We start from the raw sequence: 72,089 nt of genomic DNA, 5'->3' as shown, positions 1-72,089 counted from the left end.
AGAAGAAGCACTTCTAAAATGGTGTAGTACAGACTCCCAAAAATCCACTCCTCCATTAAAGCAGCAAGAACACTTGTAAAAATGGTCAAAAGTTATTTTTTCAAAACTCTGAAAATGAACCAAAGGCTTACAACAATTTGAGGAGCATTGTTCAAGAAAAACAACTGAATCTCACTAAGAACACGAAGTGTTGTGGTGTTTTAACTTGGCTTATCCTCATCCTCCCCTTCCCAGCTCTGAGGTACCCTTGGAAACTAGTGGCCTCGTAACTATAATGGAAAGAAGGAAGGAAGGAAGGAATGGAGGGAGGGAGTGAAGGAGGAAGAAAAGAGAGGGAGAGGGAGAGGGAGAGGGAGAGGGAGAGGGAGAGGGAGAGGGAGAGGGAGAGGGAGAGGGAGAGGGAGAGGGAGAGGGAGAGGGAGAGGGAGAGGAGGAAAAGAGCACCCTAACAGCCACTGGGTAGGTCAGAATGTATTTGGAACTCCCCAGAAGCCTCATCCCTAGAGAACTGTCTCTATTTGACCTGTCTTTATTTGACCTGGCTCTGAGCTCACTCTGTGCAAACATTTGTAGAAATCAATTAGCAGCAATTGTTTAATGTTACAGCTGCCTGAGGTGGTGCTTCTAGTTAGAACTAACAAGTAGCTAATCAAAACACTTAAAAAAAAAAACTGGGAAATGAGATGTCCATAGAAGGCTTTTAAAAAGTCTAACATATTCCCAGAAATCTCAAAGGCCAGGCACTTGTGGAAGACTGCATATATCCAGGAAAAACCTGAGAAAGTCCTGATTTCTCATCTCTGATTATGAGGCTGTGTATAAGCAGAAATTAAAAGCTAAGGCAGAGTTGTCAACTGCTTGCAAGAGCACTGAGAGCATGCTCCAACACACACACACACACACACACACACACACACCCCTCCTCTGCAAAGCCTTGGAGACTTATTGATTCCATTCATTAGGGGATCACTAGGCTAACCAAGCAGAGACATCAGTGGCTGCAAATGACAAAGAAATACAGAGTATACAAATCAATCCAGAAGATTCACTAAAGAAAAAACAGTCAGTAAATAAACAAAAAACTCACAGAATGGGAGGGGGGAGATTGGGTTTCCAGACTTTACAATATTACTTAATGTTTAAAATGTTCATTTCTCAAGCAAAACTTTTGAGCTTTGCTAAGAAATGGGAAAGGATGGTACATAAACAGAAAAAAAGTGCAATCAAGAAAAAATATCCCTGAGGAAATCCAGATGTTGGACTTACTAAACAAAAACTTTAAACCAGCTTACAAAAATATAGTTAAAGAATTAAAGGAATTTGTGTGTAAAAAAATTAAAGTACAAGATTTCTATCCCACCAAATAGAGGGCATCATTAAAGAGACAGAAATTATTTTTTTTTAAGTATAAATCTTGGAGTTGAAAAATATAATAACTGAAAAAATTCACTAGGGAAATCCAACAGATTTCAAATGTCAGAAATAAAAATTAGACTGTCAACTAAGAATTCTATACCCAGCAAAGCTATCCTTCAAAAATTAAGGAGAAAAGACGTGCTCAGATAAACAAATACTGAAAGAATTAGTCACTAGCAGACCTGCACTGTGAGAAATACTAAACAAAATCCTTTAGTCTGAACAAAAAACACAACAGTAACTAAAATACACATAAAGAAATAAAGACTATGAGTAAATGTAAATATAAAAACAGTAAAAAAATGTATTTTTATCTGTAAGTCTTTTCTTCTACCTGATTTAAAACTCCATAAAACAATCAGAAAACTGTATTGATAGGCATAAATGTATAAAGATATAATTTGTATGACAATAACAATTATATCAGTTTCCTGTGTCTGCTATAACAAATTATTACAACCCTGGTGGCTTAAAACAACTGAAATTTATTCTCTCATTGTTCTGGAAGGGAGAAGTCCCAAGTCAGTTTTACTGAGCTGAAATCCAGGTGTCAGTAGGGCCATGTTATCTCTGGAGGCTCCCAGGGAGAATCCTTTCCTGCCCGTTCTAGCTTCTGGTAGCTACTGGCATTCCTTGGATTGTGGCCACACTATCAGACTAGTCTTGCATCAGTGAGATGTCACAAAATCCTCCTGGATATTTTGGTTTAAAAGAACCATTGATTTTTTTATTCTGTGCATGCTTATTGGTTATCAAGTTTGAATTGACTATTAATATTATGTAAACACATGTACTTTGATGGTAGAGTTGCCAACATAACGTACATGATAGTTTCCAGGAATGGGTTCCAACACTTAATGAATTAATAAATAACTAGAAGATAAAAATTTTATGTATAACATCTTTTAACATAATGTAATAATTTTAATGATGATGATGACCCAACATGAAAACCTAGTAAACAAAGAGTTTCACAAAATGTATCAGCCAGATATTTTGATGGGGTAAACTACATACCAACATCAACAGGAACAGTTGTGCAGTTGTTTTCAAAATTTCATGAACATAAAAATCACCTAAACAGCAGAACTTGTTAAAACACAGATTCCTAGGCTTCTCAATAGAAATTATGGTCCAGAAGTTTAAGGGCAACACCCATGAATCTGTAATTTAAAAGACATCCTTGGTAAATCTTAAGCAGACAATGTCACCATGAGTTGAAAATGGTGAGTTGAAAATGAGTTGAAAATGGTGAGTTGAAAATGACGAAGTGGGTACAAATCCTAGGTGAGACGTTCCACTCCCCAAGATGATTGTCAGGGGTCTAGGTCCTCAAGCTCTAGCAATGCCAGAAATACTTGTGTTAGGACCATCTATAAACCCAGCTCTTTTTTACAGTGCTATAAAAGCTTGGCCACAACTCTACTGTATTTCCCATATACCAGATGCACAGGCAAAACATCAAGCCCTCATTCTTGTATTCATCAATCCTTCAGTATCGTTTTATATCTTCAGTAGTTTGGCTCTTAGAGCTATTTAGCAAGGTTAGCTTCCCAGAGAATTCAATAACGCTGCTCTCTGAAGGTAAGGTTGGTTAGGTCAGAGTTTTATGCAGCTCCATTTAGGGACACAGCAAGAAATCTGATAGCTAGTGAGAAAACTCTCTTGCTCTCCTTTGAGAAAATTCCAACTTCACAGGATATGAACATCTCTAAAAGCCACTAAGCTAATGACAAGGGCCAAGCACAAGTAAAACTGTGAAGTTTTGGAGGGGAGGATGATGAGCATTTCCAAGTCCACGTGAGCTTTCTCCTGTGCTCTTTGGGAGCCAGGAATGGGCAGCACAGCTTTGGGCTGTTTTGAAGTCTCTTTCAGATGAGACTAGGGGCACAGTGCCTTTGCCATTCCACCTCTGTGCTACACCAGTAAACAGCACCCCCTCTCCACCCCTCATGAAAATCCTTCAGCTTCACTTCCACAGCAATGAATTCTGAACTCCCTGGCCTGGCAGAACAGATCCCATTGGATCTGGTCCCTACTAAACTTAATAATTTTTTGGCAATCAATTTTTTTCTCCAACTCTCCTCCCCAACACCCACCCTCAGCCCTCCTTCTGCAGTCCACAGATGCCATCTTCCTGGCACCATATTGAATCTTTTGGGGGCCTGGCTAATATCAACTTCTCCTACAAGCCCTGTTTCCCTTACCCTTTTGCAGGTTGAGCATTAAACATCTTTAGGAAGTGTCATTCACCAGCCCTGCAGTGTGAACAGTGGCCCTAGAGGCAGGCACAGTGGCCCTGCACCCCCAGCACTCTGATGTAGGAATCTCTATAGCCACGTCCAGGAGCTGACTTTCTTCCCGCCACCTGTCACACCATAGTGTAGCCTTCATCCTACTGGCCCATCTTCCTCTCTCAACTGGAAGCATCCTGAGTGCAAGTTCTATGCATACATCTATCATAGTGAGCATTCAATAAATCTTTGATGGATGCACGAATGAATGAACAAATCAATCAATCAACAAACCACTTCCATATGCTGAGAACCGACACTTGAAATCAGTCAAAAGATAGTGTGAGGTAGTGATAACAAGCCTGTGGATGAATTTTATCATCATGTAACATCCATGCCTCAGGGAAACTTCACCTTGAGCCAACTATCTTCACTGGCAGGAAGAATGGGAAAGCTGTCACTGGACTCCGTTCCTGCCAATAATTAACAGAGTTGACTTTCCAGCACTTGGCAAGGTTGAGAACTGGATGAACGAGCCCACTGTGTCCTTCAGGCGTCTGGCAAAGAGTGTGACTAAAACCTCAGGCTCAAGAAAGAACTACACTCCAGTGGCGACATCCTTCGCTATGGCTCTAAAACAAGGATTTCCGGGGCATGGCATACCTGGCTCCCCCGACACTGTCTAAGCCGCTTAACATAAAGCTCCAGGCAGGGTCACAAGCACTTTGTCCTTGCACACGCACCCGCTAGCCGATTTGGGGCTGGGTTTTTGCTGAGTACCTGATTGGGTGGGTGTCAGCAAGCCTAAGAGCGGCCATGCGGTTCGTGCCCACCACAGTATCTGGCGCTTCGCTAAAGGCAGGCTGAGAACATCACCTCCAAGAATTCCCTGACGGCAGCACCCCAGGGAGAGACTCCCTTTCTGAACAAAGGCTGGCGGGTTGTTCTGCCTGACTCTTTACCCTCCGCTCATTCTTTGAAAAGGTGGTGACTTAGAGACACATTCTTCTTCACCTCCCAGAACCTGTTACTGAAAAATGTTATAAAAGAATCTATTCAAAAAAAAAAAAAAAAAACACTCCATTTTTCAGACCCTCTCTTTCTTCCATTTGACTTTAAAACATGCAAGAATATGCTCTGAAGTATTATATGTAAAAATAGAAGGCTTGAAAACAACATAGAAATTCACAGTTCAAAGCAGAAGGAGCTAATTAATAAGCTGCCTTCTTTCTCCTTTTCTGCATTTTCTTCCCACTGAGCAGCTCTAAATACTTGATGTTGAGTTAGGTTTTTATTTTTATTTTTTTAAATAATCGCCTATGCATCATGCAGGCCTCTCCCTGAGATATATTGGCCTGGTACATAAACAGCTGGTGTGCTCCAGGGGCAGTGTATATTTTATTCTGGATGGAACCCATGATAAGAAAGTGAATTTAGAAAGCATTTCGTAGGAAACTAAAGTCAGCCACTGAATAAAATACAAAGAAAGGGCTTTAAAATGTGTTCTTATTCATTAGAATTTAATGCATCAAAAGTTATTTTATGTCTAAAGTGAGAAGGACAAGAGTAAAAGAATAGGCTTCACAAAACGAAATTCCCTAAAGACATTTATATTTTTCTTCCAGAATAGAGTAAATTCTAAGAGATAAATAATTTCACATGAAGTAAATGTACTGCGTGTTTGAAAGAATAAACACTGCACATTCCACTCTTGTTCTATCCAACCCACAGCAGTGTGTGTTCAGCCTCCTCTTGGAAATACAGTCCCACAAAGTTTCATGTTGTGGAGGAAAACTGAACTTTACCTTGGAATCACTGCTTTATTACACCCGTCACCCTGTGGTCCCCTAACAAAGAACGCATACACAGCCACGTCAACGTGGAAGAAAATGCTACGTTCCCTTCTTCACCTCCAGAGATCACAGCGCTGTCCATTCTGCCCAGCATCCAGGTCCAGGCTGAGTTAATACATGCAGGTTAAGAGGAGGTTAATCAATAGAGGATAATCCATTTGAAAATATCTGCAGGGCTCTTGTTTGTGAGGGTAAGGTGAGTAAGAAAATGGGATGCTTTGACGAAGAAATCTAGCACTTTGCTACTCAGAATGAGGCACGTGGCAGCAGCAGTAGCAGCAGCGGTTTCACCTGGGAGTTGGTTAGAAATGCAGACTCTCGGGCCCCCATCTCTGATTCAGAGCTATGAAGTCAGATCGGTATGTAACAAGATCGGCATGGGTGCATACGCACATGCAACATGAGAAGCGTTGACCTAGACACGCTGTCTTCCCCAGAGGAGTTCACAGACTCACTAGGATGGCAAGGGGTATAAGGACAAAGTTAAAGCACCAGGTGAGGCCCATTCGATCAAAAAGGGTGGCAAAGACCTTAAGAGTTTTTCAGATTCGGATGAAAGAGGGATCACAATCAAGGACGAGACATTGCAAAGGCCTATAGTGGTGAGCTTTCACAGGAAACACGAAGCAGAAGAGATGTGGCAAGCCAGAGGTTTAGGCGAGAGGACTCTGCCAGAGAAGTGAGGCTGGCTTTACACTCAGGATATAACAAAAGCAAAGGCACAGTTGGGAACAGCTAAGACCTAGCCAGGGAGTTGTGAGTCTGACAGAAAGAGACCAATCACACATCCTCTAACATTTTGGAATGCCTGTAATATCTGTAATATGCTGGGCTTGTGCAGAGCTTTCTCCTAACATGCTTAGAATCCTGAAAAGGCTGAGCACTGTGGACTGAATTGTGTCTCCCACCCCCTCAGTAGATACGTTGAAGTCCACCCCCCATTGTGACTGTATTTGGAGATAGTGCCTATAAAGATGTAACTAAGGTTAAAATGAGGTCATAAGGGTGGGATCCTAATCCAATAGGCCTGGTGTCCTTAAAAGAAGAGGAAGAGACCTCTAGGATGCACACACAGAGAAAAGACAACGTGAGGGCACAGCAAGAATAGAGCCATCTCCAAGCCAGGAAGAGAGATCTCAGGAGAAACGAACCCTGCCCACACCTCGATGTGGGAATTTTAGCCCCCACAGCCAAGAGACAAAGATAAATTCCGGCTGTTTAAGCCCCCCAGTCTATGGTATGTTGTCATGGCAGCCCTAGCAGACTAATGCAGTACACAATAAGATTGGAGAGCAATGTTGATGTCTACATAAAATTTGGACTTGAACCTTTAGTTCATGAACAATGTCTGGAGATAATCTAAGCAGGATGGATTGGAGCAAGATTGGAGATAGTGAAGAAAAAAATTAGCAACTGGTGTTTGAGTATTACTGCACCCCCAGGAAGAAAGGAGCTGCCACGGAGAAAGGCCTAGAATCACCAAATTTTAAAGTCCACTTAGAGATCACTTAAATCAACCCCAATGTTTAACTGGCAGGGAGTCAGCAGCCCAAGAAGATCAATAGCAGCTTCACGGCTTGTGACGGGGGAAGCCACACCTGTCTTAATAATTTTTGAATAAGGGGCCCTGCATTTGCATTTTGCGTTGGATCCCACAAATTACATAGCTGTTCCTGATCAGCAGTTTTCTCACAGTTTTATACCAAGCCTTAATTATTAGAACTCCCGGCTGCCTGGGTGTCCTGACTTGTAGTCCCTCGCCTGTTGCAGGCCCCACTCGGCCACAGTGGCCGCTGGACTGAAGGACACAGGCGGGAAGGCGGAGTCACGATCCCTCCAGCATGGCAGGCTGAGAAGGCTGGAGGGATTATTAGTGAAAGTATCAAAGTGTGTTAACCTGAAGTGGAGAAGCTCATTGTGACGGAAGGGTAATAAATTCTGTGACCTTATGGGAGGTTTGCTTCGTTTTCTTTTATTTTGCTCTGCCTTGTGCTTTCGTTTGCTTTTTGTCTTGTGTATTTGTTTCTCTTGCTTTGTTCAGTTTGATTTGGATATTTTTGATTTTTGGAGTGAAAACAGGCCCTTCAGGTAAAACAATTGAACAAGAAGAGGCAAATTTGGATTGAAGAACAGGAGAGATTAGGAAGAAATTATGTGTGTGTGTGTGTGTGTGTGTATATATATATATATATATAATAATTCATGCTTAGAATAGTGGGTGAATTCTAAAAAGTGAAGTTTTGGAAATAGGTGAAATCTCTGGGGAGAGAATCTACAGAAAGAGGAGAAAAAGGCAGCGATATTAGTGGTAAGAAATTAAGGTATTAGGGGCCACATAGAAGGGAAGGAAAAAGGAAAAGAAAATAAGCAGAGCACGAATTGAGAAGAAAATCAAGGTAAAGTAAGGTGGAATCCAAAAGTAGAGAGTTTACGGAGAAATGGTTAGTAACTGCAAATGGGAAAGAAAAAGAGGAAGAAGAAAAATATCAGAATTAGAAATTAGGGGGTTACTGGCACACACGAATGCATATTCAATATTATCAGGCAGGCTACATGAAATTATATGGGATTAAGGTCAAAATTTAATGATTCAAAAAAAATTAAAAGAGCTTATTTGGATTGGCTGGAGTAAGCTAAAGAGTCAAGAAAAGAAAAAAAAACTTCTCCCAGATGGAGGCCAGTGTTTATTTGAAGGAAGAGAGGAAACAACAGTGAAAAGAGAGAGTGTGAAAATACTGGAAAGGAGAATGGGAACAAACGAGACCAAAAGCTCAAGGAAAGAGCGTAGGCACCTGGAACATAGTCACAGAAGGAATATTTGCTCTTTCTCTCTGAAAAGAGAAAAAAAAGGGCAGATAAATAGAGTCATTTTGAAGGACAATGGGGACATTCATGCCTAACAGACTTCATCTGAGAGCAAAATAGAAATGAAAGTCACTTGCTGAACTGTTTTGTTATAATCTACAATTTAATAGTTTTCTGCAAATATTAGGGGCTGAATGGACAGTATATCAGAGACATATTATGAAAACGGAAACTTTAATCATGTCACATAAACCCCTTTTCTAGAAACAATGTTATGCAGCATAGTTGCCAAGAGAGAATAAACAAAGTGCTTATTCAGCGGTATGAAATATAGCATCTTCTGAATATTTCATGGCAAGGCTTCAGGTATAAAATTTCAAGAGTTGAAATCTGTAGAGTAATAAGAAACTAAAAAAAAAAAAATAAAGAAAAGAAAATTATCAGCAAAAAATATTGTAGAGGGAGGCCAAACTACTGAACTGATCAAATTACGGAAGGAGAATAGAATCACTTATTATAAGCCTTGGAGTTAGAAGCTACAAGGGCAGCCACACATGCATATGCACAAACATATATACATCAACACACAACTTGGTATTTCTATTTCCACATAAAATATCTGCTATGGTTTGAAACTGTCTTCCAAAGTTCCTGTGTTGGAAATATACTCTGCATTGCAACAGTATTGAAAAGCAGGACCTTTAAGAGGTGATTAGGGGCCCTTTGAGGCTCCACTGCTGCTGCCAGACCCCGTGGCTCTGCCCACAGGGCTAACCCACTGCCCTGAGGCTCCTCCCCTGAGGCTCCACCACTGCTGCCAGACCCTGTGGCTCTTCCCGTAAGGCTCCAGCACTGCCACTGGGCCCCCCAGAACCAGCTCCAAGGCTCCCTGCTGCTGTTGAGCCCTGTGGCCCCATCCCCGAGGCTCCAACTGGCCACCTGGTGGGAACCATCCCCATGGTCCAGTACTCCACCAGGGACCCACCAACCTTGAGCCACCATTGCACCTGGATCTGGATTGAGCAAATGCTCACAGTCCAGACACCCACAACCACTGACTAGTTAGCTTCACCCAGCTGCCACTGGTCACCTCCATGGAGAGACTAGGCAGAGCAATCCCCCACGATGCCAGCCTCAGTGGAAGGGGTCTCACTCAGCCCCCAACTCATGTTTCCAGCATTGGCTTGGGGAACATCCCGCCACTTTGCAAGATCATCCAGCACCAGCTTGGACTGTTGACAATCATGGGGGAATGGGACAAAACAGAACAGCTACATTATAGGTTCTCGGTGCACCTGCCCCACATCTGCTGAGTCAATCTTCCAGAGCAGGACACAAAGGCACCAAATAGGGACCTCTCCTTCTTCTAAGTAGGAGACTTCCCAGCAAAGGAGAACAAATGCCCCACAAACCTTTCAGCCCTGAGCAAAGAGAAGATTCCAATGAGAAGAAACCAGCAAAAGAACTCTGGCGACATGAAAAACAAAACAGTTTGACATGCCCAGGGATCACAATGGAGCTACAACAATGGACCCCAGCCAAAAAAAAAATAGTCAAAATATCAAAAATGGAATTCAGAATATGGATGGCAAATAAGATGAATGGAATTGAAGAGAAAGTTGTAAACCAAGAAAAAAAGCACAAAAAAATTTCAGGGCATCAGTAAAAAACAAAAAAGTTGCTAAAAAGCTAGAAAACGTAAGAAAGGATGTAACAGAATTTAAAGAAATGAATATCATTTAAGGAATTTCAAAATATAGTAGAAAGCTTCAACAACAGGCTAAACCAAGCAGAAGAATCTCAGCTTGAAGACAAGGCTTTTGAACTAACCCACTCAGTAAAAGATGTAAAAAAGAGAATAAAGAAGAGTGAACAATCACTCAGAGAAAAATGGGACTTTGTGAAGTGAGCTAATATACAAATTAAAGACATCCCTGAGGGAGGAGAAGAAAAAGCAAAAAGCATGGAAAATCTATTTGAGGGAATTATTAAGGAAAACTTCCCTGATGTTGCCAGAGATTCAGACATCCAGATACAAGTGGTCGTCCACACTGGGAAGATACATAGCAAACAGGCATCGCCAAGACACATAGTTAACACCTTGGTCAAAGTCAAAATGAAGGACAAAATTCTACAAGTTGCAAAACAAATGCAACAACTAACCTACAAAGGAAAACCCATTAGGCTAACAGCAGACTTCTCTGTGGAGATCTTACAAGCTAGAAGGGATGGGGCCCCATTTCTAGCCTTCATAAATAGAACAACTGTCAGCCAAGAATTTTGTATCCTGTAAAACTAAGTTTCATAAATGATGGAGAAATAAAATCTTTTCCAGACAAGCAAACACTAAGGGAATTTGTCACTACTAGACTTGCCCCATAGGACATGCTCAAAAGTGCATTACACGTGGAAAAGCATAATAGATACCAACCAGTGTAAAAACACCCAAAAGCTAAATCTCATTGCTCTTATAAAACAATAGCACAAGAGGGAAAACAAAACAATAAGGTATGTATCACCCAACATGAGGAAAAGAACAGCATCCCACATATCAATACTAACACTCAACTTGAATAGCCTGTATGCCTCACTTAAGCCACATAGACTGAATGGATTTAAAAAACCCAACCCATGTATCTGCTGCCTCCAGGAAACACATCTAACTCACAAGCACTCCTTCAAGGTAAAAGGATGGGAAAGAAATATTCCACACAAATGGAAACAAAAAGACCAGATCACAGCCATTCTCATCCCAGATAAGATAGACTTTAAATCAAAAATGGTAAAAACAGACAAAGATAGTCATATAATGGTAAAGGGAGGAATTCAACAAGAAGACATAATAATCCTAAATATACAGGCACCTAACACAGGAGCTCCCAGATTCATAAAGCAAATCCTACTAGATCTAAACAAAGAGATAAACGGTAGGACTGTAATTGCCAGGGACTTCAACATCTCACTGACAGAGCTGGACAGATCACTAAATCAGTAAATCAATAAAGAAACACTGAACTTAAACACGACTCTAGAATAAATGGAACTAAAAGACATTTACAGAATATTCTACCCAAAAACTACTGAATATACATTCTCCTCATCAGCACATGGGACATTCTCCAAGACAGGTCATATCTGAGGCCACAAAACATATCTCAGAAAATTAAAAAGAATCAAAATCCTACCATGTATCTTCTCAGAACACAGTGGAAAAAAACTATAAATCAATTCCAAGAGAAAAACTCAATTCTATGCAGTCATGGAAATTAAACCACCTGTTGCTGAATGATCCTTGGGTCAATGATGAAATTAAGAGGTAAATCAAAAGATTCCTCAAACTGAATGATAAAGGGGACACAAGCTATCAAAATCTATAGGATACAGAAAAGCACTCCTAAGGGAAAAATTCATAGCCTTAAATGCATACATCAAAAGTAGGCATTTTTATTTCTAAGATAGATTGTGGAATTCATTCCCCACTTCCCACACAGCCTCTCCATGATTCCTCTTAATTTCCATTAGGTCTTATTATTTAAATTAAATATATTAGAGATTTGATTATCAACATTAAAAGTAAATAAATTAGTAGCTTTTAAATAATATACATTCATATGATTATAAAAATTATATATTAGCAAATTTTTAGATTTTTTTATTTAAAAAGAATATCACATAAAACTCTACACGTTAGCTGTCTTATTCTCTCTTTTCTGATATCAAAAACTGACAAATACATTATTTGTCATTAGTTAGAAAGGATGAGTAGAAAGAATGAGAGTGTCAATGCCTCAATAACCCTAAATACAGGAAAATGTGAGAGATGGAAGCATGGTTGAACTACCATATAGCAAAATGGTATGCCATGTCAATAATCATCTTAGTCCATTCAGACTGCTATAACAAAATACCATAAATTGGATAGCTTATAAACAACAGAAATTTATTTCTCACAGTTCTGGAGGTAGAAGTTCAAGATCAAGGTAAATTTGGTATCTGGTGAGGATCTGCTTTCTGATTCATGGATGGTGTCTTCTTGCTAGGTACTCACATAGTGGAAGTGGCAAGAGATCTCTCTTGGGTCTCTTTTATAAGGGCAGTAATCTCATTCATCAGGGCTCCACCACCATGATCTAATCATCTCCCAAAAGTCCCACCTCCTAATGCCTTTACCCTGAGGGTTAGGATTCCAGCATAAGAATTTTGTGGAGACACAAACATTCAGACCATAGCACTAACATTATATGAAATTCTTTTTGTCCTTCTCTTCTATAACCTCTCCAATTAAAAAAAAATGAGGGCCAAGCGCAGTGGTTCATGCCTGTAATCCCTAGCACTTTGGGAGGCCAAAGCACAAGGATTACTTAAAGCCAAGAGTTCGAGACCAGCTGAGCAAAATAGCTAGACCCTGTCTCTACCAAAAAAAAAAAAAAAATTATTCTAATTAGCTGGGCTTAGTGGTACATGCCTGTATGCCAGTTACTCGGGAGGCTGAGGCAGAAGGATCACTTGAGCAGAGGAGTTGGAGGCTGCAGTGAGCAATGATGATGCTACTGCACTGAAACATGGGCAACAGAGTAAGACTTTGTTCCCCCTCCCGCTGCAAAAATTGAGCTCATTAGAGTCTAGATAAGAGGGAAAAAGCTTAAGGTAGCTGTCTGAAGAAAATATCTCTTTTATTATACAGACAGATGTAACGTGCTCATAAACAAAGATGTTTTATTTTTTTTTTGAAATATGCAAGTTTATATTTCACTATGTTCTCAACCAATATAATTACAAAATAGGTTCAGAAATGTCATTCCAATTGCATAATTTTAAGAAATTTATTTCAACATGGTACCTAGACATCTTCTCCCACAAATTAGTCCCATCCCTAGGGATCAAACAAGACCAGAGATGGTCTTGGGAAAATTCAGGGCAAAAATAAGACCATGAACTTTAATGTCAGACAGACCTGGGTTTGAGGCTTGGTTGTGCCCTGTATGAGTTGTGTAATCTTGGAGAAGTTATCTATCTTTTCTAATCCTCTGTTTCTTATGTGTCAAATGGGGCTAACAGAACTTTCCTCTTAGTGTGGATGTGAGAATTGAATAAGAATAATAAGTGCTTGGCCAGTACCTGGCACAGAGTGGGTTTTTAATAAATGTTGACCGTGACCACTGGCTTCTTTTAGAAGTGCGTGCCATACTTCAGCAGATGCAGGTGAGAAAATGCACAAAGGCCTAGGATTATGATGCAGACTCATTCACAAACCTCAGGTGGAAGAGTAGCCACACTTGCCATGTGGCCCACATAGGAAAAGCAAAGCCCTAGGGAAAGTAAAGAAACTGGCTTTCCCGTGGAGAACAGGCATGTTCCATAGATTTTGGAGAAATAGCATGTGCTGAATCTGGACCAACATCCATGCAAGAGGGGAAATCCGATTGTGTCCTTCAAATTGCAAAAGCTGCTGCTCTTTTTGAGGTCAGATTTCCAAAAGAAAAATGTCACTGCCCTATACTGCTAACAGCATAGGTATCTGAAGACAGTGCTACAACCAGCTACTAAAATATGGGATACTTGTGTGCTTCTCTTCAGGAAACCATTAAGGCACTTTAATCATGATCAAAAAGTATCAACAAAAGGACAATTGTATATCAACTGCATAGTGTTGCCTGCATTTTTATTGAGCCCTCCCTCCTTCCCATCAAACATAACCATATTTCAATATCCTTGAACTACTTCTAGAAACAATACAGTTGAGTGAGGGGCATGCAGGGGAGTTAATGATGAGTGATTGTGCCTTGGAATATATAGAACCCAAAGCATATGGGTTGGGGGATATAGAGCTAGAAATATATGGCAGGGGAATGTAGAGCTAGGAAGAGCCCTGTGAAAAGAATATGCAGAATGTTGTGGTTTTGCATGAACCCTTTCCATTCAGAAGGAGATTTTAGGGAAATGCTGAGATGTGAAAGGTCATGGCTTTGGGGCACTGATAGCAGGACACAACAAAGGAGATCATGATGGAAAAAGATCATGATGAAAAAAGAAGGCTGGGCAAAGGAGGGATTTCAATGAAACAAATGACGAGCAGTACAGTGAAATGCCCCAAATTTAACTGCGTCAAAATGCAGAGTTGTGTTATTATAAGAGGATCAAGCTGCGCCATCCAAATTGATGCTGCTCTTGGTAGCTGCTGGCACCATCTGGTGATGGCTGTGTATGTTACTTCAATGTTGAGGGACAATTCTGGGCCCTGTGGTTCCCACAGTAGATAGTGGCAGCAATTCCAGTATCTCCTAAGTGGATGAGCTTGTTTATCAGCCCAATTCAGTGAATTGGAGCTGAGACAATCCCTAGAACAGGAAACCAGCCCTTTCCCTATTTGCTTCCCGGGAAGCCTGTCACTCCTTTGTTGGCTTCCCTTTCCCAGTCATGAACCTGCCCTGCCAAGAAGACAAGAACCTTCACTCTCTGTCCTTGAGAATTCAGCTCTGCAGATGAAGGGAGTCCATTGTTAACAAGAATTAGCATTATTATGGAGAAAATGGTTGTGGGACTTACAGTGTTTATATTCAAATTAAAGACAGTAAATAGGAAGATCAAACTATAGCAAACTGAATTACTAATGCTGAATAAGTTCCAAAATTCCCTCAAATTTGAAACAGTGGAAAAGAACAAAGAAATAAGACTAGGGAGAAAAGACAATAGAAAAATTAATAGATAAAATTGCACAGAATCAAAATTAAATCTTAGAATTGTAGCTGTTTCTGAGAAATAGGGAATAATTAGAACAGAAAGGAAAGTCATATATAATTAAAATAATGTTTTTGTTCACTGAATAAAACATACTAGTAGACAGATTGAAAGAATTCACCACACTCAGGATGAAATCAAATAATTCCAATCTTAGAGGCAAACTGGAAAAAAATTAAATCAATCTTAGATGCAAACTGGAAAAAAATTAAATTAGGAGAAGGTGGAAAAATATCCTACCAATAGTCAGCCAAGGAATAAAATTCAGAAAGGTTATACGTTATGCACAAATTATCTAAAATTTGGCATGTTTCAATCATTTCTACATTACTATATTTTACGAAAAAATGGAATAATAGAATTTTGAAGGAAAAATTGTGAATAGTCAAGAATGTTATATTAAGTCAAGATTTTGATGTTTGTGTATGTTTGTATGTGAAGACAATGGAACTACACTTCAGATATATATGGCTCATAAAATATCCCAATCTTTTATCCCTCTAGAAAAAAATTTTAAAGTATTTTCCATCTGGCCACAATTCAACATACAAAAATGGGAAAGGCATTATATATAAAGACTGCCAGAAAGAAGTTGATAACCAGTTAAATACAGATTTGTGTCTAGGAAATTGTAGCAACACTATATTCTTATTAAAAAGAGAAAAAAAAAAGACATCTACTAGCATTATGATTATTTGTCATTAGTCTAGCCAATTACAATTGGATATAAGATAGAGATACTTCAGAAAAGAGGAGAGAGGGTTGTCATTATTTGTACTTTTTTCTTGTTTATTTAGAAAATACAAGAGAATCAAATGAAAACTATTAGAACCAACATAAAATAATTCATTTGGGCATCTAAAAATGAAACAGATATATTTAAAAATCAATACTTGTCCTATATGCTAGCAATAGCATGTTAGAAAATATAATGCAAAATTAGACTTAATTCATATTAAACACACAGTCAATACACACTATAACAAAGTGTGTCCACATTACTGACATAAAAGGATATCTGAATAAATGGAAAGATGACACATATTCTTTTATTGGAAAGCTGAATATTTTATTTATTTATTTTTATTTCAAGATATTATGGGGGTACAAATATTTTGGTTACATATTATGACTTTGCCACATCCAAACCATGATTTGAGACATGCCCTTTCCCCCTACAATGCTCACCACATCCATTAGTTGTGAGTTTACCCACCTCCAATCCCCCAATCGCTAAAGAACATTACTACGATGTGAGCACCTTAGTGTTGATCATTTAGTGCCAATTTGATGGCAAGTACATGTGGTGCCTATTCTTCCATTCTTGTGATACCTCACTTGGGAGAATGGGCTCAAGCTCTATCCAGGAAAATATAAGAGGTGCTAGATCACCATCATTTTTTATAATTGAGTAGTATTCCATTGTATACATATACCATATTTTATTAATCCACTCATGGATTGACGGGCACTTGGATTGTTTCCACATCCTTGCAGTAGTGAATTGTGCTGCCATAAACATTTGGGTGCAAATGTCTTTATTATAGAATGTCTTTTGTTCCTTTGGGTAAATGCCTAATAGTGCTATTGCTAGATCAAATGGTATTTCTATTTTTAGCTCTTTGCGGTATCTCCAAATCCTTTTCCACAGAGGTTGTACTAATTTGCAGTCTCACCAGCAGTGTAAGAGTGTTCCTATCTCTCCACATCCTCGCCAGCATTTGTTGTTTTGAGATTTTTTTGATAAAGGCCAATCTCACTGGGGTTAGGTGATATATCATTGTGGTTTTGATTTGCATTTTCCTAATGATTAGAGATGTAGAGCATTTCTTTTTACATGTTTGCTGGCCATTATACTGTCTTCTATTGAAAAGTTTCTGTTCATGTCCTTTGCCCATTTATTGATGGGGTTGTTTGATTTTTTTCTTGCTGATTTTTTTGAATTCTAGATAGATTCTTTTTATCAGCTCTTTATTGGATGTGTGAAGAGCAAATATTTCCTCCCATTCTGTAGGCTGTCTATTCGCTCTAATGATAGTTTCCTTGTCTGTGCAAAAGATTTTTAATTTGATTGGGTCCCATTTATTTATTTTTGATGCTGCTGTGATTCCTTTGGGGGTCTTCTTCATAAATTCTTTCCCTAGGCTGATGTCTAAAAGGGTCTTCCCTACATTTTCTTCTAGGATTCTTAAGGTTTCATGCCTTAGGTTTAAATCTGTTATCCATCTTGAATTTATTTTTGTAAGAGGTGAGAGGTGGGGATCCAGTTTCAATCTTCTGCGTGTAGTTATCCAGTTTTCCCAGCACCATTTATTGAAAGAGATTCTTTTCCCCAGTGTCTATTTTTTCTGCTTTGTCAAAGATTAGATGACCATATGTGGATGGTTTCATCTCTGGATTCTAAGTCTTGTTTCAAAGGTCTATATTTCTGTTTTTGTGCCAGTACCATGCTGTTTTAGTTACTATAGCCTTATAGTACACTTGAAGTCTGGTAGACTGATACCTCCCAGTTTCTTCTTTTTGCTTAAGATTACTTTGGCTATACAAGGTCTCTCTGGTTCCATACAAAGCGTAGAATTATTTTTTCTAGATCTGTAAAGAGTAATGATGGTACTTTGATAGGGATTGCATTAATTCTGTAGATCACTTTGGGTAGCATGGACATTTTAACAATGTTGATTCTGCCAATCCATGAGCAAGGTAGATTTTTCTATCTGTATACATCTTCCACAATTTCTTTTCTTAGTGTTTCCAGACTTCAGGGTCAATTGTCCAATTCACCTTTTTTTTTCCAGCGTTGCTTGTCCCATGCTGCTTCTCTGCAGATTCACGATGCTGTTCCTGTGGGAGAGCGATCCACTCGCATGTAGCTGTCCGCATTCTTCACCTCCTACTCTGGGAGCAGAGAGCCAGGAGGTCACCACTAATCCACCATTTTCCAGCCCCCTCAGAAAGCTGAATATTTTAAATCCATTCAAATATATTTATAGAATTCATGCTAATATTCTAACGGAATGTTGGGTTGGGGTGTAGTCCTATTGTTTCTAATGTTCACCTGAAAAAAAAATCAATGTTTGGAATAGCTGAAAAAATTTTCTAAAAGAAACAAGGAAAAATAAGGTGGAACTTGCTTTAACATATATTTAAAAATACATAATATAAAGCAATGGTAATCAAAATAGGACAAGAGTAGACAGAGCAACGTACTGATGCTTGAACAAATGATAAAATGGAGGGGATAACATAACCCAGAAATACCATATAAACAAACTATTCTGAAACAATCAATTAACTAAAAGTCACAGTAGATGAACTAAGCCAAAATAAACCTCAGAAAGTTTATTTATGATAAACCTAGAAAACACTATAAAGACGCAGCTGTCTGATTGTGTTCCAATGAAAATGGCATAAATAACATGGAGAAAAATCAGTAGATTTTGCTATGTAAAATCCAAAACTTTTGTGTCTCAAAATACAGTAACAGGAGTCTACTTCCAGAAAATAGCTTACCACATATGCAATAATTCTGCTTTAAGTTCAGATCATTAAAAAAGTGATCAAAGCATAAGAAGTACCTCTTTTGGCTTGTCTGTGAGCTTTGCATAAATGGAATGATGCAGTGTGCACCGCTCACATGTGGATTCTTTCACTCAACAGTATGTCCGTGTGATCAGTGTTGCTGTGCATGGCTGCAGTCATCAGAGCTCATTGCTCTGTCATACCCAGTGATGGCTGGAAGGAAGCACAAGGGGAGCCTCTGGGGAGCTGGTAATAATCTGTGTCCTGATCTGGTGCTGACAAGGACATGTTCAATTTGTAAAAATGCAGCATGCTGTGTGTACTTACAACTTGTGCACTTTTCTGTACGCATGCTATTCTTCAATAAAAAGATACACAAATAAATTTTAAAAATGCCTCTACAAAAGCAAGGTTAAGCTGGTAATAAAGGAAAGTAGATAACTGGAAGCCATAAATGATGAGTTAGAATAATTCCGCAAGGGTAGGCTGGCCCTGGAGATGCTGTAAGGCATTTGCCAATCTGCGGTGGCTCAGGGACTGGGTTTTAAAAGGTCACGCTATGGGACAACAAAGTCTGGGCCCTAAATAGGGTATGAGGTCTCAATCAGAAACTATATAAATCTAGCACCCTCTGAAAAGTGATACCTTCAATGGATGAACTTGGGGAAAAACAACTCACAGAGGTAGGCTTACCTATTTAACCCTTAGCTCAGAATGTGGATGGGGGGGAAGAACATATGTATCATAGGAATTTCTAACTATAAGCTTGTGTTTCAGGCTAGAATTTATCCTGCCTTTGTAGCCTGAAAAATCTAAATCAAAATTTTATTTTAAGATAGTCTCCGGGCACCTGACAGAGAAAGTGTAAATAATTTCTAGTGCAACACTCTTTAAACTCAGTTTTCAAAAAATTCTATAGAAAAGTCTCAACAGCCATCATCTCACAACCAAAAAGCATAAATAGATGAGGGAAAATATCATCATGATTAAGAATCAGTAGAAAAACATCCTACAGACTAAGATTCACAAAGGCAGCAGATACAGGAATTATCTATAAACAGAATATGAGTATATTGACACATTTAAAGAAATAAAGGGTTTGACAGTATAGTTAAGAAGAGACCATCAAACTTGACCAGCAAGATATTATAAAGAAACAAATAGAGCATCTAGAAATAAAAAGTATGATCATCGAAATTAGAAATTCGATGAATAAATTAAATAGCACATTTGACTCAGCTGATAAGAGAATAAATGTACCAAGTGAGAGATAAGCATCTACAATAGAGCACAGAGTCAAAGTGCTAAAAAATATAAGCGAGAGCTCAAGCAATATGAGCAGAACAAGAAAGTCAAAAACATATTATTCCTTCCAAAAGGAAAAAATAAAGAAAATAATGTGAAGGCAAAATGTGAAGTTATAGTGGCTAAGAACATTCTAGTAAAAGACAACCCTCAAATTCAGAAATCCCAGTGAAACCCACAAAAAATGAATAAAAAGAAAGCTACACCTGGAAATATTTTCATGAAACTGCAAAACTCCAAAGACAAAGGAAAAAATATTAAACTATTATTCATGTCAAGAGAAATGCAAATTGCAACTACTTTGAGATACTATTTCTTTTATATCAGATTAGCAAAATCCAAACATTTGACAAAATGCTCTGTTGGGGAGGTTGTGGGTGAGGATATATTGCTGGTGAGGATGCAAAATGAATTCTGTGGAAGGGAACTTGGTCATATCAAACAAAATTATAAATGCACATGTTCATTGACCTAGCAATCTTACTCTGAGACAGTCTTCAAAGATACTCTTGCAAAAATATTAAATGTTTTACAGAAGGCTATTAATTAAAACAATTATAATAGAAAAAAAGAAATAATTCAAATATCCATCCATAGATTAGCTAAATAAGCTATAGTACATACACATAATGGAATATTACATAGTTGTTTAAAAGAATGAGGAGCATCTCTATAAGCTACTGTAGAGTGATCTCCAGGATATTTTGTTAAGAGGTAAAAGCAAGATGTAGGAAAGAGAGGATAGCATGTTATCATTTATCTGATAAGGTAAGAGGGATTTTTAAAAATAGAAGGATAAACTGAAAGCCATATCTATGGGCAGAAAAAGAACATTAAATTTCTCTAAATATTCCTTGTTTTGGACATTTGACCTTGGACTCATGTATATATTTTAAACAATTATAAAATAAACATTAAATTTAAAAGCAATTCTGAAAAACTGGAATCATTATTTGTGGGTGGTATGATAACCTACAAAAAAAGCCTCAACATAGGCTACATAATAGAATTAATAACAAAGTTTGTTAAATTTGCCAGATATAAGATCAATAGACATGAGCAACAAATAGAAAAAGATATTTTAAAAAATGATAAAATGTATAGTAGCAGCAAAATAATATGTCACCTAGGAATAAATTTAACCAAAATATGTGCAAGACCTTTACATAGACAGTAGGAAACTTATTGAAAGACCTTATAGAAAATATAAATAAATGAAGAGGAACAAAATGTCCACAGATAAGAAGTTATTATTGTAGAGTCATTTTTCCCCTAAATTACTCAAAATATTTAAACAGTTCTAATTAAAATAACTATGGAGCTTGTTTCTCTTTTTCTTTTTTTTTTTTTTTTGGGTTTTTGCTTTTTTTTTTTATGGAACTTGACAAGATGATTTATAAATTGATATAGAAGAGTAAAAATGGCAGAGCCAAAAAAACATGCAATTTGTCCTACCAGATACCAAGACTGATTTTACAGTAAAAAAAGACAGACCATGTGGTATTGGAAGAAGGACAGAAAAATAGACAACAAGAGCAGAACACAGCACCCAGAAGTAGACATATACATATGGAAATCCAAAATATACCAGAGGTAAAATTGTAGCTCAGTAGGGAAAAGAGAAGTTATGCAGTAAGTAAATTGTGCTGGAGCAAATGTTCATCCATATGGAAATATTTTAAATGGATCCCTTCCTCAAACCATACACAAAAATAAATTCCAGGTGTAAGACTTCAATTTGATGATCAAAAACTGTAATATTTTCAGAAGATGATATAGGAGGATATATTTATAATCTTGGAATAGAGAAAGATTCTTTAAGCCAGACGCAATCAGCACAAACCACACAGCAAAGATTGAGGGACTCAACTGCATTAAAAATCAAGATGTTTATGTTCAGAGAAGGCACATAAAGACAAAAAAAGACACACAGAGAAAGCAAAAAAAGACAAGCCATAAACTGGAAGAAGATATTTGTAAAACATGTAATAATCAAATAGTATTCAGAATATATAAAGGTATGAACCAATAAGAAAATATACACAATAGAAAAACATTCAAAGGGCATGAATGCAGAAAAGGAAACATCAGTGACCAGCATATACAAATTGAAAGCACAATAAAAATTAGTTTGACAACACTATGTAGCAAAGATGTGGAGCAAGCAAAATTCTTATACATTCCTGAAGAGATTATGAATAAGTACAGTCAGTTTACAAAGCAATTTGGTATTACTGAATAAAGCTGCATATGAGGAAGGCCCAGCAATTTAACTTTTAGTGACATCCCTAGAAAACCCCTGAGCATATATACCAGATGAAAACCAGGGATGGCATGTGTTGGCAGTGCTGTTTGTAAAAACATGACAGTGTAAATATTCCAAATGTTTGTCAATGAAAGAATATAAAGCAATGGAAGTGAATGACCTATAGCTTCTTGCTTTAGTATGAATCAATGTTAAAAAAAAAAGATTGTGCAAAAATAAATAAGTCACAGTATAGTGCATACAGTATTATCTCATGTACATAAAGTGCACAAGCACACAAAATTAAACAATGTAATATTTAGTATGTAGGTAGTTTTAAACTATAATAAAAGAAGGCAACAATTTATACAAATTTCAAGTTAATAGTTATCTTTGGGGTGGGGAGAGGGAGAAAGTGATAAGGAAGAAACATACAAAGTGCCATAAGGTACCCCTAATCTTCTATTTATTAAGACTATTTTAGAACCATGGGTATTCATTGTTTTTCTTTAAACTGAATATACACATATGCATGTATATATATTCATATATATGTACATGTGCTGTTTAAACAATAAACATAATAAAAATATTTGTAATATGTATAACAAATTGTTAATATTAATATCTTCAGCACATTGAACCGTACAAATCATTAAGAAAAACTCTAAATTGCCCTTAGAAAAATATGAAGAGAATTAACCTCTACCATTTTTCTAAAATGCAAATTAAAACAAATAAAGTAACATTTTTTAATCTATGAAATTAAAAAGATTTTTTTTTGTTTTCTTTTAATGAAACTGCCTATGGGTGTTGAGGAGATTATGTAATAGTTTCTCTTACTATTCATCAGAAAATAAATTGGTACAAACTTTCCAAAAACAATCTATTTCTATAGTTACATTCATTTACTTCTAGGACTCTATTTATATTTATAAAATGTTTATTGCAGCATTATATATTTATACCATTTATAAGAGTAAAATATTGAAAATAATATAAAAGTCTAGTAATGAGGAGAGATGAGATAAATTATGATTTAGCAATGTGATGGAATATTGAATAACATATAAAAGTCATGACTTTGCAGAATAAAGCAATGGGAAATTCTAATAATATATTAAATTTCAAAATCAGATAACAAACTATTTTTACAATGAGATACAATTTAAAAAATAACTCCTCAATAATTGTGCATACATATATTAAATATATGTAGAAAAATTGGTAAAAGAAATTATCCTAAAATATTAACAATAATAATCTCGGGGTGATGAGATATTGAATAATTTTATTATAGTCCACTAAATGTTTCTGCAATTTCTCTCTTACTGTAAGAACATGTACTATTTTTATAATCATAAAAAAATCAAGTTACTAAGTGTTAAAAGTTTGTGAGTAATTCCAATTTGCAAAGGGCTTTGAGAAATGTGATAAGGGATACAAATATATCTCAGACAGTCTCAAGAAGTCCACAGGCTAAGAATAAGCCTTGTTGAGAATACAGAAAGTTCCAGGCTAAACATACTACATGCCACAGGAGAGGCATATAAGGAAATGTTAGAAAAACAGAAAGCTCTCATCCGGTCAAAGAGATTGAAGAGGGAGTTAGGAAGACCCTGTTTTGTAGAAATTTAAACAGATAGCATTTATAACATTCTGTGTTGTATGCATGCAGGCCTGTATATGTGCATACACACATGTATGTGGGTTTTTATCCAAACAGGGAATGAAGTTTCTTGGAAAAAGTAAATGATTATACTAAAGAGTTCCCTTTTCACATGGGCCTCATTTCATGCATCTAGATTACTTAATTTTATATTAATCTTTCAAACAGAAGTCTGTATTTTTTAAATCAATAGCCAAAACAAAACTTTATTTTTCCCTTGAAAAAACTGCGCGTTCTACTTCAGCAGCAATAGGAGACTGCTACTTAAAGTTAAAAATATTATATACAGTATTTTTGCATGCTAACTATAAAAAACATATATTAATTAAATGTGCTAACCAGTTCTTGGTAACTCTAAGAAATCCAACATCTTTTCACAATTTATATTATAGAAAAAAACAACTGCAAGGTGACAAACATCCTTAGGTTAAAAATAGCATCACCCTCTTGTAACTGATGAAAGAGGAGTCAGGCTTGTTTGATTGAATGCAGTGGAATAATAAATAAATGGAAGACCGCCCCATAGTATTGTTTATTACACATATGATAATACACATCAGTATATTGACTATCTGCTGTAAGGTTGGTCCACTGCCAATACTCATTCAGTGAACATTTACCCATCTAATGTATTGAGAAAATTTGTGGTAGACTAGGGGGAAAGGAAAAAGTTTGGGGCAAGGTGTTTTAGGTCTAGGACTGGAGGAGGTCAGTTTCTGAGGGGAGGACTCCTGTACAAATGACTTATTAAGGAAATGCTCCCAGGGCAGAAAGGAGGAACAGTGACACGGTGGGGAAACAAGACAAGGAAGAAACAAGCAAGTGTGAATCTCTGGCAAAGTCTCAGAGCAGGGAAGATTCAGCCCGATCCTCTGGGATGTAAGGATTGTCCCAATCTGAGACAAGGGTGACTGTCAGTCAGTCACTGGAGAAGGACCACGCCCAAGGTACTTAAACTCCTGGCCCTGCTCCTCTTGTTTCTTGGGGCCACTGCTGTCCCAGTAGCTTGAGTCTATTGGAAAAGGAGGAGGATTCACAGGGGACCTGTGAGGCAAAAGGGCACTGACCCAGGGATCTAGGTGGGGGCTCAGCAGTGTCTGCTCCAGCAAGTAGAGCGGGGAGGAGAGAGAGAACACGGCTTCCGAATCAGCCTCCTTCTCAGACGGATTACAGTCAAGGATGAGGGGGGGGAGAGAGAGAGCAGGGAAGGGTGGCCGGGAGTGAGACCACCCCAGCTCGGCGGACACCGAGGTCGTGGCCCCTCGGTTACTGCGCTGCTCCCCAAGACTCTCTTCCTCTCCTGCACGTCTAGGACCACAGGAGACCTACGGGTTAGTTTTGACCACCAGGGGGGATGATGTACCCGTAAGTACTCTATAAGCTGTGAGATCCTAGCTAACGAGCGATGCGATGAATTACGACCCAAGACGGAATAGGAACCGCGGCTCTCCGGAGGCGCAGGCTCTATGCCCTGAGGGCAGAGGATGGACAGTCGGGCAGAACGTGAGCTGGTGCCCGAAGGATGAGTAACGTGTTGAGAGCAACTGGGCGGACACGAGGGAATTCCAGCTGGAGAACATTACCGGAAAGACGCAGAGACACGCAGGCCCATTGCTCCGACTTCTCCTCCAGGGAGTCGTCTCCGCGTCACCTGTCCTCTACCCGTGTGACCACCACTCCGCTCCTCCCTTTGAGCTTCCAGCTTTTTCTCCCACCCAAGTACTAACCAGGCCCACCCTGCTTAGCTTCCGAGATCAGGCGAGACGGGCGAGCTGACTGCGGCATGGCCACAGACCCAGCTTTTCCTCGCCCGTGCTGAGCTCTCGCCCTTCCTTCCGCCTGGAGCGCTCTTCTTCCCGGTCTCTGCATGCCTCACTCCCTTATTTCTTTCAGATTTTTCTCAAAAATCACTCCTCTGAGGGTTCTGCCCAACAACGTGGCAAATGCCTGAGCAAAACTGAATCTAAAACCCAGCCACTGAAGACTGGATTAGACTTGAAATTGAAAAAAAAAAGAAAAAAAAAAAAGGTGGGGGGGAGGACAGGATAACGACTATCTCAGGCAATGGTCTGCATATTGCCCTTCTGGCTAAGAGCTGAGAATTTAGACCAGTTTCCAGGAAAATTAAGAATTTGGGTCTACCATGGCAGCTTTTCTTTGTCTCTTTGTTTACAGTAAAATACTATGGTTTACGATTTTTGATACAAAACAATCCAAGTGCAGTAAATCACAACTATTAAACTTACATAAAAAATATTTGTGCCTTTAAATATGAAATATTATGACACTATTCAAATTAAGGAAATTTACATTTAGTGTAACCAGGTATATTTTTAAGTAGATTTATATATGTATGTATTATATATAACACATACACTATTAATTAAGTTTTATGAGGAGTTTATGATCCCGAATGACAGGTATTACAGAAATGTAAAGAATATTGTACATAAAATTTTTCAATTACAGAGTTATTTAATTATGGTAATAACTGACACTTGTATATATGAATGATGAACATTTGAATAGCACCTTACAAAGGCCCTTCTCATTTAGTCCTCAGTACAGCCCTGAAGGGAGTTATTAACATGAGGAAACTAAAGTTTAGAGCATTCAAGTAAAGTGCCAAAGGTGGTACAGCTAGTACATCCCTAACTCAGAACATAAACCCACTATCAGATTCCCAGCCTGCACTGCTTAGATCATGTCATACTGTCCCACTTGTAGAAATTACTTTTAAATGTATATCTTCATCTTCTAGAAGCCTTATTAATAGTTCATAACCTCAAACACAGAAGGCAAAGACCACAGCAAAATGTAGGAAACAGTAACCCTCATTGTTTCATACTCAGTCAGGAGAGTGACTACTGTATTTGATATCCTTTGTCACTGACCAGCTGCCTCGACATTCTTCGTTAGACCAGTCCCCTGCTCAGCTTTCATCATCCACTGCTCAGATATGCCTCGTGTCATAGCACAACTTGAGATGGACATTTATGTGTCCATTGACCATTTGCCTAGAATTTACAAGAACTGGGATGGAAGCTTTATGACTCTTGTTATCATGCACCAGTATCATGCATGTTATTGGCTCTAGCTCTGCCAAGTATTTGCCTCTTGACTCTAGATAAAAGATAAACATCTCCCTTCATTTTCCATTTTTGAATACATACAAATTCCAAGGTAGGAGAGGGAATAGAGGAGCAAATTCAGACAATTATTAGTTATTAACTACCTCCTTTATGTCAGTGTATATTTGTTAGTTGTTTCATCTACATTATCTCATTTTAACTGTCAAAATAACCCCATGTGCTAAGTTCATTATCTTCATTTTACAGATGTGGGAATTGGTAACAATGATCTGAACTTAGACCTGTCCAATGCCAGTATTAATTATCTCTGTTCTAGAATCCACCCTGGACTTTAAGAGTTCAAATGCTATTCATTCATCCCTGTGTTCCTTAGTAAATATTAAGTATCAACAGTAAATGATACCAGCACCAAAATCATAATGATTACGGAATCATATTGACCTCTGAGGATTAAAAAATACATCAGGAAAAAATAGGTAGAGTTACCTTAAAGAAACAATGAATACTAGACCTGCAAAACTTAATTTAACACGATTAAATATATTAACATATAAAAATGTGTCAATCAAAAGAAGTGTCTGCAATGTAGCATGGAAAAGAAGAGTGCTTTCAGTATTCCTTACTCCTATCCAGGGAAGGGAGTGCTTGGTCAAGGAGAAATATTTGGCATCATTCCAGCCCCAGTGGCAATAATGTTCCTCTTGTAGAGATGAGTGTGTCAACCTGTCTTAACCTTGTGCCATTAAATATTTGAATTCTGCTTTCTTGTTCACTTAGCAAACTTTTGATTACAATTTGGCTTTTAAGTAGATGTGTCTACACAGAGAGAATACACTGGTCATGCCAATGCAAGTATTTTTATACCCGTGACAGGTATACTTCATGAACTGGCATTCCCATATAACTATCAGTCTTGTGAGCTTTGTTATTGTGGGTCTTACCTTGAAAGGCAGAGTACCTCTCAAGATGTTGACAAAATCAGGTTTCTAAGCCTTGTAGAGTGACAATGAGACCATGGCTTAGGGTTGAATTCAGCAAGATTGTCTAATGTAATATAGACTTTTGGCAAACTTCAGGGCCTACCATGATGGTTAATTTTATGTGTCAAGTTGGCTAGGCTGTGATGCCTTGATAGATATTTGGTCAAACAATAGTCAGAGTGGCTTCTTTCCATGAGTATATCCCAGATCTCTGACTCTTGGTCTGGTGCTCGTGGAAAGATTTTCTCTCTTAATAGGCTATCTTCAGCCATATTTTTGTGGTCCCTCAAACTGCTAAATTCTTAGCACTGAATTCACAGTGGTTTAATATTAACTTGTAGTTTGGGGTCTTTCTGTCACTGGCCTTTCAGCTCTTGATTTGAACATGAAATCTTCTAATCACAGCCTTTGGCATATATGCACTGCTTGGGTATTTTTCCTGAACAGTGCGTCTTACCTTTAAGAGAAATTAGGTGACATGCTAAATTTTTTCTTAGACCCTTTGAGGTATGCTTTAGGAAGGAAGGTACTGCTAAGAAACTGTTTATGTTCTCCAATAACTCTTACATTTAGTTAGAAATCTTATAAAAGTTTACTAATTTTTACATTTTCAGGTAGTGGGGTTTGCTAGCTAATTTGCTAATTGGAGGGGATTAAAAAAAAAGAAGAAAGTTTAAAAGCCTTCTTCAAGTTTTACAGTTCTCTGTAATGGGTTCAAGCAGGGTTGGCTTTTCTCTGACCTCTGTTGACATGCCAGTAGTTAGTCACACCTCCTGCTAGTCTATGTTTCCATATAAAGCGAAATCAAATGTAGCTTTGTCTTCTTACATATTTACTGCCATAGTTATGAGAGTTGCCACACTCCTGTGGAGCCCAGACTTAATAGATTCTTGAGCATGACCCATGAGTCAAAACTGAATTTTGAAATAATTTGTCAGTGATATATTTATTTGAAAGGAAATAGAAATAGTGACTCTTGCCTAGAACCAGGATCTTGCACTTATTTGCCAAGTTCATATTCAACTCCCAATCATTCATTGCAGAAACAAAACATTGTGTAAGTCAACCCAGCCCACTGTGATCTGGTAATCACTTGGCTTTGTTTGCTCTCAATGGCTGTGAATAAGTGACCCTGGACTTTTCCTCCCTATTCTCATAAAATGTTTATCCACCAGCAAAAGCAGGTTTTGTTTGAAGTCCGATAATATTTATGAGGAATTTGAGCCTTTGTTAATTTATTCATTCACTCATGAGACCTTTAGTGATTATGCCAGCCAGTCCGTGTGAGTTGGATAAAAGCTAACCTCATGGAGCTAACAGTTTTTCAGATGATAGTGATGGGATTTTGTCTGAGAGATATAAAGGACTGAAGTTAAAATGTATACCATCCTGTCAATCACTGACAGACATTTTCATGTCGATAAAGATAAAATCTGTAAAGAAGCAGAGGAAAATCAGGATAGGTTTATTGTTAACTATTCCTTAGTAGTTGGAGACTACCTTATATTTTTTCTTTGTTTTAGAAAAATATAGTCTCCTGGCTACTCAGTGACATCTAACCTAAACTCTATTATCAGTGGAAAATAGAAACTTCCTTGAAAACTACCACCAGCACCCTGTGCAAAGTGGACATTTATGAGCAATTAATGTTTCCAATTATTTTGGTATTAATATAACACTTACCATGTATTGCTACATAGAAAGCATAATATGACTGTACTGCCCCCTAAAAAGAGCTTGTAATCAAATTCTCATTCAAATATATAGCCTAGGCCCCATTTATATAAGAGGGGACAAAAGATTGATTAAATACATACCAGAAGCCATCTCTGAGATATCATCTGACATGAGGTAGTACTTACCACAACCCACAAAATTCCCTAGTTGCTTTTCTGAATTTAGCTGGGGCTGCTCCTATAGTTCACTTGTGTTTACAGGAGAGTTAACCTGAATTCACATTTTCGTCCGTGTCTTCTATAGACAGAGCACCAGGGCAAACTTGAGAGCTTTAGAGGTCAAGGCTTCCCAATACAATAGGGGCTCATTAGAGCTGCATGAAAAATGTTGGCTTGCACAAGAATCTTCACTCAGGTCTAATTCTAATCTATATGTTTAACAGCTGGCAAATCCAGACTGCTGGAGCCTCTTTTTCCCAAAACAGGAAAAATAAGCTTCTTGCCATCATATAAGTTGTTGGTGGCATTACAAGGGGGACATAGACAGAGTCTTTTACCAAGAAAATTGTAAGAGCTTCACTCGACAAAAACCCTCCTGGAGATGTTGCCATAAGTGACTCTTCTCATCCCTATAGGGTATAGAGGGGCTGGGTATAGGGGACCTTGTCCCCTCAGATGCTCCCAGCCAAGTTTTAGGAAGATGTGTTAATCAGTGGGGTGGGGTAGGAAATCCCATCCCAAATGTGAATAAGCCCTATTAAAACAACAAATTATTTGGAAAATAAATACAAATAATGGACCTCTTCAAAACAAATCTCTAGGGCAGCATTTAATACAACATCACACTTCAAAGTCCAATAGTGATGTTGCTGAAATTATTTAATACATATTGAGCAAGCAACAGTGTTTTCAGTGCTATATAGGTAAAAGAGTGGCATCTTTGCCAATCTTCCATTTAAAAGTCAATTTCTGTATTAACTGCTATAAGAAGTCTCAGGTCTACCCTACTTTATATATTGTCTTGGTGCTAAAAAGGGGGATGAAATACATATACACATACCATTTCAGGTCATCTAAACATTTCCATTATATTTGGAATGAAATTAATAAATACCAATAGGGCATATTTTTCTTTATTTGTATGCTATATGGTGCTTAAGAGACTTATTCTGAGTATAAATGGACAAAATTTCCCTCATACCTTCCAAAGTCTTTTAATTCTGTCTCTAAAATATCATATTCTCATAGATGAAAAGGAAGTTTGTCATCTTTTACATTATTTATTTGAAAATAATTTAACCATGGAATTTCTGATGAGACCATCACAATATTTTTGCTTATGACTGTGGCGGGTTATATAAAAAAATAATGACACGATGCAAGCTTTCAATCCAATATTATTACAAAACTCCCTCCAAAGGCTTTTAGAGATAACCCTTTGCCATATTAGCAGGATATTCTTTTATGATAAGGGAGTTAACCAAAAAGGTAGAGAATTTTAATTCCATAATATTTATTTCAGTGGTACAAATCTTAGTCCCAGCAAACCTTAAAGTACAGGTCACCAAAACAGTGATTCAAATGAAGCTGGGGTGCGGAGTTTTAGCACTCCAGGCTATAAATTGCTGTCACTTGGACAATAGGAAAGGTCTCTGGGGCAAGACAATCTTACTGTGTCCTTGGAGATCTCTAGAATGTTAACAAGATCACTATTGTCCTCTTTTCAAGGAATGCTCTGGCCCTTTGTGTGTGGGGGCTGGAAAATCCCAGGACATTTTGTGAAGGTTTCCGGGAGTGTGTGTGCATACGCATGCATCTAAGTGTTTGTGTTCATTTGCTGCTGACTTTATTTAGACAATTGACTGCAGTGATCTGTAGATGCTGTTGGAATATACTGAAATTTAGGAGATACACCTCTCAAAGAATGATTTTTGCTATATCTAAAATTAAAAATAAATTAAAAATCAGAAGAACCCATTTGACATTTGAATAAAAATGGTCATCCCCTTTCCAAGTGCTGTCCCAAAGTCTGTTTGCTGTAGCTTTTAGATCCTGGGTTTCTCTCCATCAGTGTCTGTTTAATGAGCTACTCTTAGGTGATGACACTGCTTCTTCCTCTCTCTCTCTTCACCTCCTCTCTCCACAAGTGCTTATATGCATTGTATTTGCTATCTTTAAATATCTTCCTCTACTCATTGCCCATTCTAGATTTTGAGATTTACCTTCTCATTCATTTGGTCTTAGTTGTACTATTAATATATAGATAGGTCTCAAAATGCTCCTTGGAGCAAAAACAAACAAACAAACAAAAAACTACATCACAAACATTACAGTGACATTTGCTAGAGGTAGAAAATGTTTACATAATTTTATGCTTTTTGTTTAACATTTGCATTTGAATCTTCACAAAATCAGCAGTGAGTTCATTCCAGTCTTCTAGTTTAGTGTATCTGTTGCCTGATGTAGAACAAGTAGACTGAAACATAAAACTGTTGCTGTATGAAGCTTTTAAAAACACTAGAACTTTCTCTACTGATTATGGACTTTGAGTATCAAGTGAGGTTAGAATCTAGTTCATGTATAACGTAAGTTAGGAATGCTGTGGGCCTACTTAAAATAGGAAAGGTGGATTGGGGGCCCTCTGGGAATTGGTAATCAAAAGGAAATACTAGTTAAATGTGAATATTCCTATATATATTCATAAAATGACTTTCGAAAGGACTCTGTAATGGAATATTAAAATTGGCATACTTTTTGAAAGTAAGACTGATATGAATGTGTATGGGAAAGAGTGTGTGTGTACATAAATGAATCGGCTTAGATTGTTGGTTATCAGAATTTCTTTTATTTCATAGCTGATTATGCTGCAGTTACTTGAACACACTTTTAGTTTCACAATTTTGTAGGTGTGCTCTAGGGAATAACTTTGTAACAAAAAGAATATCAATAAAGCCTGAGTCAACAATGTAAAATATAGGGATTTTACTTTAAGTTGAGAAGAAAGGAGTATGAAAGCAAATTTGTAAAGTTCCTTTGAGCTTCCTGTGCATCTATTTTTGAGTTAAGGAAATACGTTATATATAAAATGTCCGAGTTGTTTCCTTTTCCTAAAATTCTCCCACAAGCCACATTATTTTCCGTAGGGGCTCAAGACCTTTGTATGGAGCTTGGCTTTTTGAGATTTGAAGGCCAAGGCTATACGTATGCCATACGGTAAAATCAATCTCTAGCTATCTTAGAAAATTATAGCCATTGCTATTATGTTATTAATATAAATGTCCGGTGACATTCCCCGCCATGGTTTGGTCAATGTGTTCCTCAGTTTAGCTGTTGCTATTGCTCTACACACTCAAACCAACAAGCTTCAAATGAGGTGACAAATACCAGCTGCCCCTCTGGATATATGTGAGCTATATGAACTCTCTAATAGAGTGTCAGTAGTCTGGAGTCAAATACATGCTGGTAAACGTATCTCTTCATCCCTCCCCTAATTTGGACACTGCCATAGCCCTGTTACCACATGACTTTAAAAGGTTTCATCCTAGTGAAACTCTGCATTTCCTCCTGTTTTGGCACGCTTTGCTCTCCTCTTTTACTCAGTTGATAGTTAGACATTGTAATTTCCTAAAAGATAATATTTACAGCAACAATATCATTACAATATTTAGGAATAAATGATGCAAAAGCCTTTCATGGTGAAAGTTGTAAAACTTTCTAAAAAGTCAACATAGAAAACATAAGTTAAAAGAGAAATATAGGAAAAATAAATGTTGAAAAACCTGTCAATTCTCCCAAGATTAATCTATAAATTAAACTAAATCCAATCCAAAGCCTAAAACTATTTTTCATGAAAATTAATAAACCGATCCTAAAACTCATATGAAAGAATAAAAGAACAAAGAATACTCAGAACAATTTTTAAGAAGAACAAATACAGAAGATCTGTTATACTATTATACACATCAAGACCTTCTATAAAGCTATAGTAATTAAAATGGAGAAATTAGTACAGGATAGACAAACTTTCCATTGCTACAGAAAACACAGATCAGATCCATGTGTAAATGAGATCTTGGTATATGGCAGAGATGGCATTACAAATCAGTGGAAAAAGCAACAATTATTGAATAAATGTCACTAGGCAACTGATTGTTCATACAGATTTTTTCAGACAAAAGTTGATCTCTGCCTCACACCATACACCAAATTTATGCGAGAAGGATTAAGACCTAAGTATGCATTGTGCATTTATTAAATATACACTTTAATAATACATACTTTTAATGAAAAATAAAACTGTAAAACATTTATCATAACTCCATGGCATTAGGGGTAGGAAATGATTTTTTAAATAAGACATGAAATCATATCTAATGAAGAAAAATTCATTAAATAGGACTTCATGGAAATTAAAATTTTGAATTTCTAAAAGACAATTAATGAAAAAGAAAGTCATTTATGACAAAAGGTATTTGTAATCAATGTAATTAGAAAAGAATTTGAATATAGATGATATAAAGAATACCTACTAATCAATAAGAAAAATATAAATCTTCACAGAGCAAGAAACCTAAGTGGAAATTTTAAAAATTGCTAAAATTTAAAAGTGACAACAGCAAATGCTGGTGAAAGTATAGGACAACGGGAATTGCTGGTGGGAGTGTAAATTGATACGAATTTTCAAATTTTAGCAATTTGGAGTACAGTTTAGTTAGAAATTGTCAAGCAATTTCATTTCTAAATAGCTATCTTTGAGAATGTCTATATATCTGCATGAGAAAACATATGAACGGATGGTCATTGCCATATAATTTGTAAAAACAAATTTAGAAACAACTGGTCGTATCGTAAAAAAATACAGGGTTTATTCCAATGAGTACAGTTTAAATGAATGAACTAAATCCATGAACATCAACATATATGATAAATCTAAAAATGTCAATATTAAGTGGAAAATGTACAAAATGCTATTTACCATATGACAAAATTTTGGAAATTTATAACAAAAAATAGTGTATATTGATTTTGGATTCATAAATTTATCAAAAAATACATGGAAGTAAGAGAAAAGTAAAATTAAAAAAACAGATGAGTTTTAGCTTTATCTACTTTTTCATGTCTTTTAAAAGTTTAAGATAAAATTAAGAAAATATGGCAAAATTTTAGGATCTTAAAATTTTAGTACTTAATCTTTGCTCTAGGCATGTAGATTTATTTTCTCAGCATTTTTCTATACATGTACACATTTAAAAATTTTAATATTACCTACTAAAAATAAGAAAGCAAAATAAGACTTTTATTAACTTAGATATAAGTGAAAACAGAAGTCTTTCTTATCAGAATTCATAAGATATTGACTAAACAGTATTCAGAGAAAATGAAGTCTTAATGCATGTTAAATTGTCTTAAAATTAAACTGATAAGTGAAATAAACATTCAAGATGACAGAAAATAAACAATAACTTAAACTGAAAAGGAATTAAATTAATAATTTTAAGTTAATAAAATTAGATTAATATTTAGTATTAATTATGATAATAAAAGCACAAAAGATGTAGAAAGGCAAAGTTGTATTTTAAACTTTAAAAGAACAATATGATAACCCAATCCCTGGCAAATCTAATCAGTTAAAAAAAAGGATAAAGACCCGAGTTTTAAGGAAACAAAAAACAGTGGGAATGAGAAAGGAGATACAACAAAGGCTATGGGTGATATTTTTCCAAAATAAAATTTAACTTTATAAGTTGTAAAATAATAAAATTGGATCGAGAGAAAGGTAATCTTCACATTCCAGAGCACAAAAACATGTCCAATACCCTCAATTTATTTTGTAGCCTCTATAGAATGTAGTATATGACTCCAGCTACCAAAACTTGGCAAAGTTAGCATCACACACTCACACAAAAAAGCAGAAAGCCAATCTCATTTAGTAATACAGGAACCAAATCCTAAATAAAATATAAACAAAATGTGTTCAGTAAAGTATTAAAAGAATATTATGTCATAGCCAGTACAATTTATCCCAGGACACGAGAGTGCAGATCATTTTCCTGTTCTGCTCTGCATGGATGTGAGCTCAACCTGAATAACCTAACTTCCTTATTTTCCTTGAGTATTAGCTTCTGGTGAGGGTTAGGCAATGGAAGGTATTGGCAGGAAACTGGAGGGCAGAAGTTGTAGGATATCTATGGTTGGTTCTCCAACCTTGCAACTTCTTTTTTTTTTTTTTTTTTTTTTTGAGACAGAGTCTTGCTCTGTTGCCCAGGCTAGCGTGCAGTGGTGTGATCACACCTCATGGCAACCTCCAATTCCTGGGCTCAAGCTATCCTCCTACAAGGACTACAGGCTCATGCCACCATGCTCAGCTAATTTTTCTATTTTTTGTGGAGGCAGGGTCTCACTATGTTGCTCAGGCTGTCTTACAACTTCTGATGGCATCTCCGGCAGTGGTCATCCATTTTTAGAGGCCCCAGCTCCTGTTGGTCTGGGTAAACTCCTCCCCAGGGGCTTAGTAACATGACACTTCTGCTTGTCTCTACCGCCCTGGGGTTGGTAGTAGTTCCTGTCATCACAACCCCTGGGCTACTCTGGCATGCCCAGCCATCCCTTTCAGCTCTCCTAACACATTTGTAACTAGTTCCTCATGCTAAATCCCCACTTTTGAACTACCAGGCATGGTATCCATTTTCCTGATCCTACCCTGATACAAAAAGAATGCTTCAAATCAAGTCATCTCTATTAATGTAATTCATTTGCTAACTGAAGGTAGAGAAGTCATGATAATCTCAGAGAGAGGCTGCAAAAGCATTTGACAAAATTTAACACTTGCTTATGATGAAATAAAAATAAAGCCCAAAATGAAGTCTAAGGAAAGGAAAAAAACGATTAACACTATAAATATTTTAAGATGACAGCACAACTCTGTATTGTAGTACAAATTTACACACTCGCCAGCAATGAATGGGGAGGTTGATTCCTCACAGTCTCAGTAGTAGAATGTATTATCAAACTTAAGTATTTGGATTACTTTTTAGTATTTCTATTTTTATTTTTATTTTAAAAAAATAAAGAACACTTCAGTGTAGTTTGATTTGTATTTCTTACTAATACTAAACCATCTATCTTGTCATGTATTGATAAGGCTTTTTTGTAAACTGCTCCTATATATTTTCCTTTTTCTATTGATTTATGAGAGTTTTTATTTATGTTCTTTGTTATTTAACTCTGTTGGTCATTTGTCTTTTGACTTTATTTTTTAAACATACACATCTTTATTTTTATGCAAGTTTATCAATCTTTTTTATAGCTTCTGAATTATGAGTGATAATTAGAAAGTCTCTCCATTTTCAAGGAATTATTCTATTTTTTTCTTCTATAACTTTCATGGTTTTATTTTTCACATTTAATTTATCCTAGCAAGAAATAAAGTATTGATTCAATGTCATTTTTTTTTTCCATATGATCACTCAGTAGTCACACCACCACATGTTGAAGAATCTCTCTGCCCCCACCTGGTTTGTGATGCCATTTTATGTTAATTTCTACATTTTCTATATATTTGATGTCTATTTCTAGACTTTCTATTTTTCTTTCTATTCTATATTATTGAATTACTGAGGCATTATAATAGTTTTGTGATTTTGTACTTTGATCTAAGTCTAGAATCAAATGTTACTGTGGAAAAAATCTGAAGCTAGGGTGATACTTTTCTCTTATAACCTAGTTGTACAGAGATTTCTTTCTTCTTAAAGACCAATAACTTTTTTAGCCTATAGCTCAGTGCTGGTCAGTCTGATGTTCTTTCCCTTGGCATGGAGTCTTTTAAATATCCTCATAAATATTGTTTTATTTTTGAAAATATGTTTGAATTATTGAGATATTTGTTCTCCATTGTTGCTTTTCTTTTTCAGAATCCAATTATGTATATGTTGTACCTCCTTTGTCTTATGGTATATTGGGAATTTTCTAACATTTTAAAATAAAATTTTAATTTTCATTTTATTCTGACTACCATTCTTGGTTCTATACTTTAGGTCTTTGTATATGTTTTTCTTTGGGCAACTATCTCCTGTCTGTATTTTTTATTATACTTTTTTTCCCTAAGTTCTGCCAGGGTCATGTTTCAATTCTTCCTATTTTCTTATCATCTTTTATTTGAGTTCTTTATTTCTGCCTTGTGGTATTTTTTCAGTCCATTTATTAAGGGTTTTTCTTTATGGTAAAACCTCAGTATTTTAATCTGGTTCACGGTTATATTTTCTAGTGAGTGCTCCTCAGGGATAAGTTGTGCTGTCCTGCCTACTTCCCCAGGGTATCTCTGAATCAATTCTATGACAACTCCTTTTTATAAATATTGGTCAAGATTTATGCTAATATTTTGTTAGATCTGCCATCTCATCATACTCTGAACTTTTTCCCCATATACCTTCCCCGTTATCTCCTTGTGGTTCTGAAGTTTTTGTTGTATGCAAGTGACACTGGTAAAATATTTTAGCTTAATGTCTTCTCTAACAGGAAGTATATATTTTCTGATTTTTTTTTTTTTTTTTTTTTTTTTTGAGATCTGCTACCATTGTATCATCTCACATTTTACTTTTTCCAAACTGTCTTCGGAAGTACTTTACTCTTGTGATTTCTGTACTAATTTTGGTTATTTTTAGTAACCTTTGTGCATCTGAATAGAAAATAATATACCATAGCATAATATAACATCTATCTCCTGGTTTTGATGAAAGTGGAGTTGGCAGAAGTTTTATTATCTTTCTTTCACTTTTATATAATATCCATGACAGAGAGGCAGAAATTGGTGCTCTGAGCTGCCATGTCCATGCAGGAGATTAGTCAAGATTCTGGAGCCAGACTACATGGTTTGAATCCAAGTTCTGCCATTTATTAGCTGTAGAATCTTCAACAAGTTATTAATTCTCTCTCTGCCCCATGTCCTCCTTCATGAAGTGATGATAACACCATGGACTTCAGTGAGGTTTGTGATAGATTACCCAGTGTAGATAACATAATCCAGGATAGCTAGTTCAAGCAGAAATGATGGATTGCTCACAGTTGTCACTCCCCTGTACTAGTAATATACAGCCATATGTTTGTCATGGTTTGATGGAGGGCAGTGGATACTTTCCCACACCATAACTTTGGATTTGGCCATTTGAAAATAGTGACATGACAGAGCAAAGATTTGAAACGTGATTATTATGCATTTGGGTTTTCCCTGTTGAGCTCCTGCCATTTCCATGAGAACAAACATCAACTAGTCTATACTCATCCTGCCTGAGCTTCAGGGTGAAGCATACCCAAAGGAAATGTATAACATGACATTGCTCTAGACAGCTTGCAGACCAACAGTCTGAAGCAGAGTCCTCCCAGCCAACTGAGAGAAAGAAAAAGTATGAATTTTTATTATTTTATGTCCTTAGCCACAAAGATTACATGTGATATGCCTTGAGATATATTAATTTTGCACACCTCTTCTATTGCTAAATGTTTTGTAGTTTGTGATAAAACCTGAAGATCTATAATGCATTAAAAGACTATTCATGCTTCAAACATCAGACTCATGATGAATTTGGAGTAATTTAGAAACTGTGTCAATTAGTTCTGATTTATATTTAAAGATAAAATTAATCCACTTTCATTGTTCTGGAAACTAAAAAAGTAATCATAAAGATAAATTGAAGGAAATCCTCTAAGACAAAATTTAGAAACTTAGGATGAAATTACCCCCAAAAGTATCTCTGAGTTCTTCATTCACCTATTATATCCACAAAAAAAAATGGGGGGAAGGAATAAGATTTGTGAAGGAATTCATAATATAAAGCAATGAATAACTTACTTAGAACTGCTGGCTGACCACTGCCTGGTTTGTCAACTGCTTCCTTAACTCCACCTTTGAGAGATTAGGAAACTATGCAAAGAAAACATGTATACTCTACAGTGATTCATTGGAACTAGTGAATAAAAATGTAACATGAAGTATACAATTTATTCAATAACTTGCCAAATTTTATGGGTTGTATTGTTTAGAAAATGGAAACTTTTTCTTAAGAAAACCATAAAGTAGACTTCAAATCTGAAATTTTAGAATTTGTGAATCTAAATTTTTAGAATTGAAACAACACTGGTCTCTCCAATGTATTGTACTATAACCAATGTACTGTATCTATAAAACATAGGTGCAGTTTTATACATGCACAGTGCAGGAAACCCCATTGATACCCACATGGGCATTGTTAATTATCAATATTATCACCTTGAAATAAAAAGAACAACAGTTTTTAAAAAATAATAAATGACCTGTCATATGCAGTAACATGGATGGAACTGGAGATCATTACGTTAGGTAAAATAACCCAGGCACAGAAGGACAAATATAGCATGTTCTCACTCACATGTGGGAGCTAAAAAAGTGGATCTCATGGAGGTAGAAAGTAGAATGGTGGTTACCACAGGCCGGGAAGAAAAGTTGGTTAATGGGTACAAAAATACTATTAGATGGAAAGAATAAATTACTATATTTGATAGTACAGTAGGGAAATTACAGTTAACAATAATTTATTGCATATTTCAAAATAGCTAGAAGAGAATTGTCATGTTCTCAAAAAAAAATAAAAAATAAATGTTTGAGGTGATGAATATCACAATTACCCTGGCTCGATCATTATACAGGGTATACGTGTATCAAAACATTACATGTACCCCCAAAATATATACAACTATATCAATAAATAAAAAATACAAAAATACAAAAAAAGTGTGACAAAGAATCAAAATAGAAAAGCATGTTAAAATTTCAGAAAGAATATTAATGTGAATATAGAATACTTATGCTGTGTCTTGTTTTAAAAGAACAAAGCTATCAGCCCTAATTTGTAGTCTCTACAAAGTAGAGCTGCCTTACAGCAATTTAATTTCATGTAGCAAAAAGCCTACTCCTAGCTGAATTAGGACCAAATTCTGCCATCACACAGCAACACAAAACTCCACCAGCATCGGATAAAAGTTTCACATTTGGAACAATGGCAGATGCAAGACAATGCGGCGAGTATAATGTGCTTCCTCTAAAAAAAGCACACAGCCTCTTCCTCCCTCTGTCAGTATTCAGGGCTACACTAAAGGTTATGTTTGCTGCTGCTCTCTGTTGTCCTTAACCACTGACATTTTAAAAAGTCTAAATGCACTGTGCCGTGGGACTCCTTTGTAAAGGGGGCTTTATAAGTGTAAATGGTTGTTGGTACAACCTCTATTTGACTTCTTACTATCACCTCCTGGTCCAAGTGGAATAAGTTTTGCTGCTTTTGCAGAGTCCTTAGCAGTCCTCACATTTCCTTGGGGAGTCCATATTCCATCTGGCAAAACCATCATTGTAATTTGTCAAAGCAAGAAGAATTGTGCCTTAAAAGCACGTGTTCTTAAAAAAAAAAAAAAAAAAGTATTGTCTGCCTGGCTTTTCTAGCATAAGCACATTCAAAAGCCTTCAGTAAATGAATGATCAGCTGGATACAGATAATGGTTTGGGGTAAATATGAGCTTATGCTGTTATAGTGTAGGAGGATCCCTTAGAATGGAAAATGGATGAGGCTTTTGCTATGCAAGAGACATGTTCCGTGAAGTAGTATCAGTACAGAGTCTAGACCCTGTCTTAACTTGGGATGAAAATCTGCACTGATAAAGCAAGGGTCAAGGAACCTGATGTGCATCATTAATTTGAACCTTTTCTTTGTAATAACCACCTGAAAGGAGAAACCAAAAAAGGTAACAGAATATGTTGAGTAAATATTGGTATGCATTTCCACACAGTGGGTAGACACCAACAAGTTGACTTCTTTCCAAAGAGATAGGTGTTGATCCCTTTTCAGAGCTGAAAACACAATGAATACCTCACGACATAATATCTGAAGATGTTCCAGCTACAACCCTCTGCCACTAACATCACTGTACTGTCATTTTCCATGACAGATGAGCCCAGATGTTAGTCCTGGCTCTGCCACTTACAGAAACCCTGAGGCTTGGGCAAGCTACATGTCCTTTCCAAGTCTATATCCCCTCATCGAGAAAATACTTCCTGCCTTGTATAACTGTAACAAACAACACTCAGCACTTAGGATGCTTGCAATAAATGTTAGTGACTGTTAGATTCATTGACACCCCTTGAAAGAATTGGAGGTCATTTATAATGAAAAGCAAATACACAATAAAAGAATAAAAATCTTATGAAGAAATAACTGTACCAGAAATATAGTTAAAAGATAGTTTCTGGCAGCCAAGGGCAAAGGAAAATGGGATAAGTAATTCAGTGATCCTGTCCCTCTATGACAGGACAACACATGGTGCTGTCCTGGCTGCCGCCTCCTGGCTGTTCCACTCTCATTCCAGCAGCTCCTGAAGCCTCCCAGCATGGTGCCAGCAGATCCCAAAAGATAAATGAGTTACCCAGGATCCGACGGTAACACCAAGATGTTTTCTTTTTTAAGAAAGTTTGGGGAAAAATACACTTTTGAGTAAATAAAAACATGTTAATCCTTTCCTTTGCACATATAGGCTAAAAAAAAGAAAAACGGGAATTCTTTCAAGAAAATTCCAACATAATTTTCATAGTAGGGCTGACATTCTAACCACAGGGAATGCTCAGGCTCTCTTTATGCAGCTTCTCAAAATGCAAGCTTCAGAGTCTACAGCCTCCACGTGACAGCTCTACTTCTCGTTCATTCTTTCCTTTTAGTCATTGGATAAAGACCTATAACTCCTGAATTTCAGATTACATAACTCTCCTCCAAGACTACAAACAGCTATACTGTATCTGTGTGGAAAAATCTCTCTGCATGAACTAAATAGGCTGGAAGAGTTTATAGATGCCTGACGGATTCTAGTAGTAAACTCACTGCAAAAAATTCTGCTCAGTGAATTTTTATGTATTGCACATGCCTCTATATTGCACATGTCTCTATCCACAGTGAACAGAATTTTCTGTCCTTGAATATTTGTATAATTCCACACAAAGATGATAGATTAAATTAAATGGTAATGGAGGATAACAGATCAAAATTTTATTTCATGAGACAGTCATGTTAGACCATGTGCAGGAAGCACAGCATAGATCACAACAAATGATTAAGTTCTAAGTCTAGAAATAATGTATTTCTTATCTCCCTTTCTGCATTAGTCTACTGGGGCTGCCATAACCAAATATCATAGACTGGGTAGCTTAAACAGAAATTTGTTTTCTCATAGTTCTGGAGGCTGGGAAGTATGAATTGAAGGTGCAAGTCAATTCACTTCCTGGTGAGGGCTCTCTACCTGGCTTGCAGACAGCTGCCTTCTTGATGTGTTCTCATGTGGCAGGGAGAGAGAGTTCTCTGCTACCTTTCCTTGTAAGTATACTGATCTTACTGGATCAGGGCCCCCACCCTCATGACCTCATTTAAGCTTAATTACCTGGTTGGCCCTATCTCCAAATACAGTCATATTGGGGGGTTAGGGCTTCAGTGTATGAATTTGGGGGGTGGGACACATAGTCCATAGTATTCCTCTAACCCAAAAATAGATAGCTGCCTCATTTTGTCAGATCCCCTTTCCTGGGAGGTAAGTAAGCTGAATTATGAGCTGAGCCAAGTGGTCAGTCAGATGTACTAAGAGAAAATTGGAGGGTCCAGAGTGAGAAGTCTCTTACCTAAAGGTAAAATGCCAGACAGTCAATATTAGATGGTACTCCAAATGGAATTCCTAGCTTAAGGTGTCCATCATGCATGTGGAAAGCCAGGGACACTGGAAATAAATATTTTTAGTCAAGTTATAATGTAAAATGGAAGTCCAAGGCTCCTGAAAGAGGTACGAGAGCAGAGGATGGTGCAACAGTGCATTCCTAATACATAACACAGGAAGTGGTCAGAACAGCTTCCCAAGACTCCAGCCAATACCCTCAGCAGCTAGAATTGTATACATTTCTCTGTGTGAGAGCAGCTATAAGGCACCAGAGGAAAGCAGGCAAACCTACTGCCATCATTTTCATTGTTAAAGGAAACTCTGGTATCAAAAGGCAATTCTGTGGAATCATCTTTAAAACATCTTAAGTAAATAAGAAGATAAGTGCATTTAAAGCAGAAGAACCCTCCTGATTTCTCTATCTGAGTAGGCAGTGTGTCTATGGGGAAAGGGCACTGCCCTTCATGAAGCTGCTGCAAAGCAAGTCCTCAACTGCATTAAATGTACGTAGAAGCCTTAAATGCCAACAATTGACAGTAATAACAAAGCAAATTTATTTTGGCAAAATAAAAATTTTCACAGTATCAACTACATTTTGATAACATAACATTTAACTTTCACCAAATAAGAAGAATCCAAAGAGAGGGACTAATTTCTAAGAAAAATAAAATTTGTTTTAAATTACATATTTCCTATCCTTTCAATCTCCCCTTTCCTATCTTAATGGTTCAATAAATGCATTTTTATGGAAATAATTAAATTCCCTTCAAAATTTCTGTATAGTGTATTTCCTCCTAATTTGTTTTTCTCCTCAAGTTTTCTGTATTCATTTTAAATGTTGGTCTCTTTTATATAAATATCAGTGGAGGACTTCTATACTAAGACTCTGCCTAAAATTTGTCAGTGCCATCTATGAAAGTTAAAACTGCCACCTTTGGTGATTAATCAAATTTGCTCTAAATGGGATTAATTTAGGTGTAAGTATGAAGAAGATTGTCAGGGTGCATGTCCCTTTTCTCATCTGTCCCCGGGTCTTTTACCGCACCCCCTTTACCCCCCAGCCCTTGCTGAATTGAAAATGAAGCTGAGCTATAATCTTGCTTGGCAGATACTGGATCCTTCCTTTGATAAACATCTAAAATGCTAATGAATGTGGGCTGCAGTTCTGAAACAGCAAGCACACAATTTGACGAGAATCTGGAGGGTGAAAAAAAAAGAAGAACTTTCTGACTTAAAAGAACTCTTTTTGTTCACATTTGGTATTGTTTCCTGGAGAAAAAATTTTGCTCCACAGAAAAACAGAAAAAATTCTGCTACATCAAAATGCGGAAGCATGAAAAACTGATGAGCTTTCAGATTGTCCTCTTTTGCATGCAAATCATATCAGAAGTTCTCATTAGCATAAATGCATGAGCAACTCTAAATGCTTTTAATTTCCAATCTCAGCCAGCAGAGGAGTAATTTGTCACTGTCAGGGTGAAAATCTAAAAAGAAAAAAAGAGAGAGAAGAACTCCATGCTAAATTGGAATCATATAAATTTTTGATTTGCTAATTGACTGATGCTGCAGTTCAATCAGCTGCCTTGAAGGTGTAAATAATTCAATGTACAGTCAGAAATAAAAGCATAATGTGCCTCTGCTGAAGGCATTTTAGTATTCAGTGCAACAGGACACGCCTGACCATGTCTTTTTTACAGATACCCTCTTTAGTCAAATTATAAGTCTTCTGCAAGCAGCTACACTCATATAAACCAATAAAAACACCTCTCATATAACCCACGTTTTGCAAGTTAGAGACATTAGAATTGAGGAAGCAGACCTCAGCAATCTTTAACTGTGAGCATCCCAGCAGGTTACAACCGAGACTTCATGAACCATCTTCTTATGGTAGCTCACTAATGCAATCATAAAAAGAAAAGAGAAAGTACTGAAATAAAAATCTTATTTCTACTCTCTGCTAACTTTCAATCTTTCCTTTCCTTTAATCAACTGCTCTAAATGCCATATGTAAAGTGTATTTATTGCAAAAATATATCATTAGGGCAGGCATGATATGGATATTTTAAAAGCTACTCCCTGTGGTTTGTTTTTATCATGTAGTTCTATAATATTAATATCTTTACCTTGAAACATTTTAATTTGCATCATCCAAAAGTTAGTTTATAAATATTTTAAGAAGTATTGCTTAATTCAAAGTCACATGGAATAAATATGACTAAAGTTCCAACTTATTGGAACTGTATTTTATCTAGTAATTGGTATTTTATTTAGTAATATTCTTAAACAGGAAAATCAAGTACATATGCTAAAACCAGGCTCAGGCATTTCCATTATGAACGGTGAACCTGATGCTAAAATGAAAATGCCAGTGCCCTGAAAAAATTACAAATAGAAATTAACTTTAGACTAATTGAGAAATTACACAGGGTATATATGTCAACATTCAAGTAAATTCAAACTATTTTTCAGTTGTAGGATACAAATTCTAGCCCTAAAAAACATATGCATTTAATGAGCTATAACAAATATCACAAGCTATTCGTAAACCAACCTGTGCATACTGATAAGTACATTTAGAAAGAAAAGGAATACAAAACTAAGTTCTGTAAACTTAATTCAGCAATTAATGTATTAAAAGAAAAACTTTAGACAATTAAATTTAGCAGAGTTTAAACAAAGAACAATTCACGAATCAGGCAGCCCTCAGAACCAAGAGAGGTTCAAAGAACTCCACCCAGAAAGGTAGGCAGGAAGTATCTATAGACAGAAAAAGGAAGTGATGTACAGAGCAGCTTGACTGGTCACAGCCCAGCATCAGCATTCGCCTTAACTGGGCATGGTGCCATGAGGCGTTTGCCGCCTGTGGACACAGTCTGATCAGTTGGCAGCCTGTGATTGGCTGAGACTCAGCAATTTGTTACGCTTACATTAGGTTGCAATTTGTTTACATAATAAAGTTGTAGCTTGCTACACATAGAGGCAGTTTTTGACCAAATTTAATTTAATTTAACAAATGTATAACTTAAAAACATACATAGAAAGAGAGCTTACCTCCCCCAACCCTAATTATTGCTAGGCCTCTTGGTAGGTTCTCACTTAAATCCTGTCTCTAAAAGCCTGCTCTTCAACGATCTTCCTAACGATCATTGTAGGGTTGTCTGGTAGTTCCAGGGAGAGCAGCTCCATATCATATAAGGTAAATATACTAATTCTCATGGACTGTGTGTCATGGGCTGTCCTCAGTCACACTGCCCGTTCCTATGCCTGGTCGTTACCTCTGGGAGAGGTGAGTCAATGGAACAAGGAGAACAAAAGCATGCAATTCTTAGCTTTTGAATTTTAAGGGTCACGTCTCAAGAACCTGAACTTCTGGGCAACATAATCTTTAGTCCCTTACTTCATAAAATTTATGTTAGAAACACGCACCTTGAATGAACACATGATCAATTAAAGCTAATTTTTTTTTTTTTTTTGCTCCAAACCATATAAAATAACCTGAAGCTTAGAAAGGAAGAGATAAACAGAAGAAAAGCAAAGTGAGAGACCGAATATACAAACAATGGCTAGACCCTGTATATAAAAACAGAACTTTGACCCACACTCTGCATCAACCTGCCCAAAAAAGCAACTCCTCTTCTAAAACAAACCACCCAGGGAGCCAGATTGTTATCTTTAGTAACCACCCAGGAAGCTAAACAATAACTTTTATAACAATTGGCCCAAGAAAACCAGGACTTGATTAATAACTGACAACTTCCCTAATTTTTGTCCCTGCTTCCACCTCAGGACCAACCAGAGAAAGCCAAATGCGCCCTCCTAACCAATCACACAGGAGGCCCACTTCTGGTTAGCCCTCTTCCAGCTTCCCCAGGCCCACAGTCTCTACCTGGGCACACCTGAAGCCACCCCATTCACCCCCACCAGCACTGTGAAGCTTTCACACTCCCCTGCCGGCCTTTGAGTGTCTGCCAAACATGAGCAATGGTGGCCAACTCCCTTGCTATACCAAGTTCTCAAAAAAAAAAAAAGGGGGGGGGGGAACTTTCCTTTTCTCATTTGGTTCATTCTCATTTATTTCCAAAAAAAGGAACCAGGGTGCCCATGGAGGAGTGCAGTTGAAAGTCAGGCTGTGGGCTCCAAGAGGCTGGAGAATCTGCCTCGATTCCTATGTGGCTCCTCCCAGGGTGAGCAACTTTACAGAGAGTCTGCCCAGGATGGGGCAAGAACAGAATAACATCCACAACAAGCATTTATTGAGCACGTTCTATGTGCCCTGTGTAAGAAGCCCAGAAGGACTAAAAAATGCCCCCATCCTCTCCCAGGCCCTCAGGTGACCGCAGCACAGCTCTTCCTTCCTCTGTTCTCTTGATAAAACCGGGATTGCCCAGCCCACAGCTGCTGGTCCACAAGAGCAGCTCTTCCCCACTCCAAAAGCCCTTTTTAAGCAATTATTCCCCAAATTAGCTGAATTTAGGCTGGACTGTTTTTGCTAAAGATGTATAAAAACTCTACCCTCCCTCCCCCCCAAGGCTGAACATCCTCTAGCGCCACCTTTTGCTGTAGCATTTTGAATAAACGCTCACTCTTCATCATGCCCTGGCTGACTTTCTTCCATGCTGGTCAAAATGCTTTACATGTTTTATGTTATTTATTTAATTAGTTTATTTAATTGTCCTAAGAATTCTGCGAGGTGAGTGCTTTTATGATCCCCACATCATAGAGGAGAAAATTCTGTCATGAAAAAATTCCTTGGAGATGATTTCCAGGACATACAGTATGCAGAGAAATACAATGAATATGTAAATAAAAGGTGGGGTTTCTTAACCTGGTCACTGTTGACATTTTGGGTGGATAATCTTTTGGGGGGGAAGAAGGGGCCAAGAATTAGAAAGAGAGGTTAAAGTTTCTTTTTTACATGCTTTTAAATTTTTATTTTGGTTTCACTTTTTAAAACAAGTATTTATTGTATTGTAATTTGAAACACATCAAGAAAGGGATATTTCATGAGAAAAGAAAGATCACCTTTGTTTTCTCAGCAGCCACATCACATTACTGCTTTATATTGAACTCATGATTAATTAAACTTTACAAGCCTTCTTTTACACAAATCATTGTGTCTCCTCCAACCTGTACTCATAAAATTGATTTTTCAAACAAAATTCAGAGGCTTATATTTAATCTGTGATAAATTTCACATTCTTTGTTTTGGCCTTTCATTGTAAACTGGCAATTATTTTCTTTAATTTTGACTCTTACATCCAACTTACAAGCTATCTCTCCCAGTTATTTATCATCTGCAATTTAGGTCGCTGCATTTCAATGCCAAAATCGTGCTGCTAAGGACAGAACTAAGAAGCCCTGCTTTACCTCACTAGAGACCTCCTGCCGGGAAGTGGTAACACATTCATAAACATTATTCTAAATTGTTCCACCAGCCAACTGTCACTGAACCTAACCATGTCATCTGCAGGGCACCAGCACCACTGTGACTGGTACCCTCTGGGGTTGTGCACACTTTGCATGGTTGTCATAGGAGGTGGTCCTGACCACCCAGCTCACAAAGTACATCCCACAAAAATGAGTTAAGTGCTATAAGGCCGTTCCATCCCAATAAAAAAAAAAAAAAAAAATTCTGAACCTAAAGATATTCTACGTAGAACCAAATGTGGGAGAACGAGGAGCTACATAAATTGGGATGTCTTCCTTTTTCTTTAACAACACCCACGTGTTAAATAGGTCTCTCTTTTGTTAGGTACCTAGTATAATACAAAGAGCATTACATTGGATCTATATACATGAGTAAAACAGTTAAAATTTGGAAAAACAGGAGCAATTCTGCATGACCTCATTTTTGAAAATCAAGTTTTCATCATCCCCAGTCTTCTGGAACCCCTTCCATGTACTGTGGTTTCTCAAAAATTGCCAACAATGGGAGTGTGGTCACATAAGCAGTTTCCCTCAGTAGCCCGTAATGTAATTTTTGGCACCTGAGCATGCATTTTCTTCTACCAGCAACATCCTTCTCCATCTCTACCCTTCACTTTCCACCTTGTTAAATCCTACCCATCTTTCAGGACTCTGAGAACTCTGTGACCTCATATGCTCCCTTCTTCATATTAGGTTAGGTCCTCATTGACTCCTATACATGGCCTGACATGGAGCACTCAGCGCACAAAGTACCCCAGAGAATTTCATTTCTTATATCCTTTTCTGACTCCTCCACTATAGGATGAAATTCTTGAATGCAGGAACCAAGAGTGACTGTTTCGTCCTTGTTCAGCCTAGTGTATGGCACGCTCGGTGGATGAATGCATCAACAGAGAGATGACACTAAATGTTTAATATGTCTAAAACAGGTGTTTTATGACTCCTTCACTTTCCCGGGCTTCAATTTCTTTTAAAACACTTGTTCTAGAATGTCTTTCCCATCAGAACAGTTTTCCTTGATGGAGTAAGCTTAGCAGACTGAAGCTGCAGAGCTGTGCTCTTCCTCTGTCGTCTGGTAGCGTCCCACCACACGCTCCAAGCAGAGGGCCTCTCTTTGTTGCTTTCTTGCTCCAAACACAACTTCAAAGAATCTCTTTGTTGTTGTTGGCATTTATTGCAAGCCTTGGCTCACTCTGGGCATCACCCTCCAGAAATCATTTTTATAGATTTGCACATTTATCATTACTTACGTCCAACTCCTTTCATGTCTTGTATCCGTCGTCTTGCAACGTGAGCTCATCAGACGGTTTCTAAGCAGTCATACAGTCTCGTGAGGTTTTTGAGACAATTCCTCTTTCCTTTTTCAATAAGACCCTCTGCAATTGCATTGTCAGAATTCTGCTTATAGAAAACCAGAGCTTTATTTTCTTTTAGTTGGTCTTTGGCCATATAATAACACCTGTATTTTTTAATAAGTATTTAAAATTACTTACATAAAAACTGTGACCAATGTTGTTGTTCTTGGTGAATAACAATTCTTTTCTCCAAAACTTTATACCATTTCTAATTACCTAACCAGTTTTTTTTTTTCCTGTTTTTTCAATTTAGGAATTATTTGTAAAGTCAAGAAGACATGGGCTATAATCCTACTTTGGCTGCTTATGCGGTGTTTTACCTCAGTAATGTCTCACTCTCTGAGTGCCTCAGTTGCTCCATCTGTAAAACAGAGATAACAACTGTACCTATCCAAATGTCTGCTTCCCTCCCACAACTAGCTTATCTTACATAATAGCTGTTTATCACAGAGGTTCCCAACTGGGGCTATTTTGTTCCCTAGGGGACATTTGGCAATGTCTGAAGACATCTTGCTTTTCACCCTGGGAGGAGCTGCTAATGACATCTAGTTGGTAGAGGCCAGGTTGCTTCTAAACATCCCAGGACAAAGAATCAGTACCCCCAAAATCAACAGTGCCCAGGTTGGGAACCTCTGGAAACGCAAACCCTACAAAGACATGAGCCATGTCGATCATAATCGCTATTGTATTCCTGCCACCTTGCCCTGCAGGAAACATCTGCAGAATGAATAAATGAGCAAATGAATATTAGTGCTAAATAAAGGCCTGCAGGCTTTCTGAATTCAAATCTCAGGAGGAGAGTTGCAAGTGGTTAAGAAACATGGAGTGAGGCACTCATTCATCAACCACCATTCAGTACCCTGTACATGGAGAGGTCTGCCCAAAATAAATGACAGTAGAGAAACACCTAGGTAACTCCAAACATACTGACCCAGTGGTGTGCTGGTAAAAGTTTACTAATCAGCTCTTGAGCTGGAACTGGAGAAGGAAGGGGATAAGAGAAGCAGCGCTGATTTGTAGCATCTGTCGAGTTCTGCAGTGTAAATACTTCCACCATGGCTGTTTTCAAGATACCGTTGTGATGTCACTGAGCTGGGAGTTGGGAAAAGTTGCCCACAATTAGCTCCCATGAGCGGGTTCGAGCCAGTTCCAGCACACCACTGTATTTACTCTGAGCTTCCCTCAGTCCTCTGTCAGCCCTGTACCATCACCTGTGCCACCAGATGCCTGCACCACCTGCCGGTGGGGACTCTGTAAGTCTAATATCAAAGGAACCGAGGTTCCTGTGCGCATGAGAATCCCATAATGTTTTCCCAGCCTAAGTTAGAAGAAAATCATGCATTTGCTTTGGGTTCTTTGACATCCTGATGGCAAATTCCAAAAAAGTTTTTCAACAAACAAGAACATCGTTAAACCATAACTTAAAGCCATGTTAAACCTACAGAAGTGGTCCATTAAGGGTACAACAAATAACAAATAAGTGCCCTAAAAAACTGACGTGCTTCGTAAAACTCCTTGGATTACTTTCTTTGGTGACTCATGCAATGAGAGAATATGATTTGATTTGATTATTCTTTTGGAAATGTAGGGGAAATATGGAGTCCCTGCCTTGATTAATCACACAGATAGATACCTCCTTGCCCTCTACAGATACAACGCCTAATCAAATAAAACCTTGATTATATAACACTATGAGAAATTGGTTAATTTTTTGTTACAATAAAGGTTAATTCAGAGGACAATTTTACTTGAGAATTTCTATAAACTCCTAAAAGCTTTTAAATATTAGAGCCAAAAAGAACATTGGGAACTCTTGAGTTCATTCATCTCCTTGATTTTACAAGGTGAATGCACATTTTACTTGCCCTTCCCAGTAAAAAGAATTTAATCAATGGAACATGGATGTGGTAGCTTTGTACCACATAAACTTAATGGAAGGTCCGGAATCCCCTTCTCTTTATTTTTTGGGATCAGGAATGACCACAAGAGAAATGTGTGTGAGATTTGGAAGGCAGAAGATGAACAGTAGCTGTTACATTCTGAATGTTGATGGAGGGCCCTGGCACCGTTGCCTGTGACGCACATTGTCATCAGTCTTGCTGTGGCCTCATTGGCAGGATTCAGCAGTTGTGCCCACAGCTTTTCAGTACCTGCTGCATGTCTCCCTTTAGCTTCTCTAGCCTGGGGCGAGGTTCATTTACCGCTCTTTCACAAAGAATACCAGTTTGCTCTGTGGGTCACCTTTGCTTTAGAGGTTGGAAGTAGTGAGAAACAGGAACAGGTTTTAGTTTGTACTCACAGGTTCCAGAGCATTCTCAAAGATTCTGACTTGCTCTTGCTCACTGGCACTTCATGTCTGGCTTTTCTTCCTGACTACCGTCAACCTATAGAAAACCCAGGCCCTCCACCAGACACAGAAGCAACAGTCTTCCATAGACTTCTGCAATACTTTCCCATTTCCTAGGCCTTTCGTAGTGGTTCTGCTTCCCTGCTGAGCTCTGATACAATGGATTTGTATGGATATTACTTTATAGATCTTATCACCCCCTAATATGCAGCAATACATACCTGTTGGTGTCCTGCCCATATTCCTTCACCCAATCCCAGAGCTAACCTGCACTCCAGTCTTGTATATACCGTGGCTCCATGCATCTCTTTACCAGAATGATTTCTTTGGCCATAAGAATGGGCTTGGATCTTGCCAGTGGGGAGGGCAGAAGTATTAGGAAATTAGCACACAAGAATGATCCTCAGAGACAACCAGAGATGAGACTTGGTGGATAAATACTTCAGCTTCCTCACCCCACTCGAGGACAATTCTGAAGTGTGCTCCAGTTTTTATGAGGGTCCCCACTGGGCTTAAGACCCAGTTGTCCACTGCAATGATCTGTTCATCAAAACACATTTTGTGGTCTCTCTTTCCAACCCCTGTCTCCCTTCTCCACCACCACACGGCACTTTTGGGGATCACTTCCCAAACTATTTACACCCAAATCCTTCTTTCACGATCTGCTTTTGGTGAAATTCAAACTAATATAACCTCTTTGTTGTTTTCTTTAACAAAGATCACATTCCCTTGTGAAATGCAAAAAAATAATAGCTATCTTATAGTATCTCAAGATCATTTTATTATAGTTCCTTGTAGAAAATTTAACATAAGATTCACAAAAATTTTCCAAAGAAGATCTAATTTTTATTTCTCCCAAGGCTCATAGTCTATCATCACCCTCTCTCTTATGCTGACTCGAGAGTTGCAGGTAGGGAAGGCATAGATGCCATACATTCTTCCAGGTGTGGAATGATGAAGCCAAACTACCAGTTGAAAACCAGAACTTGATATGGTGGGAAAAGCCATTTGAAAAATGAAGCATAAAGGTGTGTCCAGATCTCCTGCTAAACATCACCAAACTTGTGGAAAAGCTGAGTAGATAAAATCAGCCTGAATTTTTACTTTCCCCATAGTACACCCTATGCAATGTCTTTATAAACACATTTACTTGCTTTTCTTACCTTTTCTTCTACAACAAAAGTTTCCATGTATCACAGAAATTTATGCTGAGTTTCCATGTAGCTGAGTTCTTATTGTTCCAAATATACAATAAAAGTCAAAAATTATTTCAACGAGTTCTTTCAGATACAAAATATTAGGAAAACTATAACCATGCAGAGCTCGGCATAGTAGCGTTTGCCTGTAATCCCAGCTACCACCGGGGAGGCTCAAGTTGGGGGAACCCCTTGAACCCAGGAGTTCAAGACCAGCCTGAACAACACAGTGAGACCCCCCATCTCAAAAAAAAAAAAAAAAAAAGAATAAAAACAGAAGTCCCTGGTGAAGGCTGGGTTTGAGCGGAATACTTAAAACTAACAGATACATGTTTAAACTAGTCACTTAATTTATTTCCTATTTTCTTCCTGGTTTATCTTGCAGAGCCAGTAACAATCTAACAATTTCGTTAAGCCAGTAAAGGGTGACAGAGAGCAAAGCAGCCACAACAGCGGCGGAGGATCCAGAATATGTGGATGAAACAGAGAGGCCGGACCAGGGCCACAGACCCTTCTGCCTGGGCTTTCACATAACATCATGTGAGACAAAGACTCTTAGAAAGAGTCAACACCCCAACTGAAGTCAACATTCAATGACCCACCACACATCCCCAATATTTTCCATGTAAATAGGAAGGAGGTGTTTTTGTATTCCAGCAGAGTCAATTAGCAAACTTGGATTCAAAAATAGAAATTGATAAACAAGAGCTGTCAATGTGCTTATTTACTGTTTAAAAAAAAAAAAAGAGTGATAGTAAAAGTTTGGTTCTGCATCCAAAGAGAGAAATTCTAATACTCCCTAAGCAAATTCTCCTGTGGGTGACTAATACAGCAGGAAAGCTCAGAACAGATACATCTTCATCACTGGAGGGACATGTGCCATATGAGCTAGCCATGAAAATTACAGTAAGTAAACATATGTTAAAATTGATGGCGAACAGTCACCCAAATGTATATAGATTAAACAAACTAATTCTTTTTCGGATAATTAAAACAGTTGTTTCATATGCTTCTGGCTTCTAACAATGGCTATCACCTCCTTCCCTTCCATGAAATACAGTAATACTTCCTAACCACATAACAGATAATATAAATGTTATAATGAGTGTGGTTTTAAGTGCATCACAGGGAATCATTTGAATGTAGAAAAAGAGAGTTTTATATAATAAGAGAAATTCAACTTTATTGTATTAGATTGTATCATATTAGGAATACTCAGATTCTCTATTTTGCAAAAGCCTTAGAGTCTGAATTCAACAGCCTGTTATAATTATGTACATCAAAAACATTTTCCTTAATTTGGAGAGTGAAATATGTTTTGCAAATAAAAAAAGTGCTTCCAATACAACTAGAATACCGTGAATGTAAAATTATTTAGGGGATGCCCCTTGCCCCTTGTAATTGGTCCAGTTTTAATTTACAGTATCCGTTTATTATTTCTGTAGTTTTGTTTTCTGATGAAAGTTTTATGCTCTGTAGAAATTCAAGGCAATGAGGCAAGTCTAATATTATTTTTTGTTGTGCTGTGTTACCATCCAATCTTTTTTTTATTTATGCTAAACTATTGTTTTAGATGGTTCTTATTTTTTCTACCATACTATGTCTCACTCTTGCAAAAATGTATGCAAATTTTTTTATTTTGTGAAAAATAGAAGGCAAAATCAAGTGTTATGCTGCTCTTGCAAAAAAAAAAAAAAAAAAATCATTAGCTCTTGCCAAAAGCAAAACCGTTGATCTTTTGCCATGCTATTGTATATTATTACTAATTTTCTATCAAGCACTGTCCTGTGATAAACAGACTAGTCCTTCAATGATGCCAAAGGCAGATGATTCTTTAATAACTCAGCAAGACTACCTCTATTTCCCAAAAGGGTCTTTTCAAGGAAATCACATCTTATGGTTTTTTCAGAAATGCCAGGGATATAACCATACCTCGGGCAGATTTAATTGTAACATTAATTAAATGATCCGCTCATTCACTAATTAATAATAGAATCATACAATGATAGAGTTGAAAGAGACCTTGAGAGATCAACAGAGTCAGCGCCTACATCCTCTATAGGGACCACATATAAACTATTCTAGACCCATGAAAAACTATCTTCCTTTTCAAATCTTAGAAAGGAGAGTGTGTCTACATTCTCCATTCACGATCTAATTCAGGGGGGAAGAGCACTTAATATTGAGAAAATCCCTCCAGTAGACCCTTTAGTTGCCATTTTTAGAGGATCCTGAGAACTCCTGGTGCCTACACTCCAGGTCAGCCCCTACTGTTTCACTTCCCTCAGGAACTGTTCTTTGTCCAGGTTGAATGTGCCAACTGCTTCTAACTTACAAGCAGCAGATTTCTTTTTATTTTACTTTTTAGTTGTCACTGGTTACTCTAAATTCTTTTAAACTGTTCCATATTTTCCTTTATTTCTGGAACTTGTACTTGGAAAATGTAGAGATATGAACAAAGTAGAATGAAAGAATAACCTCTGACAAAACCCACCCTAGGCCAAATTATGCAGAAGAAATTTGTTTTAATGGTCCATTCTGCCCACCACCAATAGCCAGGGAGGTTAGCTCTACCTACCAGCTCCATTCCTGGTGTCATAACATTATCATAATTGCATGCCCTGTCAGTACATATGCTTTACAGTTCTACTATCAGTTGTATATTGGTCTCTGATGGAGTTATCCACACACAAACAAGGAAATGTACCTAATTTTAAGTGTCCCAATTCCAAGAACCTGGCTCATACTTTGTTGTTACCACTGATGGCGATGATGATAATGATAATAATAAAGTGAATGTATTTGTACTGACTTTTATTTGCATTGGTAATTATATTATTGTTATAAAAATTAAAGTATTGCATTACATGGCAACTGTCCCCCAAAATCTTTGTACCATGCCCAGAAATTTTCAAGCTAGAGTTTATCTGGAACATTTAAGGAAGAGCAAGAACACTATGGCTGGAAGGCCAGAAAAAACAAGGGATATTACAGTGGCAGTTGAGAGAAGAAAGGCAGCCAGCTGGCCGGGCGCGGTGGCTCACGCCTGTAATCCTAGCTCTCTGGGAGGCCGAGGTGGGCGGATCGTTTGAGCTCAGGAGTTCGAGACCAGCCTGAGCAAGAGCGAGACCCCATCTCTACTAAAAATAGAAAGAAATTATATGGACAGCTAAAAATATATACAGAAAAAATTAGCCGGGCATGGTGGCGCATGCCTGTAGTCCCAGCTACTCGGGAGGCTGAGACAGGAGGATCGCTTGAGCCCAGGAGTTTGAGGTTGCTGTGAGCTAGGCTGACGCCACGGCACTCACTCTAGCCCGGGCAACAGAGTGAGACTCTGTCTCAAAAAAAAAAAAAAAAGAAAGGCAGCCAGATAATGTCAGTCTCTACAAGACAATGTAAAGACTTTGGCTGTTACTCCAAATTAGATGGGAAGTCACTGGAGGGATTTGAGCAGAAGAGTGATGTGATTTGACCTAATTATTAAAAATGAACACTCTTGTTGTTGCTTTTAGAATATAAAATAGGTGGACAAAAATGGAAGCAAGATCAATTAAGAGGTTATTGCAAATATGCAGGTAAGAGATAATGGTGGCTTGGACCAGACCATCACCAGAGTATCAACATTAGGGGTATTGAGAAAGTTGGGGTTTTTAATATATTGTGAAGGTAAAGCAAGGAGGATTTCCTGATGGACTAGATATGAGGTATGAGAGAAAATAAGTCAAACAGGACACTGGGTTTGGGGGCTGATAGAATTGGAAAAATTAAATAATCATCATTAAGATGAGTAAGACTGTGGAGAAACACATTTGGAAGAAAAATGAGGGTTTTTTTTCATGTTATGTTTGAGATACCTTCTAGAAATTCAAGTTTAGTAGGCCACTGGGTGTGAGTCTGGAATTCAGAGGAGAAGATTTGATACTTAATGCCACAAAATTGGATGACATCACCAATGTAGTCAGTATAGTTAGAGAATAGGTACAAAAATTAAGCATAATATTCAGAAGTCAGGGAGATGAAAATAAGAGGAAATTGGGAAGAAACAGCTGGTGAGAAAGGAGAAAACCAAAGACTCCTCAGAGACAAACGAAAAAAGGTTTTCAAGGAGAAGGAATTGATCACTTTGTCAAATCCTGCTAAAGGTTGAGTTACATGTTACTGAGAATTAACCATTAGATTTAGTGACATGGAAGTCACTGGTGACTCTGACAAAGACACATTCAGTGATTTGGTGGAGATGAACACCTGATTAGAGAGAGCTCTAGAGAGAATAAAAGAAGAGGAATTGAAAATACTAAATAGATAACCCTTCCAAGTTTTTAACAATGGAGAGAAGAGGTATGGGATGGTAACTGGAGGAAAATACAAAGTTAGCAAGTTTTTGTTTTTATGAGGGATATTATAACACATAAATGAGATTAATCTAGAAGAAAGAGGGAAAAATGCAATCATCCAGGAGAGAGAGACAGACAGAGAATGAATTGCTGGAGTTGTAAAAGAACTAAGGTAGTATTTGAGCTAGATCTCAATAAAAAGACAGCATTTAGACAGCCAGAGATGTGAGGGAATTCTATTTAGAATCAATAAATCATGGACTGAAGCACACAAAAGACATATACAGGTCACATACGGTTCAAGTGAGATGAGGATGTAGGAATGGAAGTTAGGAAAGTAAATTACAGATGTGGAAGGCTATGAGTTAAATTTTCTTTTTCAGGAAAGGAAACCTAAAGGTGGACTGAGTTCATTAGGAAGTTATTGAAATTTTCTAAGTTGTACTGCAAGTATTTAATGAGAATTTGAACAAATGAACAAAAAAAGTACAATTTGAACAGGATTTTATTCTATTGTCACACCTTGTGAACTTGGCAGAGATCACTATCCCCATTTTAAGGATAAAATATTTGCAGCTCATAAAGATTTACTGACTTATCCAAAGCCACAAAACAAATTAAATAGTAAAATCTTTAACTAGAAGACTAGAATCCATATTTGAATCCAGAATTCTAATTCATGCTCCAATTCTCAGAATTTGTTATTATCATTAGCTAAAATTTTGTTTTGAAAAGCCCTTTAATTTGAACGTTTAGCTTCTAATACAGCAGAATAATCTCCCTATAGAACAATCTTCCTGCTGAAAACAAGTATAAACTCTGTACAAAACAGAGTAGACAACTATCTGAATTCTGAACTGTAAATAAAAGCAGGTAGACTATGAAGAAGAAACCAGCATGAGAGTGGGCTTCCCCTGCTTTTCTTTTTTTCTTTTTCTTTTTTGTGAGTCCACCCTGGGCTGCTGGGCACTGCCATAAAGCAGTATGATATAGAGAGTTAAAACTCCAGTAGAAACCCCAATGTCTTTTTGGCTACAAAGACCAGGAAAAGGATCAAAGCAACTACTGGAAAAACTAGAGTGAGTGGGATATACTAGAGAAAACAGAGCCAAGGATGTGGACTCCTCATTCTGTTTATTACCCCTCCACACAAGACTCAGGTTGGCCTCTCAACAACGCATACATAAGCCAGGCTCAAAACTGTGCAGTAAAGCATTAAAGAACTGAGATGAAAATTAAACAGCCATCCAAAGAAAGCATGACAATCCTTAAATCTAATTACATTGTTAGCCCAATAAAACAAAAATATCAACATTCACCATAGCAGAACTCAGAGACTGCAGGATATAACATCCACTATCTGCAGGAAGCAATCTAAAATTACTCACTATACAAAGAACTGGAAAAATATGACCTATTCTCAAAAGATAGTCAATCAACAGATGCTGACCTTGAGTTAAACCAAATGTTAGAATTATCAAATGAGTGTTTTAAAGCAGCTATTATAATTATACTCCTCTATGAGGTTTAAAAAGTACTCAAAATGAGTGAATAGATAGGAAATCTCAACAGAGAAACAGAAAATATTTCATAGGATGAACCTAATAGCAGAGAAAAGATGAATGATGAGAAAGTTTATATATTTGAAGACAGATCAAAAGAAATTATCCAAAATGAAGAAGAGATAGAAAATATAGTTCCTGAGAGAGCTGTGTGAAATATCAAATGGTCTAATAAGTGTGTGATTAGAGTCACAAAAGAAAACAGAAACAAAATGTAAATTGAAAATGCTCCAAAATCTTCCCAAGTTTTGTGAAAGTCACAAATTTATATATTTAAGAGGTTCAGAAAACCCCCAAAAAGAATGCATTCAAAGAAAATCATGCCTAAACACATCACAGCTCAAATGGCAAAACACTAAAGATAAGGAGAAAAACTTGAAAGTAGCCAAAAGAAGAAAAATGGAACACACACAGTAAAATCATAATGCAAATAATCAAGATTTCTCATTTGAAACCATGTGTGCTAGAGATAGTGGAACAGTATCTTTAAAATATTGAAATTAAAAAGTTTTCAATGTAGACTTCTATACCAAGTGAAAAATAGTTTTAGGAATGAAGGTGAAATGAAGACATTTTAAGACAAAGAAAAACCAACAAAATATGTCACTAGCAGACCTTTACTATAAGAAATGCATCACACGTTTTCAGGCTGAAGAGAAATGTTTCCCAGGGAAAATTCTGGATCTTCAAAAACAAAAGTATTAAAACTGATAAATATCCAGGTAAAATTTCTTCTCAAGTTCCATAGAATACCTATGACTGATTAAAATAAAAATTATAGCATTGCATTATAAGACTTTTAATGTATATAGTTGTGATACTTCTTACATTGTATATATGGTGAAATAATTATTAAAGAGACTATATGATCACAAGTTTTCAAATTTTACATAAAATGGTATAATATTAATTACAAGTAGTCTGGGAAAGATTAGAGATATATATTTTTGTTCCTACAGCAACCATTTTAAAAATAGAAATAGGTATAACTATAATAACAATGACATATAGCAACATACAAATTAAAATAGAATGCTAAAAATTATTCTAATAACTGAGTAAGGAAAGGGGGGACATTAAAACAGCAGAAAGAACAAGCAGAAAATACATAATAAAATGGATCACATAAATCCAAGCATATAAATAATTTATGTTAAATGTTAATGATATAAGCAATCTTTTTAAAAGTCAGAGATCGTCAGAGTGGATAAAAAAGCAAAACCACCATAAACTGCTGCCTACAAGAGATGCATTTTAAATATGTAGACACAGATTTGTTGAAAGAAAATAGATGGAGGCCGGGCGCGGTGGCTCACGCCTGTAATCCTAGCACTCTGGGAGGCCGAGGTGGGCGGATCATTTGAGCTCAGGAGTTCGAGACCAGCCTGAGCAAGAGCGAGACCCCATCTCTACTAAAAATAGAAAGAAATTATATGGACAGCTAAAAATATATATAGAAAAAATTAGCCGGGCATGGTGGTGCATGCCTGTAGTCCCAGCTACTCGGGAGGCTGAGACAAGAGGATCCCTTGAGCTCAGGAGTCTGAGGTTGCTGTGAGCTAGGCTGACGCCACGGCACTCACTCTAGCCTGGGCAACAGAGTGAGACTCTGTCTCAAAAAAAAAAAAAAAAAAAAAAAAAGAAAATAGATGGAACATGATGGAAATTGTAAGCAAATGAAGATTAGAGGAACAGTATTCATGTTAGATAAAATAGACTTTAAGACAAAGAGTATTACCAGATATAAAGACAGACATTTCATACTAATAAATGTAGACAATTCATCAGGATGACTTAACATTTATGAATATGTATGTACCTAACAACAAAGAATCAATATGCAGGCAGGAAAAGTTGGCAGAATTAAAGGAAAAATGAGACAATTCCATAATCACAGTAGGAGATTTTAGTACCCCTCTCTCAGCAAAAGATGGAATAAAATCAGGAAATACATAGATTTAAACTGTCGTATCAACCACTTGATCTAATTGATGTTTATAGAACAATATATCCAAAAACTGAAGAAAACATAATCTTTCAAGTGTACATGACACATTTACTAGGATCCATAAAACAATTCTCAAAAATCTTAAAAGATTGAGATGATATAGTGGATAATCTCTGAACAGATGGAATTAAATTAGAACTCAATAATGGAAAGATACATTGGAAAATTTCAAATATTTGGAAATCAAAAATGATTCTAAATAATTCATGGGTTGAAGAAGAAAATCATAAATGAAATACTAATATATGTTGAATTAAATAACAAAAATGCAGCATATGAAAATATGTGAGGTGCAACAAAAGCAATATTTAGAGAGAAACTTACTGCTTTAAACATTTTCATCAGAAAAGAAAAAAGATCTAAACGCAATGACCTAAGGTTCTCAAAAAGTTGAGAAAAATAAGAACAAAAGCCAAAATAAATACAAGGAATAAAATAACAAAGACAAGATTAGAAATCAACACAACAAAAAAGGTGCAAAAGAGGTAATGAACCAAGAAAAAACTGTTTTTTTGTAAAGGTCCACAAAATTGACAAACCCCCAGCCAGAATAATCAGGAAAGGAAGAAAAAGTATATAAATTACTAATATGAGGAATAAAAAAGGGATAATCAGTACAGATCTGACAAATATGAAAAGGATAGTAATATATTGGGAAAAAGTCAATAAATTTACCAACTTAGGTGAAATGAAAAAATATCTTGAAAAAATAAGACTTAAAATGACAAAAAAAAGCAGAAAATCTGAATATTCATATATCAAATTAAAAAACTGAATTTGTTATTGTATAAAAACATTTCAACAACTGCAAAAGGAAATCAAGCACAAATAGTTTTACTGATGAATCCTATTAAATATTCAAGAAAAAATAAAATCAATCTTACAGAAACATTTTCAGAAAAAAAAGGGAGGAAGTACTGATAAACTCATTTTCTGGGCATAAACCTAAAACATCACAGACCAATATCCCTCATGAACACAGATATAAAAAATGTTTGCTAAATATTAGCCAACAGAATCTAATAACGTATAAAAATATAATATATTATTGCCAAGTAAACTTTATCTCAGGAATGCAAGATTGGTTGAACATTTTTAAAAATCAATGTAACCATATTAAAATAACATGGGGGAAATTCCTGTCACTCTAGTAAATGCAGAAAATGCAGCTGATAGAATTCAACACACATTCACATTTAAATGTTTAGCAAATTAAGAATACAGAGGTACTTCCTCAACTGATTAAAAACAAAAACACAGTTAACATCATATAAAACAGCAAAAATTAAACATTTCCCCCAAATCCATTAACAAAGCAAGAATGCTTCCATTTACCACTGCTATTCAACATTAGAACTGAAGTCTTGGCCTTTGCAGTAAGGCAAGAAATATCATAGATTTATAAGGCATAAAGATCACAGAGAAAGAAGTAAAACTGTTCCCATATATCAAAATCTCAATGGATCTATAAAACACTTAAAGACCTAAGTAGAGAGTTATATCATGTTCATGGATTAGAAATCCCAATATCATCAGGATGTTAGTTATAACTAAATTGATAAATGAATTTAACACAATTTCAATCAAGACTTTTTTTTTTTTTTTTTTTGAAACAGGGTCTTGCTTTGTCACCCAGTTTGGAGTGCAGTGGTGTGATCGTGGCTCACTGTAGCCTCGAACTTTGGGGCTCAAGTGATCCTCTCCATGCTCAGCTTCCCAGATAGCTGAGAAAAGGCTTTTTTTTTTTTTTTTTGGTAGAAATTGTCAAGCTAATTTAAAAATATATATGGGAATTAAAGAACATAGAATAGCCTAATAAATTATTTCAAAGAACAAAGTTGGATGACTTACCCTACTGATAAAAAAGTGTTTAAATCCAATATAAACGAAGAACACTTAAAACTTGACAATAAGAACACAAACAACTTAATTAAAAAATGGGCCAAAGACCTGAACAGACATCCAACCAAAGAAGATACACATACAGTAAATAAGTATATCAAAATATGTTCCATATCATGTGTCATCAGGAAAATGCAAATTAAAACAATGATTCACCAGCCAGGTGCAGTGGCTCAAGCCTATAATCTCAGCACTCTGGGAGGCTGAGGCAGGAGGATCACTTGAGCTCAGGAGTTCAAGACCAGCCTGAACAAGAGCGAGATCCCATGGAAATCGATATTTCAAGCAAATGGAAGCCAAAAGAAAGTTGGCGTGGCAGTTTTAATCTCCGATAACTTAGTTTTTAAATCAACAAAAGTAATGAAAGACAAAGATGGTTACTATATACTGGTGAAGGGTACAATTCAACAAGAAGACATAACTATACGTAATATATATGCATCCAACTTAGGTGCACCCAGATTCATAAAGCAAACCCTACTTGATCTCAACCAAATGATAGAAAACAACACTTTAATAGCCGGAGACTTTAACACGCCACTGACAGTACAGGACAGATCCTCCAAACAAAAAATAAACAAAGAAATAATGGACTTAAATAGAATGCTAGAACAAATGGGCCTGACTGACATCTACAGGACATTCTACCCAAAAACCACTGAATATACTTTCTTCTCATCAGCTCATGGGACATTCTCCAAGATTGACCATATCTTAGGACATAAAGCATGTCTTAAAAAATTTAAAAATATAGAAATTATACCATGCATCTTCTCAGATCACAGTGGAATAAAAGTAACCCTAAGGGAAATCCTCACTTCTACTCAAAGTCATGGAAGCTAAACAACCTTCTCCTGAACGATCATTTTATAAATGAAGAAATCAAGTCGGAAATCAAAAGATTCTTTGAATTAAATGACAAAGGAGACACAACTTATCAAAATCTGTGGGACACAGCTAAAGCAGTCCTGAGAGGAAAATTTATTTCCATAAATGCCTATACCAAAAAGACAGAAAACTTACAAATAGACAATCTAATGAATAGACTCAAAGAGCTGGAGAAGGAAGAACAGACCGACCCCAAACCCAGCAGAAGGAGAGAAATTATTAAGATTAAATCAGAACTAAATGAAAAGGACAACAATCAAACCATAAGGGAGATTAATAAAACAAAAAGTTGGTTCTTTGAAAAAATAAACAAAATTGACACACCTCTGGCTAGACTAACCAAGAGCAGAAAAGAAAAAACTCTTATAACCTCCATCAGGAACATGAAAGGAGAAATCACGACTGATGCCACAGAGATACATGATATCATCTATGAATTCTACAAAAATCTTTATACACACAAATTAGAAAATGTGGAGGAAATGGACAAATTTTGGGGAACACACAGCCTTCCCAGGCTCAACCAGGAAGAAATAGAATTCCTGAATAGACTGATACCTAGATCTGAAATCGAAACAACAATAAAAAACCTTCCCAAAAAGAAAAGCCCTGGACCAGATGGGTTCACACCTGAATTTTACCATACCTACAAAGAAGAACTGGTGCCCATCCTACATAAACTATTCTCTAATATCGAGAAGGACGGGATTCTCCCCAACACTTTTTACCAAGCCAACATAATCCTGATACCAAAACCAGGAAAGGATGCAACAAAAAAAGAAAACTACAGACCAATATCCCTTATGAATATAGATGCAAAAATTCTCAATAAAATCCTAGTAAATCGAATCCAAGTGCTTATCAAAAACTAATCCATCACGACCAAGTGGGTTCATCCCAGAGATGCAGGGATGGTTTAACATACGCAAATCTATAAATGTAATTCACCACATAAATAGAAGCAAAAATAATGATCATATGATCCTCTCAATAGATGCAGAAAAAGCATTTGACAAAATTCAACACCCTTTTATGATAAGAACACTTAACAAAATAGGCATAGACGGGGCCTTTTTAAAAATGATACAAGCCATATATGACAAACCCACAGCCAACATCATACTGAATGGGGAAAAACTGAAAGCATTTCCACTTCAAACTGGAACCAGACAAGGCTGCCCACTGTCCCCATTACTTTTCAACATAGTATTGGAAGTCCTTGCAAGAGCTATCAGGCAAGAGAGCAGAATCAAGGGAGTCCAAATAGGGACAGAAGAGATCAAACTCTCACTCTTTGCTGATGATATGATGTTATATCTAGAAAACCCCAAGGATTCAACCAAGAGACTCCTAGAATTGATCAATGAATTCAGTAAAGTCTCAGGATACAAAATCAATACACACAAATCAGAGGCATTCATATATCCCAATAACAGTTAAACGGAGAACCAAATTAAGTACTCAATACCCTTCAAAATAGCAACAAAGAAAATAAAGTACCTAGGAATATATTTAACTAAGGAGGTAAAGGACCTCTATAGGGAGAACTATGAAACACTGAGGAAGGAAATCGCAGAGCATGTGAATAGGTGGAAAACCATACCATGCTCATGGATCGATAGAATCAACATTGTTAAAATGCCTATACTGCCCAAAGTCATCTACAGATTCAATGCAATCCCTATTAAATTACCAACATCATTTTTCACAGACGTAGAGAAAATAATTTTACGCTTTGTATGGAACTAGAGAAGACCCTGTTTAGCAAAAGAAATTTTAAGCAACAAAAACAAAATGGGAGGTATTAATTTGCCAGACTTCAAACTATACTACAAGGCTGTGGTTCTTAAAACTGCCTGGTATTGGCACAAGTGCAGGGACACAGACCAGTGGAACAGAACAGAAAATCCAAATATAAAACCATCCTCATATAGCCATCTAATCTTTGACAAAGCAGACAAAAACATACTCTGGGGAAAAGATTCCTTATTTAATAAATGGTGCTGGGAAAACTGGATAACCACATGTAGAAGACTAAAACAGGACACACAGGTTTCACCTCTCACAAAAATCAAATCACGGTAGATAACAGACTTAAACCTTAGGTTGGAAACTATTAGAATTCTAGAAGAAAACGTAGGAAAGACTCTTACAGACATTGGCCTAGGCAAAGAATTTATGAAGAAGACCCCTAAGGCAATCACAGCAACAACAAAAATAAATAAATGGGACCTGATCAAATTAAAAAGCTTCTGTACAGCCAAAGAAACAGTCACAAGAGTAGACAGACAACCTACAGAATGGGAAAAAATCTTCGCATACTACCCATCAGACAAAGGACTGATAACAAGAATCTATTTAGAACTCAGGAAAATCAGTAAGAAAAAATCGAACAACCCTATCAAAAAGTGGGCAAAGGACATGAATAGAAATTTTTCAAAAGAAGATATAAAAATGGCTAATAAACATATGAAAAAATGTTCAACATCTCCGATCATCAGGGAAATGCAAATCAAAACCACAATGAGATATCACTTAACTCCAGTGACAATGGCCTTTATCAAAAAGTCCCAAAACAATACATGTTGGCATGGATGCGGAGAAACAGGAACACTCATACACTGCTGGTGGGACTGTAAACTAGTGCAACTCCTGTGGAAAGCAATGTGGAGATACCTTAACCAGATTCAAGTAGACCTACCATTCGATCCAGCAATGCCATTCCTGGTCATCTACCCAGAAGAACAAAAGTCATTCTATAAAAAAGACACCTGCACCCGAATGTTTACAGCAGCACAATTCACAATAGCAAAGATGTGGAAACAACCCAAATGCCCATCAATTCATGAATGGACTAGCAAAATGTGGTATATGTATACCATGGAATATTACTCAGCTATTAGAAATAATGGCGATATGGCATCTCTTTGGTTCTCCTGGAGAGAGTTGGAACCCATTCTATTAAGTGAAGTATCCCAAGAATGGAAAAATAAGCACCATATGTACTCACCAGCAAACTGATTTCCCTGAGTGCACATTCGGGAATAACACCAATTGGGTATCGGACAGAGGTAGGGGTAGGGGGAGGGGATGGGTGTATACCTACTTGATGAGTGCGAATGCGCACTGTCTGGGGAATGGACACGCTTGAACTTCTGACTGGGGGAGATGGGGTGGGAGGAGGGGATGGGTGCATACCTACATGATGAGTGCGATGTGCACTGTCTAGGGAATGGACACACTTGAAGCTCAGTCTCGGGGGGATGGGGAGGCATGGGCAATATATATAACCTGAACTTTTGTACCCCCATAATGAGCTGAAATAAATATATATATATATATATATATATATATATATATATTAAGGGGAAAAAAAAAAGCGAGACCCCATCTCTACCAAAAATAGAGAAATTAGCAGAGTGTGGTGGCGAATGCCTGTAGTCCCAGCTACTCAGGAGGCTGAGGCAGGACGATCACTTAAGCCTAGGAGCTTGAGGTTGCAGTGAGCTATGATGACACCACCACAACTGCACTCTAGCCAGGGCAACAGGTGAGACTCTGTCTTCAAACAAACAAAAATGAGATACCACTACACCTTTATTAGAAATGGCCAAAATCCAGAACACCAACATCATCAAATTCTGATGAGGATGTAGAGCAACAGGAACTCTCATTCACTGCTGGTGGGAATGCAAAATGGTAGAGCCACTCTGGGAATCAGTTTGGCAATTTCTTATAAAACAAAACATATTCATACCATATGATCCAGCAATCACACTCCTTGAGATTTATGTAAAGGAGTTGAAAACTTGTCTACATAAAAACCTGCACATAGATGTTTATAGCAGATTTATTCATAATTGCTGAAACTTGGAAGTAACCAAGATGTCCTTTAGTAGGTGAATGAATAAATAAACTGTAGTACATCCAGACAATTGCTCAGCACTAAAGAAATATTTATTGCTCAGCACTAAAAAGAAATGGCAAATGAGATAGCAAGCCATGAAAAGATATGGAGGATCTGAAATGCATATTACTAAGTGAAAGGAGCTATCTTAGTTTTGTGCTGTTGTAACAACAGAATACCTAGACTGAGTAATTTATAATGAATGGAAATTTATTGACTTACAGTTCTGGAGGCTAGAAAGTCCAACATCAAGGTGCTGGCATATTGTGAGAGCCTTCTTGCTGTGTTATCACATGGTAGAAAGGTTAGGGTTAGGATTAGGGTTAAGAGGTCAAGAGAGCAAGACAGGGCCAAACTCGCCCTTTTATAATGGCACCCATCCCACCTATGAGGGTGAAACCCTCATGGCCTCCCTTTTAACACAGTTATAATGGCAATTAAATTTCAACACAAGTTTTGAAAGGGAAAACATTCAAACCATAGCAGAAGCCAATCTGAAAAGTCTACGTCCTGTATGATTCCAACTACATGACATTCTGGAAAAGGCAAAACTATAGATACAGAAAAAACAAAACAAAACAAAAAAAAAAAAACAGTGGTTTCCAGGGGTTGAGGTGGAGGGAGAGATGAATAGGTGAAGCAAAGAGGACTTTTAGGGCAGTGAAATTACTCTGTATAATATGTGTAAAGGGGTCATTATACATTTGTCCAAACCCATAGAATGTCCAACACCAAGAGTGACTCCTAATGTAAACTACAGACTCTGGCTGATAATGACGTACGTGTCAATGTCAGTTCTAATTGTAACAGATGTACCGCCCTAGTGGGGCATGTTGATAATGGGGGCATGTTTTCCTCTGGTCAGGCTGCTATAACAGAATACCATAGACTGGGTGGCTTATACACAACAGAAATTTATTTCTCCCAGTTCTGGAGGCTGGAAAGTGCAAGATAAAGGTGCTGGCATATTCGGTGTCTCGTGAGGATCCACTTCCTGGTGTATACATGGCTGTCTTTTTTCTGTGTCTTTGCATGGTGGAAAAGGTGAGGGAGCTTTGTAGGGTCTCTTTTATAAAGGCATTCATTAATCCCATGCATGACGGCTCCACTATCATGACCTAATCACCTCTCAAAGGCCCCGTATCCAAATACCAACTAACCTTGGAGGTTAGGTTTCAATATATGAATTTGGTGGTGACACAAACATTCAGTCCTTAACAGGGAGGTTATACATATGTGGGGGTGGAGGTAAATGGGAAATTTCAATACCTTCTGCTCCATTTTGCTGTGAATCTAAAACTGCTCTAAAAAATAAAGTCCATTTTTATTAAAATAAAGTCTTTCTATAAAACTACAGTAATCAAGACAGCTTGGAATTAATGAAGAGATAAACAAAGAGACAATCAAATATACTTGATAGCATATAAATAAACCTATATATATTGTTAATTCATTTTTGTTAAAGGTGTCAAGGTAATAAGGAAAGTCTTTTTATTAAATGGTGCTGGAACAACTGGATAATCCATATATTTTGAAAAGTGAACACTGAACTTTATCTCCCAAAATGCATAAAAATTAATCAAAATGGATCACAGATCTATATGTAAAACTTAATAATATGAATCTTCTAGAAGAAACATAGGCTAGAATTTTTGTGACCTTGGGTTAGGCAAAAATTTCTTAGGTCACAAAGTCCACAATCCATACAAAAATTTTTTAAAGTTAAAACCTCATCAAAATTAAAAGCTCTTGATCTTTGAATGAATGATACCATCAATATAAAAAACCAAACCACAATCTGGAGAAAATATTTACCAAACACACTTCAAAGGACTTCTATTTAGAATACTGCATATATAAAGAACACTTACATTCAATAAGTCAAACAATCCAATTTTCAAAATTAGCAAAAGATTTGGGGAAAAAAAAAAACAAAACCACTTCCCCAAAGAAAATATAAGAATGGCCAAAAAACACATAAAAAACTACTCAATACTCCCATAACATGCCTAAAACTAAAAAGATGGACAATACAAAGCACAAGCATGTGGAGCAACTGGAACACTCCTCCCCTGCTGGTGAGAATGTGAAATGGCACAACCACTCTGCAAAATAGCTCGCCAATTTCTTAAAAAGTTAAACATACACCGTCCATATGGCCCAACAACCATTCCCTTCCTAAATATTTACTGAAGGAAATGAAAACATATGCCACACACTGCAACTTGTACATGAATGTTCATGGCAGCTTTATTTTTAATAGCCAAAAACTAGAAAAAAACAAATATCCACACAACAGTGAAAGAAAAATTTATGACGTAGCTATATAATGGAATAGTACTCAGCTAAAAAAAAAAAATGAATGAAATACTAACAAAGGCAATAAATGTATCTCAAAATAATTATGCTGAATGAAAAAAGGACAAAAAGTGTATATATTATCCCGTTTCTAAAATTCTAGAAAATGCAAACTAATCAGTCTTTTTCCAGAGAGTAGAGCGCAAGAAGGGATGGTTTGCAAAAGAGATGAGAAAACATTTTAAGGTGATGGAAATGTTCATTATCCTGTTCATGGGGGTGTTCATTTAGAGGTGCATACATGCATCAAAATATATCAAATGGCACAATTTAAATATGTACAGTTAATTTTATGTAATTATTTTTCCATAAAGTTGGAAAATGCCTGCCTATCTCATCCTGGACTAAAAATAACCCAGTAGAGCCAAGATTACAAAAACATATATTAAAATGTTGAAAAAATAACCCAAAGAAATCATTGTGTTTTTAAATGGGATGTGTTCTAACCTTGCTCAGCTATGCAAACAAAATAAAGCCACATGGTTGAAACATTCCGCATCAGTGGTTTACTGTCTTGGCTCAGGTTTTACTCAGAAGGTCTATTTAGTTTATATCTCTAATAGGAACACGGCAACCATGACTCATTCTTCAATTAGAGCCATCAATGTGAGTGCAGGAAAAGCTAACGGACTTGGCATCATTTTCCTGCAGGGGAAAAAACCTCTGATAATAACAGCACTTCTAGCTAGTGTACAGATGTTAACTTTATTAAAGTGAAAACATTCTCCTCCTTCTCCTCCCTTTTCACATTTTCTGGGCAATACTTCAGCTCTAATAAATGATCTATTTCATACAGGCAACCAGACAATTACATGTATTGACAATCTATAATAAAATAGAAATTACAATGGTGAATTCCAGATCCCTTTGGATTTTTAAGAATTTTCAAATTTTCTTTTGCTTTCACAGACATGTAGAATAGTTTACATAAACAAAATACCTTTATAGAAAATGTTAACTTGTATTAATTAAGACAATGGGTCTCCTGAGAAAGCGGTGGCCAAGGATCATGTAACTTGAAATTTATTTTAATTTGTATTCTTCTGCAAAAGGCAAAAAAAGATTTTCTCATATCCATATCAGTTAGGATTCAGCATTTACTGGTCAGATAAACAAATTACTTTGTATTGATATGCTAATTAAGTCCTTAGTGCATATTGCTCATACCTAGTATGATGTATAAATCTTGCTAATGAAGAGGACAAAAATAGCTTCAAGATTGAGAATAAAGTAACTAACAAAAACATTGTGAAGCTGAGCATGGCACAGTTGAATATATCACTGTGGATGTAAGGCTGTTAGCTGCTTTCCTACTGCTAATGTCACCTACTAATAATCGTATCAATAATCAATAAAATATCTGGACCTCCCAGATATGGCTGAGAGAAAATTTTTCTTACTTTGTGATTTGGGTAAATGCTATATCATGGAAATGATGGAAACCGAATCGAGGCAGATGTTCCAGCCAAGCCTGAGGTAGTGGCACAGAAGATATGGACAAGACAAAATACGAAAGCATCTGACATCCTCTGAATCTGACAAGCTCCACCCAGAGGTCAG

This window comes from Eulemur rufifrons, chromosome 15 (assembly GCF_041146395.1).
Source record: "Eulemur rufifrons isolate Redbay chromosome 15, OSU_ERuf_1, whole genome shotgun sequence".
NCBI classification, from domain to species: domain Eukaryota; kingdom Metazoa; phylum Chordata; class Mammalia; order Primates; family Lemuridae; genus Eulemur; species Eulemur rufifrons.
This window is presented reverse-complemented; position numbering follows the sequence as displayed.